The 65068-nt window shown below is 40.4% G+C and overlaps 1 protein-coding gene and 2 non-coding genes across 3 annotated transcripts in view; all 3 read left to right on the top strand.

Moving 5' to 3' along the window:
• Positions 1-26505: 26505 nt before the first annotated feature.
• Positions 26506-26614, top strand: LOC120104982. Its single transcript, XR_005507382.1, has one exon. It is a non-coding gene; the product is annotated as a small nucleolar RNA R71 (small nucleolar RNA).
• Positions 26615-30247: 3633 nt separating this feature from the next.
• LOC113461586 lies at positions 30248-30354 on the top strand. The gene has a single exon (XR_003383862.1). It is a non-coding gene; the product is annotated as a small nucleolar RNA R71 (small nucleolar RNA).
• A 29818-nt stretch (positions 30355-60172) lies between these two features.
• LOC103698471 (40S ribosomal protein S6-like) overlaps positions 60173-65068 on the top strand; it is a 5463-nt gene continuing 567 nt past the window's right edge. The window contains exons 1-5 of the mRNA XM_008780497.4: positions 60173-60288; positions 60465-60529; positions 64128-64185; positions 64305-64413; positions 64580-64852. Coding sequence (XP_008778719.1) covers positions 60283-60288; positions 60465-60529; positions 64128-64185; positions 64305-64413; positions 64580-64852 — 511 coding nt within the window. The 5' untranslated portion in view covers positions 60173-60282. The remainder of the gene's footprint in view (positions 60289-60464; positions 60530-64127; positions 64186-64304; positions 64414-64579; positions 64853-65068) is intronic.

Raw genomic sequence — 65068 nt, 5'->3', positions numbered from 1 at the left:
TGAAACGATCGGATGTTGAATGCGGCTTGGAATTGAAGAGCCGGTTTGCATGTGCTGGAGGTCCACTGTCGGTTGGGAAGCTGAGATTGAAGCGTTGCTGTTCGTTTGGAAGCCACAGACGATGCGATGAAGGAAACGTGGGATGACCGTTGGGAAGAAACAGGGGAGACGCTTGGAGATGATGATCATTGGGAAGCTCCTCACGGCCGCTGGCTCGAACGGATGGAATGTGGCAACGGTTGGAAGACTTTGACGTTAGGAAGTTGCTGGGAAACGGACACTTGGTTTGAGAAGCAATTGAATTGCTTTGGGACTCTCGAGACGGCCCGGGGACACTTGAAGATGTTGGGAAATCACTTGCTTCAGCCCGTTGACGTGGATACATGGAAATTTTAGGTTAGGAACTGTTGAGTCGCCTCATCACAGACACTGGAGAATTTGTTGAGCTCGGGCTGACAGGCATTGGGCTGAAACCAGCGTTATTGAATCTCTTGAATTACTTGCACTCAGACAAAAATAAAACATTAATTAATTAATTTTATTAATAAAGATTGGCTATAATACTAATTAAGATAATATGAAAATTTTACTTTTGTACTCTCATCACACCCCCAACTAGCTTATTGCTAGTCTCTAGCAATTTAGTGTGAAAATGATAAAATGAGGGTGCAAAAGTATTGTTTATTAATATATATCAATATGCATGAATTAAAATAAATACTCACTTTCGTAGAGCATTACGATTGCACTTAGCATGTGCAACAAGCCGTTAAATCCCTAGGTTATCCTAGTGGATGAGTGTTGTCTCGTGAGGGTTTGCAGTGATGTTACCCACAAACATCGTTTTTAAGTTAAAAGATACTTTAAATCATAGCAACCCTTAAGGCAAATGTAAATGTGACGTCTCAGAATACCGATACCTCCAGCACAATTGGGTACCCCTTGAGTTCTAGGTGCACTACTCAAATTCACAAGTGTTAACTACCATTTGTTAGCTTCCGACCCACTAAATTTTTCAAATATCACATGTTATTTTCCCAAAATGGTTCGCATATAAAAATGAAGCTATCAATCCCAACTAGACATCCCAGGTACACAGAGTTCTAAAACAATGGAGTCAAACCAGTCATCCACAAGTCACTTGGTTTTAATTTAACTAACCCACTCATGTTTATTTTATTAATAATATATATATATATATATATTTTTCGCACATTGACTACAACAGTCCAACTCCATTAGGCTCTAGTAAGGTCCATGTAACGAGCTTCGGTTAATGACTCTTGATCCAGTTGGCTCAAGGCATTAGGTGAAACACCCCTCGAACTTTATTACTCGAACCAGACTACGCCACGAGGCCAGACTAGTCACTTATTTCAGTCATTTTCACCTTTTTATGCGAACACTCGCTGCTTTGTAGGCAAGAGGCTCGGTTACTCAGTGAAGACAAATTGTATTATTTCTCTCTCTCTCTCTCTCTCTCTTTTTTTAATCTAACGTGACTGTATTGTGACTATAGGTCAACCAAGGTCAGAACATAAGGCACCCAGGTGATCTAGCCGGGAATTTCAAACTCTATCTTTATGTGAAAACCAAATCATGAACTTTAAGACAAGGACACTCGTACTTCTCTTGCGAATAAGGTCAACAAACAAATAGGTAACACAAGTGAACTCCTGAGGCCTTCCTATTGTCATTGAATACTTATGTGGGGATCTAGTAATAGGTCTCTGATAAGTCATAATGCGCTCCTTGCCTTAATAGCTACACATGTTTAATTCTTTGAAAAAAATTAAAGTGGTAATTAAATGAAACAAAATATATGTTTGTTATTATTATTACTATTATTATTATTATATATATATTATTATTATTATTATTATTATTGTTTTTTGAAAGATATGACAATTGGTATGATATATAGAAAAATATAGTAATCTCTCCCCCCAACTTAATTTCAACATTGTCCCCCAATGTTGCAACATGAATGCATAAAATATGGCATTTAATGATTGTATGAAGGATAATAAGGCTGAAGGTTAGAATTTACCTGATAGAATGACCGCACACTGTTGTTGCTCACCAATTGTCATATCAATAGAAAATGAAAGAAAGAAAAATTATATACAAACAGAGGATCTCTAGCAGATATAGAGATCAATCCTGATAAACAGGATCTCCCAGATTAGTCGATTCAACCTCTGGGATAAAGTTGTCTAAAAATAACTTCAAACGTTGGCCATTTACTTTAAAAATATTACCGGTGTTTGGATTCTCTATCTCAACAGTTCCATACGGATAAACAGTTTTAACTATAAACGGGCCAGTCCACCTAGATCTCAATTTTGCTGGAAATATATGAAGTCTTGAATTATACAATAGAACTTTCTGGGAAGGCTCAAATGTTTTCCTTATAATATTTCTATCATGAAAGACTTTCATTTTGTTCTTATAAATTTGAGCATTCTCATATGCTTCATTCTTGATTTCTTCTAGTTCATTAAGTTGAAGTTTGCGTAGTGAACTAGCCTTATCCATATCAAAATTAAATCTTTTAATAGCCCAGTAGGCCCTATGCTCCAATTCCACAGGCAAGTGACACGGTTTGCCAAAAATAAGACGGTACGGAGACATACCAATCGGGCTTTTAAAAGCAGTACGATAAGCCCAGAGTGCATCAGTTAAACGCAAAGACCAGTCTTTGCGATTTGGGTTAACTGTTTTTTCCAAAATATTCTTAATTGATCGATTGGAGACTTCAACTTGTCTACTTGTTTGTGGATGATAAGGGGTGGCGATTTTATGGGTGATTCCATATTTTCACATTAAAGCCTCAAAAGGCTTATTACAGAAGTGTGTACCCCCATCACTGATGATGGCTCGAGGCGTTCCAAATCTGGAAAAAATGTTTTCTTTTAAAAATTTTAAAACAGTTTTATGGTCATTATGTTTGCAAGGAATTGCCTCAATCCATTTGGAGACATAATCTACAGCTACTAAGATGTACAAATTTCCGAATGAAGGAGGAAATGGACCCATAAAATCTATTCCCCAACAATCAAATATTTCGATAATTAAAATTGGGTTGAGGGGCATCATATTCCTACGAGTTATCCCACCTAACTTTTGACAACGCTCGCAAGTTTTGCAAAAGTTATGGGAATCTTTGAACAAGGTGGGCCAATAAAAACCGCACTGTAAAATTTTTGCAGCCGTTTTCTTAGTAGAGAAATGACCACCGCAAGCTTCAGAATGACAAAAAAAAATGACACTAATAAATTCGTCATTAGGTACACATCTCCTAATAATTTGGTCTGGGCAGTATTTGAAAAGATAAGGGTCATCCCAGAAGAAATTTTTTATTTCGGTCAGAAATTTTCGTTTGTCCTGTTTATTCCAATGAATCGGGAGTTCACCCGTGACAAGAAAATTTGCAATGTCTGCAAACCAGGGTGACGACTGGATCTCAAAGAGTTGCTCATCAGGGAAAGTGTCTCTTATGGGTGAATTGTTTATGGAATCTAGAAGAGTGAGACGGGACAAGTGATCAGCTACTACGTTCTCTACCCCCTTTTTATCTCTTATTTCCAGAAAAAATTCTTGGAGCAGAAGGATCCACCTAAGCAAACGTGCCTTAGCATCCTTTTTTGAAAGAAGGTACTTAAGGGCAGCTTAGTCAGTGTAGATAATAATTTTGGATCCAATCAAGTAAGACCTAAATTTGTCTAGTGCAAATACTACGGCGAGTAGTTCTTTTTCCGTAGTGGTGTAATGCATTTGTGCACTATTTAAAGTCGTATTTGCATAGTAGATAACATAAGGTTTCCTTTCTTTTCTTTGCCCTAGAACTACCCCAACTGCATATTCACTAGCATCACACATAATTTCAAAAGGAAGCGACCAGTCGGGTGGTTGCATGATGGGAGCAGAGGTCAGCAAGCTTTTAAGTTTATCAAAAGCTTTTTGACATTCTTCAGACCACACAAATTGGGTTTCCTTTTGAAGGAGATTACATAAGGGTTTAGATATTGAGCTAAAATCTTTAATGAATCTCCTATAAAATCCTGCATGACCCAAAAATGAGCGTATATCTTTGATAGTTTTTGGGTTGGGTAAGTTAGCAATTAAGTCAATTTTAGCCTTGTCTACTTCAATTCCTTCAGATGAAATGACATGCCCGAGAACAATTCCCCTAGTTACCATGAAATGGCACTTTCCCAGTTTAAGATTAGATTTTTCTCCTCACACCGAATTAAGACTAGCTTTAAATGGTCCACACAGTTTTCAAAAGAGGAGCCGAAAACCGAAAAATCATCCATGAAGACTTCCAAAAAGCGCTCAACCATGTCAGAGAAAATACTGAGCATGCATCTTTGGAAAGTTGCAGGAGCATTACATAATCCCAAAGGCATTCTCTTGTAAGCAAATGTGCCGAAAGGACATGTAAAAGTGGTCTTTTCCTGATCTTCAGGATCAATTGCAATTTGGTTGTAACCTGAATAGCCATCTAGGGAGCAATAAAATATATGACCTGCCAACCTTTCTAAGATTTGATCAATAAAAGGTAGAGGAAAGTGATCCTTCCTTATGACAGAATTAAGTTTTCTATAGTCAATGCATACACGCCAACTAGTGGGGACCCTAGTTGGAACTAATTCATTGTTGGCATTTTTGACTACAGTAACACCAGATTTTTTTTGGGACTACTTGGGTTGGACTTACCCATTTACTATCTGAAATTGGGTAGATCATACCCGCATCCAGAAGTTTCAGAACTTCTGCCCTAACCACATCCTTCATGTTTGGGTTTAATCGACGTTGAGGTTGACGAGAAGGTTTGGCATCAGCTTCTAGGTAGATTCTATGAGTGCAAATTGAGGGACTAATTTCCTTGATATCAGCAATTGTCCACCCTATTGCTCCCTTATGTTCCTTGAGAATTTCTAACAATTTTAATTCCTGATTTTGTTCGAGTTGGGATGATATGATCACAGGAAAGGTCTCTTCTTGACCAAGGTATGCATACTTCAGCTCAGATGGTAAAGGTTTTAGCTCAAGTTTGGGTGCTTGAACACTAGATGGTAGAGGACTATTGTTGCATGGAGGTAATTCTTCAAAACGAGATTTCCACCTATCTGTATCCAACAAAGGAGCTGAATCTAATATAGCACTGATTTCTCTAAAGTTTTGGTTGATATCTGTATTTCCGAAATGAGTTAGGCATGTTTCTAAAGGATCAGAAGAAAGAGATGGGACAAGAGCATCTTCTACAATGGAGTCGATCAGATTAACTCCATGAATCTCATCATTTTCGTTGTCATTATCGGGTTGTTTGCAAATGTTAAATATATTAAAATTTATAGTCATATTCCCGAATGACATTTTCATTATTCCATTTCGACAGTTAATCAAAGCATTGGAAGTAGCTAGAAATGGGCGGCCTAGAATGACAGGTATTGGAGTGGTACAATTCATGACAGGCTGGGTATCTAATACTATGAAGTCGACTGAAAAATAGAATTTATCAATTTGGACAAGTACATCCTCGACTACTCCTCTTGGTATCTTTATAGATCGATCGGCAAGTTGGAGAGTAACCTTGGTGGGTTTTAGTTCACCAAGTCCTAATTGTTCATAAACTGAATAGGGCAGTAAGTTAACACTTGCACCTAAATCCAGAAGGGCTCGTTGTATTCCGAAGTTTCCTATGATGCAAGATATGGTAGGACAACCAGGATCTTTATATTTAGGTGGGGTGTTGTGTTTGAGAATAGCACTCACCTGTTCAGTTAAAAAAGCTTTCTTTTGTACGTAAAGCTTTCGCTTTATGGTACAAAGATCTTTTAAAAATTTGGCATAAGATGGGATCTGCTTAATGGCATCTAATAGAGGAATGTTAATCTTTACTTGTTTAAAGATATCCAAAATTTCTTGATCAGGTACTCCTTTTTTAGCTGCAAGCAAGCGCTGAGGGAATGGAGCAACTATTTTATGATGAGGTATTGGATCATCTTGTTCATTATCATCTTCATCCTTCTTTTCAATAGATTTTTCAGGTTTGTCATCTTTTGTCAGAATTTCTTTGTTAATTATTTTTCCGCTACGAAGGGTTGTGACAGACTTAACTTGCTCAAATTTAGGTTGGGATGAACTTGCTTCATGGACCTCATGTTGACCCTTTGGGTTAGATTGAGGTTGGGCTGGAAATGTCCCTTTTTCCCTAATATTGAGTTGAGCCTCAATTCTACCTACAGAATTTTTAAGTTTTTGGAGTGATTGCATTGTATTCTGATTTATTTGAGTCTGCCCTTGCATGAAGGTTTGCAAAGTATCTTCAAGGGATTTCCTATGTGGTGGCACATAAGGGGTAGGAACAGAATTTCCTTGAGATTCATTGGCAGTGGGTCCATGTCTCCAGCTAAAGTTAGGATGGTTTCGCCAATTAGGATTATATGTTTCTGGAAATGGTCTTTTATAAGTATTGGTGAAATTTGCTTGATCATGCAACACTTCTTGAAAAGTAGGGATTGTAGGACAATCCTTGGTCACATGTGCATTACTCTCGCAAATTCCACATATACTTTCAACAATAGTTTGTGCTTTTCCTATATTGGCTTTGCTTAATTCCATGGCTTCAACCTTCCTAGTCAGATTAGCAATTTTTATATTGACATCATGGTGCAAAAATAAAATTGCTCTCCCAAGTGCAGGAGATTCGCACAAGTAATATAACTCGGGAGTCCGAGGTCGATTCCTCAGGGAACGATCTAAAGATTATTAGCGTAATTTTTAGATGTAATTTTCAGTTGATTTTCAAAAGTTAAAAGCAGAGGATTAATAGATAATTAAACAAAGTTCAAAAATATAGAGAAGGCTGGAGATCCGGAATCCTCCTTGACAATATTACTTTCAATAAATAAACTCGGCGATTCTTGATTAAAGATTAATATGATAGAGTAGTTCTAATCATGGAGTATATAATCTGAAAACATGAATTCAACGTCTAAGTATTTATCGTGCCGGTTACGTCTACGACAAATCAAACATCGAAACAATCCATGCATCAATATATATATAAACCATAAAAGATCTATCTAATAAATAAATATTTAAGAATTCAAAACATACCAATGGATATAAAACAATTAGAATAAAAGTTTAGAGTATACTTGATGAAAGCAACATGACAAGGATTCATCCATCACCCTTTGCCAAAGGAATTAGCAAGCCATTACAAACATCAGCATCCCTTTTTCTCTTTCTTCTTCGAAACAGGGCATCCCCTGTTTCCTTCTTCTCTTTTCTTTTTTTTTGTTTGAAACCACTGCTGCTCCGCCCCCGACGCCTCTCTTCTTCCCCCCTCTTATAACAATCTTCACCGCCTCCCATTCGAGGTGATCACGAGTGTTGGATGGGAAGAGGACGCGGACAGCCGGGGCGGAGGGCGTCAATCCGTGGCTGGATTTCAGGCTGGAGATTGGCACGCGGACGCGGTTGGACGCGGTTCACGGACGCGTGATGCTGGGAGGTGATCGCAGGATGATCACGGAAGATTGCTCGCGGGGGAGAAGCTCGGACGGACGCCATGGATCACTCGCAGGAGGCTGATCGCGGGCTGAAATCACGGAAGAGGTGGAGGACTGCTGGGAGGAGGCGCTGATCGCTGGCTCGGGCGGACGCTGTGATTGTGCACAGGAGCTGGTCACGGGCTGCTGGGAGGCGCTGATCTCGGCTGGAATGCAGTGAAGACGGGGTGGCTAGGAAGTGATCGCGGGCGGAATGGATGGGAACGTGGGAGAAGGCTGACACGGTGGACGGGATGCTGGGAAGTTTCACGGGTTCGGGTGGAAGAAGGAGCTGATCGCGGAAGGAGGAGGCTTTGATCACGGTTGCTGCGACGTTGGAGCTGAAACGGGTCCGGAAGCATCAGATGCAGACGTGGATGGTGTAGATCACGGTTGGACATTGGAGGAAGCTGGGATGAGTTGGAACGTGGACGGTGAAAATGGAAAACAACTTATGCTGGCGCTTGGGATGATGCTGATTTGGAATCATAAAGTCAATTGACTGCAGATGGCTGGGAGCTTGGAGAAAGCTCGGAGATCCAATTGCAGATCTTCTTGGCTTGATGAATCTAAGCCCTTGGATGTTTCATTATGCATTGCCTCCAGATGGCTGCCATATGTCCCTCGGGTGCAAGTGTGCTTGACTAGGTTCAATTCTGTTCCAGTGTAATTAGGCTTGAAGTCAACCAAATGCACATTTAAACTTTGATTTACGATAATCTGTGCCAAATAAAATATAAAATTAATGCAGCCCTTTCATCATTATTTGTTAGCAATAATATGAATTTAAGCAACGTGTATAACGCACTTTTGTGTTCTCATCATACCCCCCAACTAGCTTATTGCTAGTCTCTAGTAATTAACGAGCAAACAATAATGAGGACAAAAAAAGTGTGGTCTAACCTATAACTTTTTATTGAAGCTAAAAACACAAAACTAAGATACGTACCCACTTTCGTAGGGCATCACGATTGCACTTGGCTCGTGCAACAAGCCGTTAAACCCCTAGGTTACCCTAGCGGACGAGTGTTGTCTCGTGAGGGTTTGTAGAGATGTTACCCACAAACATCATGAATAATATGACATGAGGTCCTAAATTTTAAGCTAATACTCATGTAACTAATATATATTTTTAAGCATGGTAACTATCAAAGCAAGGAAAATATGAAAGTGTAGTGTGCATAAAAGAGTATGACTTTCTTAGAGCACTAATACCTCCACCACAACATAGCACTGCTTGAATTTTTTTTAGGTGCACTACTCAAGTTCACAAGTGTTTACTACAGTTTATTAGAGCCTGATCCATCAAATTTTCAGAATATCTCATGTTTTCTAAATTTGTCAAAAATGGTTCGCATATAAAGAAGGAGCTATCGAGCCCAGCTAATCATCCAAAATACACAGAGTTCCAAATTAATGGAGTCAAACCAGCCATTACCACATGTCACTGGGTTCAGTCCAACCAACCTTATTCATGCTTATTTTTATTTTTGAACAAATACGACAATTACAATAGTCCAACCCCCTTAGGCTCTAGTAAGATCCATGTAACGAGTTTTCGGCTAGTGACTCCTGATCCAGTTGGCTCAAGGCATTAGGTGAAACACCCCTCGGGCTTAATTACTCGAACCAGACTACGCCACGAGGTCAGACTTGTCATCTCTTTTTTTTTTTTTGCGATAAAAAGAGGAGGTAAACTGAACCATATAACGTGACTGCATCGTGACTATAGGTCAACCAAGGCCGGAACATAAGGCACTTAGGGGATCTAGCCAGGGTATTCAACCTCTATCTTTATGTGAAAACCAAATCATGAACCTTATAGTACGGACAAGGATACTCGTACTTCTTTTACAGATACGGCTTAATAAAAATGCATTAAACAAATATGAACTCCTGAGGCCTTCCTATAATCATTAAGTACATGTGCGGGGATCTAATAATAGGTCTCTGATCAGTCATAATATGCATGTATTCCTTGCCGTAATAGTTGCACAAACTCAATATGAAAATACATGTGCATTTGCTTAGAAAAGAAAGTAATAGAATAAATCAAATGCAAAAGCAAGTTTTTTTTTTTTTTTTTTGCAAAATATTTTCCTCCCCCCAACTTAAACATTGCATTGTCCTCAATGTAATAGATACAACAAAACTATATATGAGAGACAGTAGAGAAAATAATATTGGAGAGAAGAGGAATACCTTGAGCTGTTGATATCTAGAAAATAAGACCTACAAAATAAGAAGAAAAATAGAAATAAAAAAAATTTAATTCTAAATAATATATACATACCTTTGCCATCATGCTTTAGTCATAAGAAGGCTCCCCTAAGAAAAAGAAGTCCTCTTCATCTGAAAAATTCTCAAGAAAAGGTTTTAACCTGTGTCCATTTACCTTAAAAATTCTACCATCCCGTGGATTCTCAATCTCTACCGCCCCATGTGGAAAAACAGTTTTTATAATGTAAGGACCTGTCCATCTTGATCGCAACTTACCAGGAAACAGATGTAAGCGGGAATCATATAAAAGAACTTTTTGCAAAGGTTCAAAAGATTTTTTCAAAATTGATTTATCATGTAAGATCTTCATTCGTTCTTTGCAAATTTTAGCATTATCATAAGCATCTCTGCGAATCTCATTAAGCTCGTTCAATTGCAATTTTCTAGCTGGACCGGCATCTTGTAAATCAAAATTCAATTTTCTAATTGCCCAATACGATTTATGTTCTATTTCTATAGGCAGATGACACGCTTTTCCATAGACTAGCCGGTAGGGAGACATGCCAAGAATGGTTTTGTATGCAGTACGATAGGCCCATAATGCATCTGATAGTTTCAAGGACCAATCTTTTCGTGATGGGTTCACCGTTTTCTCTAAAATACGCTTGATCTCCCTATTGGCTAATTCTACTTGGCCACTAGTTTGCGGGTGATATGGGGTAGCAACTTTGTGGGTGACACTATACTTTTTTAATAATGTCTCAAAAGGCTTATTACACAAGTGTTTTCCACCATCACTAATTATGACCTTAGGTATCCCAAATCGTGAAAAAATATTTTCTTTTAAAAACTTCAGGACGGGTTTGTGATCATTGGTCTTACAAGCAACAGCTTCTACCCATTTGGACACATATTCGACACCGACTAAAATGTACTCATATCCAAAAGATGGTGGGAATGGGCCCATAAAATCAATGCCCCAACAATCGAAAATTTTGATAATAGTAATGGGTTGAAGAGGCATCATTTGCCTACGAGTTAGACTTCCAATACGAGGCATCTTTGAACATAGTGGGCCAATAGAAACCACATTGCAAAACTTTTGCAACAGTTTTCTTAGAGGCAAAGTGTCCACCGCAAGCATTAGTGTGGCAGAAAGAAAGTATGCTTTGTATATCATGATCCGGTATGCATCGTCTAAAGATTTGATCATTGCAATATTTAAACAAATAGGGTTCGTCATAGTAATAATTCTTTACTTCGCGCAAGAAAATTTTTCTATCTGTCGACCCCCAATGCTCCGACATCCGGCTTGTAACAAGAAAATTTACAATATCTGCATACCATGGTATACTAGAAAGTGCAAACAACTGCTCTTCAGGGAATGAGTCCTTGATGAAAAACTGTGGCACTGAATCATGAAAAACTAATCGTGATAAATGGTCAGCAACCACATTCTCTACTCCTTTTTTATCTTTGATAGTGATGTCAAATTCTTGGAGTAGAAGTATCCATCGTATTAAGCGTGGTTTGGCCTCTTTCTTATCCAACAAATATTTTAGTGCCGCATGGTCCGTGAAGATAACAATAGGAGCACCAAGGATATAAGAGCAAAATTTATCTAAGGCAAATACTGCTGCAAGCAATTCCTTCTCGGTGGTAGTATAATTCATTTGAGCATCGTTTAAGGTTTTGCTTGCATAGTAAATGACATATGGCTTATTATCCTTGCGTTGTCCTAGGACAGCTTGAGGATGATAGTGTTATTTTGATGATTAACAAGCAATTATCTAGAGTATGTTATAAGTTAAATCGATACTTCATTTATAAGTCTATTACTCTCAGTATATTTGTATAAATTGATATAGATACATTTCATTGTTTATTTGAATGAATCTAACCTTGAGATGCAGCAAAGTGTGGATTGAGTCGACCCAAGGGATGATTGGGTCGACCCCAGCACATCAAGAAAGCATTTGGCACACTTCTGCAAAAATGGCACAAATGAACAGTGAGTTGGGTCGACCCAAGGAAAGCATGAGTCGACCCAAACATCAAGATTCTCAAAACAACTCAGAAAATGGTTCTCTGAATTTACTGAGAGGGTCGACCCAAGATATAGTTGAGTCGACCCAAGCTTGAGTCGACCCAAACCCTAAGTGGGTCGACCCAAAGGTAAGACAGAACAGAAGACAGAAAAGGTTCTCTAGAAACCCTGTTAGGGTCGACCCAAGAAGAAGTTGAGTCGACCCAACTGAACCTTGAGTCGACCCAAAGAAAAGTTGGGTCGACCCAAGTCAAGGAAGGCTGAATTGCAAGTTCTATGTTTCTGAGAGGGTCGACCCAAGGAATGTTTGAGTCAACCCAAGTAAAAGTTGGGTTGACCCAAGGACAGGTTGAGCCGACCCAAACACGGGCAGAAGCATAACAGCTAGTTCTGCAGATGTACTTTTTGTCCTTCCAACTGTGAGTAACGGCTAGTTTTTGAATTCTAACCATTGGGGCTTGTCCAATGGATGTAGGAAACTATTTAAAGTGGCACTATTCATCAGATAAAACATCCTTTCCAAATAATATCAAAGAGTACACAAGAAAGAGAAAGTGCCCTAATCTTCTTCATCCAAGTGCTTCATTCAAGAATCAAAGAAAGGGGTTGAGCAGATTCAAAGAGTCATCAAGAGCTCCATCCTTCCTTGAAGAGTGAAGCATCCTTGACAAAGAAGAGAGAAGTCACTACAAGCGATAAATACTTTCTAAACTCTTCTTTGTAGATTATATTGTTTTATTTGCTCATCTAGGAGTTTAAATCTTCTTCCTTTATTTGTTAAACTACTTGTAAAGGTTGGTTGGTTAGCCCGCAAAACCAACGGAATAGGTTGATTGGTGAACCCGGAAAACCAATTGTAAAGGTTCGTTGGTGAGCCCGAAAAACCAACATAGGTTCGTTGGTGAGCCCGCAAAACCAACATAGGTTTTTGGTGAACCCGGAAAACCAAAGTGTAAAGGTTTTTGGATTGTGAGCCCGAAAAACAATCCAACTGTAATCCGCGGGATTATAGTGAATTCCCAAGGGGTCGCTTGGGGAGTGGACGTAGGTGCTAAGGAGAGCACCGAACCACTATATTTCTTGTTGTTTGTATTGTGAGTTGTTTAAGTTTACTAACTCATCATTTAACACAAGTAAGATAGTTAAGAATTAAAAGAAACCAATTCACACCCCCTCTTGGCTTGTCACCTTGGGCAACAAGTGGTATCAGAGCGAGGTGCTCCAATAGTACTCATTGATCTCACAATCAAGAGTTAAAGATCATGACAACCCAAGTGGGATGTTCTATGAGTGAGGGGCAATCCACAAATAGACCACCTCTATTTAATGGCACAAACTACATATATTGGAAAGCTAGGATGAGGATATTCATTCAAGCTTTAGACTATGAATTATGGTATATCATTACTAGAGGACCTCACACACCCACACTTAATATAGAGGGCACTATCATACCCAAACCAGAAATGGATTGGAATGAAAGTGATAGAAGATTGGCACAGTTAAATGCAAAAGCTATTAATGTACTTTATTGCTCATTAGATGTAAGTGAATTTAATAGAATATCTACTTGCATCTCTGCTAAAGAAATTTGGGACAAACTTGAGGTCACTCATGAAGGGACCAATCAAGTTAAGGAGTCAAAGATAAACATATTAGTACACAAGTATGAATTGTTTAAAATGGAATCTACTGAGTCCATAACTGATATGTTTACTCGTTTTACTAAAATTATAAATGGGCTTAAGAGTTTAGGAAAGTCTTACACTAACTCTGAATTGGTGCGAAAAATTCTCAGGTCTCTACCAAGAATTTGGGAGGCCAAGGTAACCGCAATTCAAGAAGCTAAGGACCTCAACACACTGCAATTAGAGGAGCTTCTAGGATCACTCATGACCCATGAGTTGACAATGAGGCAAAATTCGAAAGATGAGGTTAAGAGAAGAAAGCCCATTGCCCTAAAGACTACCACCCCTAAACAACAAACTGAATCGGAAGATTCAGATGATGATGATGAATTTGATGAAGAAGGGATGGCTATGCTTGGAAGAAAATTCAGAAAATTTATGAGAGGTAAGAATAGATTTTATAGAAAGAAACCTTTCCTCAAAGGTAGCTCAAGCAAAGAAAAGGGTAAGGACAAAGAAAAGAAAAAAGAAACTCCTATTTGCTATGAGTGTAACAAACCCGGGCATTATAAGATAGATTGCCCAGATTTGAAATGAACGGCAAGAAAACTAAAAAAGAAGAACTTCATGGCTGAATGGAGTGAAAGTGAGGAGTCAAGTTCTGAAGAGGAAGATCATCAAGAGACGGTCCAAATGTGTCATATGGCCAATGACGATGAGGTAGATTCTGAACTTGACTGTGATTTTACTGTTGATGAATTACATGATGCATTCTTAGAACTCGTGGAAGAACATAAGAAACTAATCAATAAAAATAAAGTTCTAAAAGAAGAAAATCAATCTCTTATCAAAGATAAGTTAAAACTGTCTCATAACTATGAAACATTAAGTAGGAAACTTACAAATGAAACCAAGAATCTAATTGCTGAAAATATCAAGTTAAAAGAAGATGCTGAAAAATATAAATCCTTGGTAGATAAATTTACACTTAGTTCTACCAAATTAAATATGATTCTTGATAGTCAAAAAGCTGTATATGATAAGGCTGGATTAGGATATAAAACAAATATGAAACAAAAATTCTTAAAGAACATTTTTGTAAAAGCTAAAAGTGAAAATATTACTTGTCATTGCTGCAATAAATTAGGACATAGAGCATATGAATGTAACTATAGAAAGTCCAGTCAAAACAAATTAAGTAATAATCAAAAGATTAAATTCAAGAAAGTTTGGGTTCCAAAAGGAACATCAAGTACTAACCCTAAAGGACCCAACATAGTTTGGGTACCTAAAGCTCTTTCTTGATCTTGATTGCAGGGGTGTGAGGATGATAGTGTTATTTTGATGATTAACAAGCAATTCTCTAGAGTATGCTATAAGTTAAAATTGATACTTCATTTATAAGTTCATTGCTCTCAGTACATTTGCTTAATTGGAAATATATATATGGTCTTGTTCATTTGGATGAAACTAACCTTGAGAATGCAGCAAAGTGTGGATTGAGTCGACCCATAGGTTGATTGGGTCGACCCCGGCACATCGAGGAATCATCTGGCACACTCCTGCAAAAACAGCACAAATGAACAGTGAGTTGGGTCGACCCAAGGTAAGCAAGAGTCGACCCAACCTCCAAAGAACCTCAAAATGCAAAGGAAGAATGCTCTCTGGATTTACTGAGAGGGTCGACCCAAGAAGAAGTTGAGTCGACCCAAGTAAACCTTGAGTCGACCCAAGGAAAGGTTGAGTCGACCCAAGTGAAGAAAGGCTGAAATTCAAGGCTCTGAATTTTCTGAAGCTGACCTTGGGTCGACCCAAAGAAAGGTTGGGTCGACCCAAGGCAACAGAAGGCTGAATTTCAAGTTTCTGTGTTTTCTGAGAGGGTCGACCCAAGAAATGGTTGAGTCGACCCAAGTGAAGGTTGGGTCGACCCAAGGACAGGTTGAGCCGACCCAAACACGGGCTGAACATAACGGCTAGTTGTGCAGAAATGCTTTTTGGACTCCCAACGGCTATAAACGGCTAGTTTCTTCAATCCAACGGTCAGAAAGGACTATTTGGAGGTTGGAGAAGTATTTAAGAGGGAGTATTCATCAGAGGAAGCAAGCTTTTGGAAAAATACATCAAGTGCATTCAAGAGAGAACCCTAGCAAGGCAAGCTTCATCCAAGGGCTTCATTCAAGAATCAAAGAAAGGGATTGAGCAGATTCAAAGAGGCATCAAGAGCTCCATCCTCCCTTGAAGTGTGAAGCATCCTTGACAAAGAAGAGCAAAGCCACTTCAAAGCGATAAATACTTTCTAACTCTTCTTTGTAGTTTATATTGTTTCATATGCTCATTTAGGAGTTTAAATCTTTTCTTTTCATTTGTTTGAATACTTTGTAAAGGTTCGTTGGTGAGCCCGCAAAACCAACAAAGGTTTTTGGTAAACCCGGAAAACCAAAGTTGTAAAGGTTCGTTGGTGAGCCCGCAAAACCAACAAGGTTTTTGGTGAACCCGGAAAACCAAAGTTGTATAGGTTCGTTGGTGATCCCGTAAAACCAACAAGGTTTTTGGATTGTGAGTCCGGAAAACAATCCAACTGTAATCCGCGAGATTATAGTGAATTCCCAAGGGTACGCTTGGGGAGTGGACGTAGGTGCTAAGGAGAGCACCGAACCACTATATATTGTTGTGTTTGGATTGTGTTTGTGCTTTCATTTTCTCTTGCTTTACTTTCTATTCTTGCATTAGTTTAACTCACTCAAATAACCTAAGAAAGCATCCATCGCATTTAACTAAGAAAGTTTTAAAAGCACTAAAATTTAGAAGAAACCAATTCACCCCCCCCCCCCTCTTGGATTGTCACCTTGGGCAACAGGGTGTCTTGCAGCTGATAAAGTGGAAAAACGATGGTATCTAGATAGCGGCTGTTCAAGACACATGACCGGTGACGTAGATCAATTTGTCACCTTGGAATCAAAGAAGGGTGGAGTAGTAACCTATGGAGACAATGGTAAAGGGCATATCATTGGAAAGGGTAAAATTTTTATTACTCCATCTATTTTTATAGAAAATGTCTTATTAGTTAAGGGATTGAAACATAATCTGCTTAGCATAAGTCAATTCTGTGATAAAGGGTTTAAAGTCACATTTGAAGCATCTGTATGCATAATCACAAATCCTAAAGATAATAGCATTGTACTTGTAGGACAAAGGCAAAGAAATATATACTTGGCAGATCTTCATGATTTATGCAAGAAAAATGGATTATGCTTAATTACTAATGAAGAAAAGAAAAATGAAACAAGTTGGCTTTGGCATCGTAGACTAGGACATGCTAGTATGGAATTAATCTCAAAACTAGTCAAGAAGGAATTAATAAAGGATGTGCCAAAATTGATTTTTGAAAAGGACAAAATCTGTGGACCATGTTCATTGGGAAAACAAACTAAATCATCTTTCAAATCAAAGAATATAGTATCAACAACTAGGCCTTTTGAACTTATACACATGGATTTATTTGGACCCACTAGAACTGCGAGTCTAGGAGGGAAGAAGTATGGACTAGTTATTGTTGATGATTTTTCAAGATATACATGGGTTTCATTTTTGGCACATAAGAATGAAGCATTTTCAGAATTCTTGAAACTATATAATAATATCATAAATAAAAAGAAACTCACCTTAGTAGCAATTCGAAGTGATCATGGTACTGAATTTGAAAATCAACACTTTGAAGAATTTTGCACTAAAAATGGTATTTCACATCAATTTTCAGCACCTAGAACGCCTCAATAAAATGGGGTTGTTGAAAGGAAAAATAGGACATTGGCAGAAATGGCACGCACAATGTTGTGTGAGTCAAATCTTCCAAAGTACTTTTGGGCTGAAGCTATAAGCAATGCTTGCCATATTCTAAATCGAGTTTTAATACGACCAATAACCAAGAAAACTCCTTATGAACTTTGGAAGAATAAGAAACCAACTGCTAAATATCTTAAAGTATTTGGATATAGATGTTTCATCTTAAACAATGGCAAGGAGGATCTAAGTAAATTTGATGCCAAGTCAGATGAAGGTATCTTCTTAGGATACTCCACATCTAGCAGGGCATACAGGGTATTCAATAAAAGAACTCTAGTAGTGGAAGAGTCAGTCAATATTATATTTGATGAGTCTGATAGTGAGTCTGCTAGGAAAGAAAATATTGTTGATGATGATATAGGAATTATCGACTTTGAAAAGTTGAATATTGATGACGTGCCAATTCAAGATAAGGAGATGATTGCGTGCCACCACAATCTCAAAACTTGCCAAAGGAATGGAGGTATGCATATGGACACCCTAAAGACTTAATCATTGGTGATCCATCTCAAGGGGTAAGAACTCGATCATCACTTAGAAATTTAAATGATTATCTTGCTTTTGTTTCACAATTAGAACCTAAGACTTATGAAGAAGCTGAAAAAGATACTAATTGGATAAATGCCATGCAAGAAGAATTAAATCAATTTAAAAGAAGTAATGTATGGACATTAACTGAAAGACCAAAGCATAACTCAGTAATTGGAACAAAATGGATATTTAGAAATAAATTAGATGAAAATGGAGTAGTTATAAGAAATAAGGCTAGACTTGTAGCTAAGGGATACAATCAAGAAGAAGGAATAGATTTTGATGAAACATTTGCTCCTGTAGCTAGATTAGAGGCTATTAGATTACTTCTAGCATTTGCATGTTTCATGAATTTCAAATTGTATCAAATGGATGTGAAGAGTGCATTCTTAAATGGTTTTATTGAGGAGGAAGTATATGTAAAACAACCTCCTAGTTTTGAGAATCATGAATTGCCAAATCATGTGTTTAAACTACATAAGGCATTATATGGATTAAAGCAAGCTCCTAGGGCTTGGTATGATCGATTAAGCAAATTTCTGCTTAATAATGACTTTAGTAGAGGAAATGTAGATAAAACACTATTTCTCAAAAGAAAGGACAAAAATCTATTAGTGATTCAAATATATGTAGATGACATAATCTTTGGTGCCACAAATGATACTCTTTGCAAAGAATTTGCTGATTTAATGCATGGAGAATTCGAAATGAGTTTGATGGGAGAACTAAGCTTCTTTCTAGGATTACAAATCAAACAAACTAAGGAAGGCATTTTCATTCATCAAACTAAGTATACAAAGGAAATACTAAAGAAGTTTGGGAATGAAAATCATAAGAGAGTAGGCACTCCAATGAATCCTACTAGTAAGCTAGACAAAGATGAAAAAGGGAAGAGTATTGATATTAAGCTTTATAGAGGACTAATTGGATCCTTGCTCTACCTTACTGCTAGTAGACCCGACATCGTATTTAGTGTAGGAATATGTGCTAGATACCAATCGGATCCTAAGGAGTCACATTTAAGTGCTGTTAAAAGAATCCTTAGATATTTAAGAGGAACTACTAATATAGGATTATGGTACTCAAGAGACTCCTGTCTAGATTTGCTTGCATATTCAGATGCTGATTTTGCCGGATGTAAATTAGATAGGAAGAGCACAAGTGGCACATGTCAATTCTTAGGAAATAATTTAGTATCATGGTTTAGCAAAAAGCAGAATTCAGTGGCACTATCCACAGCTGAAGCTGAATATATAGCTGCTGGTAGTTGTTGTGCTCAAGTACTATGGCTTAAGCAACAACTAGAGGACTATGGAGTTAAGCTAGATAATATTCCTATTAAATGTGATAATACTAGTGCCATCAATCTTACTAAAAATCCAGTTCAGCATTCTAAAGCCAAACACATAGAAATAAGGTATCATTTTATTAGAGATCATGTGCAAAATGGAAACATATGTATTGAACATATATGCACTGAAAAACAATTAGCCGACATATTTACAAAACCCTTGAGTGAAGATAGATTCTGCACGCTAAGGAGGGAATTAGGCATATGTGATCCTTTTTATTGAAGAAATATAAAAAGGAGCAAGTAGTCTCATGATACATTCCTCCAATTTCTAAAAACCCATGAAACATGAGTCAAACTTGTTATCTATAGATTCCTTACTCATGTATCATTGTCCCAGAAAGAATTTATAAGGATTGGAAGCAAGAAAAATTTTTAGAAGCAAAAAGGAAGATAAAAGAAAAATTCTGCACTTGGGTCGATCCAACCCAGAATAGGGTCGACCCAATGTTGAGTCGACCCAAGAAATTTCTTGAGTCGACCCAACGTCGGGACCCCACTGTTAAAGGGGGACCCGAGAGCACTATTAGGGCACTGTTTGCCCTTGTCCTCTTCTGAATACTCTAATCCCCACTCTCCAAACTCCTCCAAACTCCTCCAAACAGTAGATTACCTTAAGATCTTGGAGAAATGGGACCCAAAAGAGCCGTAGCCAAGAGATCCGGAAGAGTCTCACGGATCCAACGTGAGGAAAGGCAACCTACGGAGCCATCTACCGTGTCTCCACAACGTGAGGCACGTGCGGAGCCACCTCCTCCTCCTTCCCCCTCAGTTATACTTGCAAGATTTGCGGGGAGACCGGTTACAACGGGGAGAAGGATCCATTCCGAGTTCTTTGATCAAGAAGGGTTTAGGTTGAGGGAATGGATCCAAAGGCAAGGTTGGGAGTATCTTTGCTCCCTAGATGTGATGATCTACCCCGGATTAGTTCGGGAGTTCTATGCCTTCCTTAAAACTGGAATGGGAGGGCTTGTTTCGGAAGTTCGAGGAGTAAGGGTTCGAGTTTTCGAGGAGAGTTTGAGTGAGCTACTTCATCTACCCTGCGAAGGAGCCACTCCGGAAAAGCCTGAAAATAAGATGAGAGCCCTTCAGTTGATAATGAAAAATGAGGACTTCGACTTTTCGGAGAAGGTAATAGCTAGCTCTCTTTCTGCTGAAATGAGATTATTGCTCAGTATCATAAATAGAATTTTATTTCCGAAGAGCGGGAGATTCGATCTCATCACAGAGCGAGATCTAGTAGTGATGGAGTATATTATTCAGGGTATTCCCCTGAATCTCCCGGCCATGATACTGAAGCAGATGAGGAAAGTGATCTGCAACTCCAGAGTATCACTACCTTATGGTATGATACTCACGTTGATTTTTCGACAGCACGGTATATCTATCGAGGGGGAGGCATCCAGAAGTCTGCTTCATACTGACACATACACTGCACGGACACTTATACGCATGGGATATGAGAAAGTGAACGGGCAGTGGATTAATACTGGAGCAGGGATTCAGGGTGAGGCACCAGAGGGTGATGCACCAGATCATGGAGACCCTATCCCTGAGGATGAGGAGCATATGAATCATCCTACTGCACCTTCGGAGGCTGGACCATCGTCATCTGTTCCTCCGAGAGATACAGATGAGTTCTGGAGTAGGATGACTGAGATCATGTCAGCTCAGGCGAGGACTATCACTGACGGGCTGACGAGCAGATTAGATAGTATGTCAGCTCAGGCGAGGACTATTACTGATGGGCTGACGAGCCGACTGGACATCATGTCTGCTGAGATCAGTGATCTGAGGCAGCAGATAGAAGCACTCCGGAGAGAGAGAGAGAGACCCATGGACCATCTGTGCCACAGGCTGCTGAGTCAGAGATATCGGCACAGAGTCATCCAGCTCGTCGTGCTCCACGCCAGATATAGTCTCACCAGGTTCGTCCTCCCCTCGCCACGTACACTAGGAGGATGAGGACTAGATTCCAGCCATTAGACACTCCCTAGGCTGATATTAGCATTTCTGTTTAGAGCCTAGGCTAGATATCTAGTTCTCATATGTATTTTGCTTTTATCATGTATCTTTAAACTTTGATTAAGGAACATTGTATTTGTTTTTGTTTTTGGGCATGAATGTACTAAAATGTTCCTATTGTGATCAATGAAGTTTGAATGTTTGTTATTTAATGTGTCTTTTTCCATGCATCTATTTGATGATAACAAAAAGGGGGAGAAGTAAAGAAAGAGTAATAGGGGGAGAAGTAGAGATAGAGTGATAAGAGGAGAAGTAAAGAAAGAAGGAGAAATAACGAAATAACTTGTAAAACAAATTGAAAATCATATAGGAAAGCATATACATTCAAGGGGGAGCAATTTGCAACAATGAAAATGATCAAGTCAAAAATTTCTATCAAATTTCAGAATTTGGCACATAGAATTTCAGAATTTGGCACGCACCTTTCACACCTCGATACATAACCTGAAACTCTTGTTTTATCTCAAATTTTTGGAGTTTCATCTTTAATGAATTATAAATGAAAGGGGGAGCAATTCAAAAATTCAAATTGGCAACATTTGAATGATATAGGGGGAGACTTCACTCTTATATATGAAAAGCTGAAATTCAGCAAGTTAAGCCCTTTCAAAAACTGATTTTAAGATAAGTATCAATAGGCTCATACTCTTTATTTTGTAATCATCAAAAAGGGGGAGATTGAGGATGATAGTGTTATTTTGATGATTAACAAGCAATTATCTAGAGTATGTTATAAGTTAAATCGATACTTCATTTATAAGTCTATTACTCTCAGTATATTTGTATAAATTGATATAGATACATTTCATTGTTTATTTGAATAAATCTAACCTTGAGATGCAGCAAAGTGTGGATTGAGTCGACCCAAGGGATGATTGGGTCGACCCCGGCACATCAAGAAAGCATTTGGCACACTTCTGCAAAAATGGCACAAATGAACAGTGAGTTGGGTCGACCCAAGGAAAGCATAAGTCGACCCAAACATCAAGATTCTCAAAACAACTCAGAAAATGGTTCTCTGGATTTACTGAGAGGGTCGACCCAAGATATAGTTGAGTCGACCCAAGCTTGAGTCGACCCAAACCCTGAGTGGGTCGACCCAAAGGCAAGACAGAACAGAAGACAGAAAAGGTTCTCTGGAAACCCTGTTAGGGTCGACCCAAGAAGAAGTTGAGTCGACCCAACTGAACCTTGAGTCGACCCAAAGAAAGGTTGGGTCGACCCAAGTGAAGGAAGGCTGAATTGCAAGTTTCTGTGTTTCTGAGAGGGCCGACCCAAGGAATGTTTGAGTCGACCCAAGTAAAAGTTGGGTCGACCCAAGGACAGGTTGAGCCGACCCAAACACGGGCAGAAGCATAATGGCTAGTTCTGCAGATGTACTTTTTGTCCTTCCAACAGTGAGTAACGGCTAGTTTTTGAATTCTAACCATTGGGGCTTGTCCAATGGATGTAGGAAACTATTTAAAGTGGCACTATTCATCAGATAGAACATCCTTTCCAAAAAATATCAAAGAGTACACAAGAAAGAGAAAGTGCCCTAATCTTCTTCATCCAAGTGCTTCATTCAAGAATCAAAGAAAGGGGTTGAGCAGATTCAAAGAGTCATCAAGAGCTCCATCCTCCCTTGAAGAGTGAAGCATCCTTGACAAAGAAGAGAGAAGTCACTACAAGCGATAAATACTTTCTAAACTCTTCTTTGTAGATTATATTGTTTTATTTACTCATCTAGGAGTTTAAATCTTCTTCCTTTATTTGTTAAACTACTTGTAAAGGTTGGTTGGTTAGCCCGCAAAACCAACGGAATAGGTTGATTGGTGAACCCGGAAAATCAATTGTAAAGGTTCGTTGGTGAGCCCGAAAAACCAACATAGGTTCGTTGGTGAGCCCGCAAAACCAACATAGGTTTTTGGTGAACCCGGAAAACCAAAGTGTAAAGATTTTTGGATTGTGAGCCCGAAAAACAATCCAACTGTAATCCGCGGGATTATAGTGAATTCCCAAGGGGTCGCTTGGGGAGTGGACGTAGGTGCTAAGGAGAGCACCGTACCACTATATTTCTTGTTGTTTGTATTGTGAGTTGTTTAAGTTTACTAACTCATCATTTAACACAAGTTAGATAGTTAAGAATTAAAAGAAACCAATTCACCCCCCCCCCCCTCTTGGCTTGTCACCTTGGGCAACACAGCTCCTATTGCATAGTCGCTAGTGTCACACATAATCTTAAAAGGTAATAACCAATCGGGTGGTCGCACGATGGGTGCAGTGCTAAGCATAGACTTCAACTTTTCGAATGCCTCCTGACAGGTTTCAGTCCAATTGAACGGTGTATCAAGGGATAGGAGATTACATAATGGTCGAGATATGACACTAAAGTCCTTGATGAACCTCCTATAAAATCCGGCGTGACCCAAAAATGATCTAACATCTCTAACCGTCTTGGGTGCAGGTAGCTTAGCAATTAAATCAGTCTTAGCTCTATCTACTTCCATGCCCTTCGATGAAACAATATGTCCTAAGACAATTCCCTTTGGCACCATGAAGTGGCATTTCTCTCAATTCATTATCAAATTCTTTTTCATACATCGAGCTAAGACAGCTTGTAAATGTGACAGGCAACCATCAAATGTGTCGCCAAAAACGGAGAAGTCGTCCATGAACACTTCCAAAAATTTCTCGTTCATGTCTTCAAAGATGCTGAGCATGCATCTTTGGAATGTTGCAGGTGCATTACACAACCCGAATGGCATTCGTCGAAAAGCAAATGTGCCAAAAGGACAAGTGAAGGTAGTCTTCTCTTGATCTTTCGGTGAAATTTTAATTTGATAATATCCCGAATAGCCATCGAGAAAACAATAGAAATCATGCCCTGCAACCCTCTCCAATACTTGGTCTAGGAAGGGTAGAGGAAAGTGATCCTTTTGTGTGACCAAATTCAGTTTTCGGTAGTCAACACACATACGCCAACTCGTCGAGACACGAGTTGGAACTAGTTCACCTTGTTCATTTTCTACTACCGTCAAACCCGATTTTTTAGGAACGACTTGAGTAGGGCTTACCCACTTGCTGTCGGAAATTGGATAAATAATACCCACGTCAAGCAACTTAAGGACTTCTGCCTTAACCATATCTCTCATTGTAGGATTTAACCTTCGTTGCATTTGCCTTGTGGTTTTGGCATTGTCCGCCAAATATATCCGGTGCGTGCAAATTAAGGGGCTAATTCCCTTCAAATCGGCAATAGACCACCCTAAGGCTCCTTTATGATTCTTTAAAACATCAATTAATTTTTTTTCTTGGGTATGATCAAGTCCAGACGAGATGATTACAGGAAAAGTATCTTCGGGTCTAAGAAAAGCATACTTTAGTTCCTTTGGTAAGGGTTTCAATTCGAGCTTGGGTGCTTGCTCATGGGATGATACTATTTTCACCTCTCGAGGCGACAATCTCTCAAATTCTCCTTCTTTTGGTCTCCACCCATTGACTATCTTGATATCCAGATTATCCACAATAGGTGTGACTGACAAATCATCATCATTGGTTCCATTAGGACACCAATCAATTAAGCTATCATTGAATGGGTCGTTAATTGCTTTAGCTAACAAATAATCTTCTGCGATGGTTTCAACCCAATCAACCTCCTTACCCTCTTCGGGATCATTGGGTTGTTTGCACACATTAAAAATGTTCAATTCTAAGGTCATGTTACCAAAAGAAAGCTTCATGACGCCATTCCTACAATTAATCAATGCATTAGAAGTTGCAAGGAATGGACGTCCTAAAAGGACCGGAATCTGAGACTGTGAGTTCGAAGCCGGATGTGTGTCCAATACAATAAAATCGACAGAAAAGTAGAACTTGTCTACTTAGACTAATACATCCTCGATAATCTCCCTTGAAATTTTAACTGACCTGTCAGCTAATTGCAAAGTGACGGAGGTTGGCTTCAACTTACCTAAACCAAGTTGCTCATATACAGAATATGGCAACAAATTCACACTCGCCCCTAAATCTAACAATGCTCGCTCTATCCTAAAGTTGCCTATGATGCATGAGATGGTTGGACAACCTGGATCTTTATATTTAGGAAGAATGTTGTGCTGCAAAATAGCACTCACATTTTCAGTTAAAAATGCCTTCTTCTTAACATTTAATCGGCGCTTAACAGTACACAAGTCCTTCAAAAATTTGGCATATGAGGGTACTTGTTTGATTGCATCAAGAAGAGGTATGTTGATCTTTACTTGTTTAAAAAGCTCAAGAATTTCAGAATTAGGTTCGAACTTTTACAACGGCTTTAACCGTTGTGGAAAAGGTGGAGGAAAAGGACATTCAACTTTCTCGGTAGAAGTTGGGACCTCAACTTCTTCTTTGTTCCTTTCATCGACTTTGGGAGCATCAGAATTAGAAGTGACTCGCGGTCTCAATGGGACAGTCTGATCGATAACTTTCCCATTACGCAAAGTCATAATGCTTTTTGCATGTTCTGTATGCGAACTAGAGGGAGCCGTATTATTACTACCGTGCATTTGTGGGTTAGGTTGGGGTTGAGCTGGAAGCTTACCCTTCTCTTGGGTACTTAGGACGGTAGTCAACATTGACAATTGGTTCCTTATATCTTCAAAATTTTGAGTATTTTGAGCATTGATATTAGCTTGACCTTGTAGAAAAGTTTGTATGGATTGCAAGGTATCCTTGATATTTGGCCTTTGAGAAGGTGATGGTGCATAAGTAGGATGTGCAGGTGGAGGAGCTGAATGGTATGACTGTTGAGGATGATCGTTTCTCCACCTAAAGTTTGGATGATTCTTCCAACCAGGGTTATAGGTATTCGAGTATGGATCGTTATAAGGCTTTTGGTAGGAGTTCATAGCATTTGCTTGATCGTGCAAGACTTCCTTGAATGCCGGTATGGTGGGGCAATCTGTAGTGGTATGACCCGACATATCGCAGATACCACAATACTCGTTTCTAAGCTCTATAGTCTTGACAGGCTCAACCTTCCTAAGCTCAATTTCTTCTACCTTCCTAGTGAGGGCTGCCATTTTAGCATGAAGATCATCCTCAGTTCTGAGGTTGTAAAGGCCTCCCTGTACAGAGCTAGTAGGCTTAGGCAAAGACTTGTTGTTTCTATCCCCGTTATCCCAAAGTTGGGCAGTCTCAGCAAGGGAATCCAAATACTCCCATGCCTCATCAGGTTGTTTTTCTAAGAATTTACCATTGCACATGGTCTCTACAAACTATTTCAACTGTGGAGATAAACCTTCATAAAAGAAGCTAATGGTTCTCCAAGTTTCGAATCCGTGATGAGGGCATGAGAGAAGAAGGTCTTTAAATCTTTCCCAACATTCATAAAATGTTTCATTATCTTTTTGTTGGAAATTGCTGATATGTCTTTTCAAAAAGTTGGTCCTTTGTGTGGGGAAGAACTTTTTTAAAAATTCTCTCTGCATATCTTGCCAAGTTCTTATTGATCTAGGTCGCAAAGAGTTTAGCCATGTTTTGGCCTTATCCTTTAGAGAGAAAGGAAACAATGTCAACTTGAGGACATCCTCGGTGACGTTTGGCACTCTAAATGTAATGCTCAATTCTTCAAAATCCTTTAAATGAAGATACGGACTTTCGGACTCTAACCCATGAAACTTGGGCAGCAATTGGATTACCCCTGGTTTGATGTCAAAATGTCCTACATTATCAGAAAAAATTATGCATGAAGGCTGACTAGTCCTAGCCGGTTGTAGGTATTGTCTTAGAGTCATAACATGGGGTTCTCGTTCTCGATTGTGGTGACTCCCCGCATCTTCATTTAAATCAGCCATCTCACAAGGTGTGAGATATTGAGAAGGAATTTCAGGGGTATGTCCTAAGGGATGATCTAAAGTTGTACGACTTAATCGACCGGTGTCGTCCCTATTCCACTTTAGCATGCAAAATATTTTTCTCTCCTTTTTTTAAAAAATAAATATAAGTACCAACTAAAGATACCCTAAAACGAAAATCTATTTACAATCAAACATGCAACAAAACATTACACCTCAATTTCTAATGTTTTTCTTAAATTTCTAGACAGCTCCTAACTAGTTTGAAGAGGGCACCTAAGCCTCCAATCCGGTCTAATGAACCGAGTTGACCAGGTAAGCTCCCAGGTAAGTGGAGGGGTCACGATGCGTTTGCAAAGGTCCCACTTAAAACCCACTTGCCTCGAACAGATGAACTGTCTCCCTTATAGGGACAAAGCTTGCCTAGACATCAACAAAGCCACAGAGCGAAATTGGTACAACTTTCGGTGGTCTTCGTCCTATTGAGCTCGAATGTCCTTAGGGGCCAACATCTAGTTGATTTTAGTTAAGCTTAGGATATTTATGCACTGGGATGATTTTTGGGCTAAGGACGAGTGATGAAATTCCGACCTTATCTTTTTAAATGGGTTCCGCCCTTAGAATATTTTATGCTGATGCCTTATACTATATGCAACAATCAAGAGATTTTTTTTTTAATATTTTATGACATGACATTAAATTTCATTGAATAGGTGATCAAGCAAATTATTTATTTATTTTTTTTAAAAATTTTATGAGTTGAAGTCTGAAATTTGAAATTTGAAATTTGAAATTTAAAATTTTTAAAATTTTAGGTTTTCCCTCTTTTTCTAATTTTGAATGATCACACTTGATCTTTTCTTAAAGTTTTTTTTTTCAATTTTCAATTATCAACAAGGGTTAATAAGATATGATAACAACAAATTTCTTATTCTAAAAAAATTAAATGCAGAAAATTCAAAGCAGAAAGTAGCAAGGTTTCGTATTAATCTAATGGTCTTAAAAGTCTCAGAATGTCAATCAGAATGTTCAGATTATTGAAAAATATGTCTTGCACCAGCTGACCAAATTTGAGTCCAATCAGACGGCTAATTTCTATGATATCAGAGTTTGATGCAGACTGTGCAGTGAATTAAAAATAGTAGTAAATTTTTTTTTTCAAAAGAAAAATACTAACTACTAAGGTAAAAATTAAATCTAAAATTATACTAATAACTCAGCCGTTCTCCGGCAACGGCGCCAAAAACTTGGTGCAAAAATAAAATTGCTCTCCCAAGTGCAGGAGATTCGCACAAGTAATATAACTCGGGAGTCCGAGGTCGATTCCTCAGGGAACGATCTAAAGATTATTAGCGTAATTTTTAGATGTAATTTTCAGTTGATTTTCAAAAGTTAAAAGCAGAGGATTAATAGATAATTAAACAAAGTTCAAAAATATAGAGAAGGCTGGGGATCCGGAATCCTCCTTAACAATATTACTTTCAATAAATAAACTCGGCGATTCTTGATTAAAGATTAATATGATAGAGTAGTTCTAATTATGGAGTATACAATCTGAAAACATGAATTCAACATCTAAGTATTTATCGTGCCGGTTACGTCTACGACAAATCAAACATCGAAACAATCCATGCATCAATATATATATAAACCATAAAAGATCTATCTAATAAATAAATATTCAAGAATTCAAAACATACCAATGGATATAAAACAATTAGAATAAAAGTTTAGAGTATACTTGATGAAAGCAACATGACAAGGATTCATCCATCACCCTTTGCCAAAAGAATTAGCAAGCCATTACAAACATCAGCATCTCTCCCTTTTTCACTCTCTTTTTTTTATTTCTTTTTTTTTCTCTTTCTTCTCGAAAACAGGGCATCCCCTGTTTCCTTCTTCTCTTTTCTTTTTTTTTTGTTTGAAACCACTGCTGCTCTGCCCCCGACGCCTCTCTTCTTCCCCCCTCTTATAACAATCTTCACCGCCTCCCATTTGAGGTGATCACAAGCGTTGGATGGGAAGAGGACGCGGACAGCCGGGGCGGAGGGCGTCAATCCGTGGCTGGATTTCGGGCTGGAGATTGGCATGCGGACGCGGTTGGACGCGGTTCATGGACGCGTGATGCTGGGAGGTGATCGCAGGATGATCACGGAAGATTGCTTGCGGGGGAGAAGCTCGGACGGACGCCATGGATCACTCGCAGGAGGCTGATCGCGGGCTGAAATCACGGAAGAGGTGGAGGATTGCTGGGAGGAGGCGCTGATCGCTGGCTCAGGCGGACGCTGTGATTGTGCACGGGAGCTGGTCACGGGCTGCTGGGAGGCGCTGATCTCGGCTGGAATGCAGTGAAGACGGGGTGGCTGGGAAGTGATCGCGGGCGGAATGGATGGGAATGTGGGAGAAGGCTGACACGGTGGACGGGATGCTGGGAAGTTTCACGGGTTCGGGTGGAAGAAGGAGCTGATCGCGGAAGGAGGAGGCTTTGATCACGGTTGCTGCGACGTTGGAGCTGAAACGGGTCCGGAAGCATCAGATGCAGACGTGGATGGTGTAGATCACGGTTGGACATTGGAGGAAGCTGGGATGAGTTGGAACGTGGACGGTGAAAATGGAAAACAACTTATGCTGGCACTTGGGATGATGCTGATTTGGAATCATAAAGTCAATTGACTGCAGATGGCTGGGAGCTTGGAGAAAGCTGGGAGATCCAATTGCAGATCTTCTTGGCTTGATGAATCTAAGCCCTTGGATGTTTCATTATGCATTGCCTCCAGATGGCTGCCATGTGTCCCTCGGGTGCAAGTGTGCTCAATTTTGTTCCAGTGTAATTAGGCTTGAAGTCAACCAAATGCACATTTAAACTCTGATTTACGATAATCTGTGCCAAATAAAATATAAAATTAATGCAGCCCTTTCATCATTATTTGTTAGCAATAATATTAATTTAAGCAACATGTATAACGCACTTTTGTGTTCTCATCACATCATTATCATCTTTAATAAGATATATTCCTCCTTTTGCATTAGGTGCTATTTTAGATTTTTCATTTTTATCTGTTGTATCCCAAGCTTGTGCATTTTCTGCTAAAAGATCAAAATAATCCCAGGCTTCATTTGGTTCCTTACTCATGAATTCACCATTACACATCATTTTTACAAATTGTTTCATATTGGAGGACAAACCATCATAAAAGAAACTAATGACCCTCCAAATTTCATATCCATGATGTGGGCAAGCAAGCATAAGGTCCTTAAATCTTTTCCAACACTGAAAAAATGTTTCTCCATCTTTTTGTGCAAAGTTCATGATATTTCTTCTAAGTGTGTTTGTTTTTTGTGTTGGAAAGAATTTCTTTAAAAATTCTCTTGTCATTTCTTGCCAGGTAGCTATGGTCCTAGGCCTCAAGGAGTGTAACTATGACTTAGCTTTTTCCTTTAAAGAAAAAGGAAATAACTTAAGCTTAACTACTTCTTCAGTGACATCATTGAAATGAAGTGTTGAACACACTTCATCAAATTCTTTTAGGTGCAAATAGGGACTTTCAGAATCAAGTCCGTGAAACTTTGGGAGTAATTGGATTATTCCTGGTTTCATGTCAAAAGCTCCCGCAGCAGTAGGAATAACCATACAAGATGGGGTACTGGTCCTAGTGGGTTGTAGATAATCACGAAGCGTTCTAATAGGTAAGTCATCTTGAAATTCATTATCTCCCTCATTACTACCATTATCTTCCATTTGATTATTTGAATTTTGAACAATTAAATTTTTATCTCTTGATTCAACTCGAAATAATCTATTCATTTTATCTCTCTCCCACAACAGCATATACTGAAATTTTATTTTATTTATTTATTTATTTATATATATATATATATATATATATTTTTTTTTGTTGGTACAAGTACCACCTAAAGTGATCTAAACAAACACCTTCAAAATTTTAATTAAAATTAAACATCCCCCAATAATTTCTAATGTTTTCCTAAAAATTCTAGACAGCTCCTAACTGGTTTGAAGAGGACACCTAAGCCTCCAATCCGGTCTAGTAACCTTAGTCGACCAGGTAAGCTCCCAAGTAAGTGGAGGGGTCACGATGCATGTAGCAAAGGTCCCACTTAAAATCCACTTTCCTCGAACAGAAACTGTCTCCCTTCAATCACTTAGAGGGACAAAGCTTGCCTAGACATCGACCCGGGCCATAGAGCGAAATTGGTGCAACTTTCAGTGGTCTTCGTCCTATTGAGCTCGAATATCCTTAGGGGCCAACGTCTAGTTGATTTTAATTAGGCTTAGGATATTTATGCACTGGGATGATTTTTGGGCTAAGGACGAGTGATGAAATCCCGACCTTATCTTTTTAATGGGTTCAGCCCTTAGATTATTTTATGCAAATGCTTTATATTATATGCAACAATCAAGAAGATTTTTAACATTTTATGTCATGACGTTAAATTGCATTTGAATAGTTGATCAAGCAAACTAGCTTATTTTTTTATTATTATTTATTTATTATTTTATTATTTTAATTAATAATTTTTTTAATAATTTTTTTTTAAATAAGAGTAAAATTCTAATGTAGGAAAAATAGGACTAGTATGAACAAAATAGGAAAATTAATTTAAATACTCACGGCCCGAGTTCGTTTACTCCGGGAATCCAAAAATGTGATCTTGATCTTCCTCGTTACTGGTCCCGCTTTGTATCGTCCTTGAATCTGAAAAGATTTAAAATTTCAGCTGTGTTAAAAATAAAGAAAAATTGAAGAAACAGAAAGTAAAAATTGAAATTTGCAGCCTTGTTCTCGTTCGCACGTTGCAAATCCCCGGCAACGGCGCCAAAAAAACTTGCTACGATTTTAATCTTGCTCTTTTAAAAAGGAAAATTAAATGTAGAATACTCCAAGTATAGGGTGTAGCAAAGTAATATTCTCGGTGAGTCCGAGATCGAATCCACAGGGATTTGACAGTGAATAAAAACTAAAGGCTGAATAATATTCGGATTGACAAAAATATAACTAAGGCATCAAGATTCAGCCTAGCATTTCATCATGCTTTTCTTAAAATCACCGATTAATCATAGTAAAATAGATTTTTATGGGCAGCATTACAGTAATTCAATTTTAAACTACAGGAATTTCTAAGCATCTGTTATACCCGGGGGAAATAACAAATCAAAGAAAATATATAAGTTTGAAATAATTTCTATAAATTTACTGCACCATAAATCAAATCAAAAACATTAAAATCCCATTGATGATTAAATGAAATACATGAAGAAAATGCTAGGCTTTTTCCTAGCCTTAGCTAGAGAAGATTTAGCTACTCATATGAAATGGAAACATTTTTATAAAAAGGATTAGTAAAGAATAACTTAAAATAAACATAAATCCCTTTTTTTTTCTTTGGTTCAGAAAACAGGGTGCTCTGTTTTCTTCTCCCGGCTGCTTTCTCCCTTCCGTGGCCCGGCTGGATGAGGAATCGTGGCTTCTCCTTCTTGGCTTCTTCTCCTCTCTCGCCTAGACTTAGATGGATCCGGCCTCCCTCTCATGATTTGCTCCGTCCGGCTAGGAAAATCGGAAGAGGAGATGCAGATGCTTCGGTGGTTCCCTTGGTCTCTTACTCCTCTGTCGCACACTCGCACGGCTGCTTCCTCTTCTTCCCGAATGGCCTCCTTCTTCCGTCCCCCCTTGTCCTCCACACATGATCCCCTTTTATAGACACTTCACCGGATTGGAGAAGCTGGAACGCTGCTGGGAGCGGATGAGGCGTGGATTTGAATGCTTGGGACTCTTCGGCGTTGGGAGGTTGAACGTTGAAGAAGTTTGAGCTGCAGTCATTGATGTTGGATTTAAATGCAAGACCCTCGGATGAGAATTTGTTTGCTGGGAAGGGAATTTGAAGATGAAACGATCGGATGTTGAATGCGGCTTGGAATTGAAGAGCCGGTTTGCATGTGCTGGGAGGTCCACTGTCGGTTGGGAAGCTGAGATTGAAGCGTTGCTGTTCGTTGGAAGCCACAGACGATGGGATGAAGGAAACGTGGATGACCCTTGGGAAGAAACAGGGGAGACGCTTGGAGATGATGATCGTTGGGAAGCTCCTCATGGCCGCTGGCTCGAATGGATGGAATGTGGCAACGGTTGGAAGACTTTGACGTTAGGAAGTTGCTGGGAAACGGATACTTGGTTTGAGAAGCAATTGAATTGCTTTGGGACTCTCGAGACGGCCCGGGGACACTTGAAGATGTTGGGAAATCACTTGCTTCAGCCCGTTGACGTGGATACATGGGAATTTTAGGTTAGGAACTGTTGAGTCGCCTCATTACAGACACTGGAGAATTTGTTGAGCTCGGGCTGACAGGCATTGGGCTGAAACCCAGCGTTATTGAATCTCTTGAATTACTTGCACTCAGACAAAAATAAAACATTAATTAATTAATTTTATTAATAAAGATTGGCTATAATACTAATTAAGATAATATGAAAATTTCACTTTTGTACTCTTATCAGAAATGAAAAGTGGCGACTTCTTGTATTTAAAGTGGCGACTTCTGAAGACGATGAGTCGACTCTTATGTTTAAAGAGGCGACTCCTGATAAAGTTGAGCCGACTCTTAAGAATTAAGAGTCGATCCTTTGAAGATGACACAACAAAAGCTTTCTCCACATTTTGAAGTGCCGATCCAGAATGAACATGAGTCGACCCCTAAGATACATGAGTCGACCCTTGTACTGCTGGGACCACAATGGGAAGCTGTGAACGACTTTTGTCTTCTTCTGTAATAGAAAAAGATTCTCATCAGAATGGGAAGAAAGGAATTCAAATCCCGCCGAAGAATTTGTCTATAAATACGAGGGAACCTTAGAATGAAAACAACAAGGAAAAGAAAAAGATTCTATTGAAAACAAAAGGTTTCCACTAAGAAAAAGAGAAGCAAAGCTTAACAATTCATCTTTCTCACTAGCATTGTAATCTGAAACTTTCTCTTGTGAGGTGATCAGTCGAAGTTTTTCACTACATCGTGAAGAGCTGCTGTTCGGATATTGGAACATCCTTCCACAACCAACTTTTTCATCGGCTTCAGTTTTTTACTTTCATTGATTTATTTTTTATATGCTCTAAAGCTTTAAGTTTTCTAGTTACAGCATTCTTTTAGTTGGATTAATTATTGCTGTAACAGTTTCATTGATTTGAAATTTGTAAAGGCTCTTCCAAGCCTCAATTGGAAGTTGCTGAATCGGAAATATTCAGCAAGGAAAAAGTTTCTGGTTGGTTTATCTGAAAACCAATTGGGTTGTTTGTGAGCCCGGAAAAACAAACGTTGTAAAGTTTTTGGTTAGTTTGTCTGAAAACCAACTAGGTTGTTTGTGATCCCAAAAAATAAAAGGTTTTCGGTTGGTTGCCTGGGAAAACTAGCTGGGTTTTGATTGTAAGCCCGAAAAATAATCAGGCTGTAATCTGCTGGGGTATAGTGAAATCTCAAGCTAGGCTTGAGGAGTGGACATAGGTGCTGGGAGTGCACCGAACTACTATAAACCTTGATGTTTGTGATTGTGGTTCTTCTCTTCCTTTCCTCTGCATTTTTCTGACTGCTTTTCTAACTTTATTTACTGTCATATTTGTGCAATCTTATTTCCACTGCTGAATCTATAACATAATAGTAACTCATACTCTCCATACGTTTTAACTTTGACTATTTTTAAAGAGACCCAATTCACCCCTTCCTCTTGGGCTGCACCTCTGGGCAACAAAATCACTTCACATCATTACTTCGAAAGCGATAATGAAAGATATCGAAAGCCAATCACCTGTGTTCGCCCTTGTGGCTAGAGTTATCAATGTGAAGTCGAATTCCGAGCACCCACCGCAGTAGTTTTCCTGTTGGAGGAGTTTCACTCTGTTTTTCCTAAGAATCTTTCAGATACACTTTCTCCGATGCGTGATATCCAGCACGTAATTGACCTCATTCCTGGAGCATCCTTGCCAAACCTTTTCCATCGTAGGCTCAACCCAAACAAGCGCACCGAACTGAAACGTCAAATTGACGACCTCCTCACTCGAGGGTATATTCGTGAGAGTTTGAGCCCCCGTGCTGTACCTGTAATACCCAAAAAAAAAAAGAGGGGTGGACGGGCCGGCCCGAAAAGACCGGGCCCATCCACCATATACGATCGTGCCCTAGGCACGATCGTTGGAGAAGAAACACAAGAAAAAAAAAGGGGGGCAGCGGCGGCTTTGGGGGCGATCGTCGGGGGAGACCGAGCGCCGGAGTCGAGAACCGGCCGACCGTGGAGGAAGCTTTAAAGCTCTTCCTTCCTTCAAGAAGATCCCCACAAATCGAGTGAAGAAGCTTGGGGATCCGAGGGTCTTCCTCCTCCGATTTTCCGCCGGAAAGGTCGCCGGAACACCCCCACCGGATCGAGGTAAGCATGGTTCCTTCCTTTGTGTTTTATTTCCTGGATTTGGGGCGGCGTGGGTGAAGTTTTTGGCCGGTGAGATCGCCGGAGAAGAGTTCGAAACAGGGAACCCCTGTTTCGGCTTCTCTTTTTCGGATCTTGTAGCCGCCGCCGGCCGCCGGGTTGGCCGGATCCATGGAAGCTGGGTTGAATCGGGACTGTGGGAGGTTTTGATGAGGAATTTCTAGGGTTAACTGAAGATGGGAAGTGTGGATCCGAGGCTTTCTCCCTCGTGATCCCATCCCCTTTCCCTCTTCCTCTCGTCGGTTGGCCGCCGACCGGTGACGACGGTGAGAGCCACTGTGGCTGCCGTCGGGTGGGGGAGCCGAGCCACCATTAGAGTGGTCTGCCGTTGATGATGGAGGGGGGAAGGGAGGAAAGAGGTCATGCCGGTTCTTGGGAGAAGAAGAGGAAGGGACCACCTCTTTCTCTCTCTCTTGGCCGGCCACCATCGCCGGCGACTGCAACAGTGGCGGCCGGCGATGGTTCGGCCAGTGGTGTTGTCGGGTTGGAAAAGGAGAGGGCACATCTATCATGGCTATTGGCCTTGGATCAAAAAGATTTGAGGAAGGGAGATGTATTCCCAACCATGAAGAGAGAGGAATCATCCCTTTATCTTGGTCTCTTCATCGGGACCGGCCATCGTCGCCGGCATGGCTGCGGCCACGGCTGGCGACGACATAGGCCGATGGTACAAGGTGGGAGTCAGGCCACCCCGACTGTCCTAGATCTGGAGGGATTGAGATGTTTGGGGACCTGGTGATGGACCCCATAGTAGATGTGAATTATGGTTTAGAATATTTAAATATTAAATAATTTAGTTTGTGATTTATAATTGATGTTGTAGGGGAAGAGTTAGCGGTGCCAGGAGGTTTTGATCAGGGGACTCAGCACCCCAGCTCGTAGGTTGTGATCCAGATCTGTATTTGAGTCAGTCTACAATTTCTGTAAGAATTCTTGTACGCCAATCCTACATGATATAAATATTTTTACATTATATATGTTTGATATGCTATGATCCAGACAAAGCAGAAATAGTTTTATATAAAATTATATTTTGATCGTGTTGGCTTGTGATTGGTAGTATGATGGATACATGTAGGTGTATAACTTATACCTGCATAATTGAATTTATGAATATGGTGGTATGGACTAACCATGTTATATTAATTGCCCTGTCACAGGCCGGAAATGTGACCATGGTTAGTCTAGGCCGGATATAAGATGGAAAAAGGAATTGATGTGTGTATGTGAATTGGTTAAATGAGTAGGGACCTTGGGCTTATCTCGTTAGTATTGATTGCCTCATCACAGGCTGGAAATGTGATATTATCGATTGCCCCATCACAGGCTGAAAATGTGATACCATCGATTGCCCCATCACAGGCCAAAAATGTGATACTATCGATTGCCCCGTCACGGGCCGGAAACGTGACCGGGATGTAGCCCAAAGTCGGAAAGATAATTGATCCGGATCAAGTTAATATAGAATGGAAAGAAAAAGCATTGAAAATATTAATGAAGATTTATGAGTTATCGTATGCTATATCATTCTTGCGTGTTGGACTTTCATTGATATTTGATGTACATACTTATATTGATTATTTGAGCCTTTTGATAGCCGATTTATGATTTCAGGAAATGTGCATCGATTTGTCGTGGTTTCTAAATTAATATTATTATTGTGTTGGTATGGATGTGTAGGGATTCTTACTGGGCTGTAAAGCTCACCCCCTCTTTTTTTTTATCAGAGTTGCAGGATGCATAGATTTGGGTGGATGGGCGCAGAGTGCAAGTACCAGAGTCATTAGCTAGTTAGTTTGTTTATCCTTCTTTGATGTTGATGAACATTTGAAGATCTTGTAATTGAACTAAATTGTTTATCTGGACATTTTGGATCTGTCTATTTGAATTAATTAATTAGTTGTGGATTTATTGAAATTTTTGTTAATCTTAGGCCTTGCATGATCTTTAGGGCACTGCTCTAGGGCTCATGCGGCCGGTCGCGTACCGGACCCCGGGTGCTGGGTTCGGGGGGTGACAGAGTGGTATCAGAGCTTAAGGTTAAGGTATCCTAGGGTTTAGGTTCAGGTGAGTGTGAGTGGAGAATTATGATAGGAAAACTATCAGAGCCTTGGTTTATAATCATCTGAGATTGTAACAGGAATGATATTGTAATCTAAGGTTTAAGACCACTAGGGACTGTGGCCTTAGTGGCATTAGAGTTTGACATTTAAGATCATTGGGGATAGTGACAAAATTGGAATTTGAGCATATGTTTAAGATCACTCGGGATTGTGACAGGAATGAAATCAGAGTTTAAGGTTTAAGACCACTAGGGACTGTAGCATAAGTGGCATCAGTGTTTGAGGTTTAAGATCATTGAGATTAGTGACAAAATTAGAACCAAAGCATAAGATTAAGATCACTTGGGTTTGCGACAAAAATGTATTATAGCTTAAGGTTATGATCACTTGGGATATGACAAAAGTAGTAGAATTAAATTCAATGCTTATGTATAAGATCACTAGGCATTGTGATAAAATGTAAGTATTGGGTTTGATATTCGACAAGTATAGAAGGACTGGATAAATTGTCTTTGATCATGATAAAAGAGGATTAGACCTAAGGCAAGTATAGGAAGGTTAGCCTTGGCATATTGATTATATCATGTTTAGATGTTGTGTAAGTGACCTGAATGTTCAAACATGATATGGGTGTAGATGTGATAGCGCTTTTGGTTTTGCTGTTAATTATTAGAGTAGAGTTTGTGCATGGATCTATCATAGCATTGGAGTGAGCTAAGAACGATTTTTCATCATATTAAAGCAGATTGTTCCTCGAGGTTAAATCTGTATATGAGATTATATTTGGTATTGACATGTTTGGATATTTAAATAGGTGTATTTCTATTGGTGGGTTAAATTCTTATGGCTAGTATGCAAATTGGTGGAGAATTCTAATTACTTGAATTTGTATATTCAGATTGGGCTACTGAATTTTTTTTCGTAGTTGTTGGAGACTATTGGATGTGTTAACTTGAATGCAAGTCTAGATTTATGATCTAACCAGGAATCTTTGTAAAATACAATATTGAGTAGAGATTTCGATTTTGAGATGCTTATATGAGTTATCACATGTAGCATTGATGTTAAACATTAAGAATCTTAGTGAAGAAAGATTTGGAGGATAATGGAGTTAATTCTATTCATAGTAATATTGGCTCAATGACTTCTAACCCATTGAATTTGAAGTAAATCTTTTTTGAAAAGAAGATCAACGTAGATTGTCTAATCGAATTGCTGAGGAAATCCAAGGTTAACGTATTTTAAATTAAATCTAGATATTTTGAATTCTAAAATGGTTGTGAAGATTATATAGTAACCTTAAACTTGATTAATGGCTTGAGGGTTAGTTATGGTTAGTATACTCTACATAAATTGAGGACAGAGAGATCTGGAGGTTCAGCTCAATTAAAGTTTTGAAATTTAGATTTTTCTTACTCCCAGTGCCAAGTGATATTTCGGTCATAAATCATTTAGAGGTTCTAGAGTATTTAATAAATTAAATCAGAGTGCGCAGCGGAAGTGTAGTGGTTTGAGTTATTTTGAAACCGATTAGAAAAAAAAAAAATAATAATACCTTGATCTGAAAGGTATTATTATGGAAGACTTGAGTTAGTTTTCTAGTAGAGGGGAATGTCGTTGATTCTTTGCCTACTGGAAGTAGTTATAGCTCTCCTATTTTTGATAATTCTAAGAAGAATTTTGGGGCATCTCAAATTTAGCGTTAACGGATTGATAGCACTGTGATTAAGCTTGGGCCTGGAATGATTTAACATAGTTCTTCGACTCCTAGCTCTGACATTGTTAATATACCTATTTGAACAGGTTTGTGGTTTTCCTAGGATAAAGGTTGATCATTTAATCATAGGCAAAGTTAAGAAAAGAAGGAGGATTATAGATTATTAAGAGCATTTGATACTAAAGATATCTTCTATTTCTGTCAAGCCAATTATGATCTCTATGTAGAATCAAGAGAAATTAATTTTTTTGGGATATAATTACGGCATTTTAATCCAAGGTTGGGAGTTTGGAATTCTTTTGAAGGAGATCAAAAGAACTTACTACGTGTGGTAAATAGAAAGGATCAAGTTTTGAGATGCTGTGATTGTGTATGTTAAAATCTTGTGAGTAGGTACTCCGAGAAGGAGATTACTTGAGATCTCGGGGATGATATAACGGATGCATATTTTTAAAGTTTGAAGCTTCAAGTAAGTTAATTTCGAGGACGAAATTTTTTTTAAGGGGGAGAGTATGTAATACCCAGAAAAAAAAAAAGAGGGGTGGACGGGCCAGCCCGAAAAGACTGGGCCCATCCACCATATACGATCGTACCCCAGGCACGGTCGTTGGAGAAGAAACACAAGAAAAAAAAAGGGGGGCAGTGGCGGCGTTGGAGGCGATCGTCGGGGGAGACCGAGCGCTGGAGTCGAGAACCGGCCAACCGTGGAGGAAGCTTTAAAGCTCTTCCTTCCTTCAAGAAGATTCCCACAAATCGGGTGAAGAAGCTTGGGGATCCGAGGGTCTTCCTCCTCCGATTTTCCGCCGGGAAGGTCGCCGGAACACCCCCACCGGACCGAGGTAAGCATGGTTCCTTCCTTTGTGTTTTATTTCCTGGATTTGGGGCGGCGTGGGTGAAGTTTTTGGCCGGTGAGATCGCCGGAGAAGAGTTCGAAATAGGGAACCCCTATTTCGGCTTCTCTTTTTCGGATCTTGTAGCCGCCGCCAGCCACCGGGTTGGCCGGATCCATGGAAGCTGGGTTGAATCGGGACTGTGGGAGGTTTTGGTGAGGAATTTCTAGGGTTAACTGAAGATGGGAAGTGTGGATCCGAGGCTTTCTCCCTCGTGATCCCATCCCCTTTCCCTCTTCCTCTCGTCGGTTGGCCGCCGACCGGTGACGACGGTGAGAGCCACTGTGGCTGCCGTCGGGTGGAGGAGCCGAGCCACCATTAGAGTGGTCTGCCGTTGATGATGGAGGGGGGAAGGGAGGAAAGAGGTCGTGCCGGTTCTTGGGAGAAGAAGAGGAAGGGACCACCTCTTTCTCTCTCTCTTGGCCGGCCACCATCGCCGGCGACTGCAACAGTGGCGGCCGGCGATGGTTCGGCCAGTGGTGTTGTCGGATTGGGAAAGGAGAGGGCACATCTATCATGGCTATTGGCCTTGGATCAAAAAGATTTGAGGGAGGGAGATGTATTCCCAACCATGAAGAGAGAGGAATCATCCCTTTATGTTGGTCTCTTCTTCGGGACCGGCCATCGTCGCCGGCATGGCTGCGGCCACGGCTGGCGACGACATAGGCCGATGGTACAAGGTGGGAGTCGGGCCACCCCGACTGTCCTAGATCTGGAAGGATTGAGATGTTTGGGGACCTCGTGATGGACCCCATAGTAGATGTGAATTATGGTTTAGAATATTTAAATATTAAATAATTTAGTTTGTGATTTATAATTGATGTTGTAGGGGAAGAGTCAGCGGTGCCAGGAGATTTTGATCAGGAGACTCAGCACCCCAACTCGTAGGTTGTGATCCAGATCTGTATTTGAGTCAGTCTACAATTTCTGTAAGAATCCTTGTACGCCAATCCTACATGATATAAATATTTTTACATTATATATGTTTGATATGCTATGATCCAGACAAAGCAGAAATAGTTTTATATAAAATTATATTTTGATCGTGTTGGCTTGTGATTGGTAGTATGATGGATGCATGTAGGTGTATAACTTATACCTGCATAATTGAATTTATGAATATGGTGGTATGGATTAACCATGTTATATTAATTGCCCTGTCACAGGCCGGAAATGTGACCATGGTTAGTCTAGGCCGAATATAAGATGGAAAAAGGAATTGATGTGTGTATGTGAATTGGTTAAATGAGTAGGGACCTTGGGCTTATCTCGTTAGTATTGATTGCCCCATCACAGGCTGGAAATGTGATATTATCGATTGCCCCGTCACAGGCTGGAAATGTGATACCATCGATTGCCCCGTCACAGGCTGGAAATGTGATACTATCGATTGCCTCGTCACAGGCTGAAAATGTGATACTATCGATTGTTAGATGTATGCCCTAGAAGCCAATTTGGCTGACACATTGTTGATTCTAGGGACATAATTTTGTACTTGACTATTTATTATTGAATAAATAAAAGGCATCTTTTCATTCATATTGTTTATGTGTCTATGAATCGTCCAAGAAATTAATAAGATGATGATACATATTCTCAAGAGTTGAGAATTTGAGCCATGTATCATTGGTGATTAATTTCTAAATGCTCCTGATCAATGGATCATCACGAGGACGGTGATCGATCCGATCAGTGCACAGATCACTTTCCTTCTGGATGGACGAGACTTGAGTCCACAGTGTAGGGACACTGAAGTGATAGTGCAGGTGCTTGTTAGAGAACAAGGGTACTGAGCGTGACCAAGACAAGAAGTCACTTGGATGTCTATCCACTCGTCAGTGACTTGCTTGATGTTGCAGTAGTGTGACTGGTCCTTTGACCTGCGGTGCTTCGGCTACTCACAGTGAGGTTATTGTAGTTTGACTGCACACATACATGGTCTCTAGCCATATGGGTCCATGCAGTGTAGATTGGCTGCAGTAGGTTCACTGTAGGAGTAGGGTATGCACCTATAAGGAATCTATCGACCTTGATAGAAGAGGAGTGATCCTATGTGATTTGTTAGACTGAGTTCTAAGACCTTGGCCAGGGCAGTAATATAAAGTGGAAAAAGAGTTTTCCACTATCGAACTCGAGTCGAATAAATCTTGACATATGACAGACGATGGGGTTTGACGAGTTGTCCATGACCTCCGTCCTGTAGGGATCCACGATAGTAGGACTGTACACATGTTAACTGCACCTAGAGGTTCATCATTCCATTCTGCTGGGTAGCCACTACATGCTGCTAGGTGTCACTGGTGGATGGTGGGACTCATAGGGATTATCTCGATGATCGATAAACCCTAATGAGTTGAGTTGGAACCGTTCCAACCCATTGAAAGGAGTTTTCAATGATATTGAGATAGAGATCACAATATATCTCACTACCAGTCAGAATAGAATCTATGGGGTCACACACACTAGAAGTATTGACCGATCCGATGGTTGAAATCGTGATTAGGAATCACATGTAATCAATTTGATTGATAAGAAGTTGAAGAAAGGAACAAAGGGAATTAATTAATTGGACTTGAAACAAGAGTCCTACTTCGGATAGGATTCCTAGAGTCCTAATTGGATTAGGACTGGGAATCCTAGTTGGAGTAGGACTGGGATTCCTACTTGGAATAGGATTCCTACAATCCTAATGAGATTAGGAGTTTTGAATTAAAATTGGATTCCTACTTGGAGTAGGATTCCTAGAGTTCTAATCGGATTAGGACTTCGGATTCAAATAGAGTCCTAATTGGATTAGGACTAATTAAACAAATCCTAATTGGATTAGGATTCCTTAAGTCCTAATTAATTAATAATCTAATGAATCAACATGACTCCTAATTGGATTAGGATTGAAGAGTTCAATTGAGTCATGATTCATCCAAGTCCTAATTGGATTAGGACTAGCATAGTTGAACCCAAAATTGGCTAATCCTAATTAGATTAGGATGAAACCATGAGAGAGGCACCTAATCCTTTTGGAAGAGGATTAGGTTAACCAACTAAGAGGGGCATCAGCCCCTCTCCAATTGCTTAGGGCGACAAGAAGAGAGAAGGTGGCCGGCGCTCCAAAGAAGGAAGGCTGTCAAGGGCTCCTAACTTGTAGGAGCCCTTGATGCTTATAAAAAGGGACCTAGGGCCGGCGCCCTAGGAGTGAGCTCTCTTCCTCCTCTTGCTGCCGCCACCAGCCCCTCTCCTCTCTTGGTTCAGCCGCAAGCAAAGGGAGAGCAAAGTCCAAGTGTTGGCATCATCCTCTTCCTCCAAACCTTCTTCCAACGCAAGGAAAAGAAAGAAGGCTGCAGAAGCTGTGTTCTTCTTCCTTGAGTTCCTTCTTTCTCTTCCTCCTCTCAAGCACAATCAAGGGTTGATTGAAAGAGAGGAGATCAGCCATCAAAAGCTATCTCTGCAAGGGAGCTAGCACCCCGGTGAGATAGAGAGCTTGGATCGGATCCTGCTTCGTGTGGATACTCGTAGAGGCCGGACGTTTGAACGGCTTCAAGCGAACCCTCTTCCAAAACCACGAATTCAGATTTGCGGTGATCATCTACCCGCGCAAGGTGAAGATTTGATCTTCCTAATAGTTTTAAAAGTTTTAATTCTTACCTAATTACGAAAGGTCTCGAAACAACGTTCATGCGATGAGCGTCGAACCCGTGCATGCCGATTCCGCTGCCATCTGAAAATTTTTGAAATATCAGCGGCATGGGTGGGTTCCCAACAGTGGTATCAGAGCCTAGGCTTCGTAGATTAAGGTAAGAATTAAATATCTAAAGGCTTATTAGATCTGAAAATTGAATGATCATGCATGCTGAAAAATTCTGCATGCAGATTTTTCAGGGGTGCTGATTTTTTACATGCTGATTTTTATGTGATAAAAAGATGATTCTAATTGCATTGTTAATGGGATTACAAAGTTTAGAATCATGATTAGCATGATCAGCGACCTATGTCATGATATAATCAATTAGTTTTCAGATCTGAAAATTATAATTGTTGCATACGGTGATGTTCATAGGATTCAAACCCTTTTGGTATCAAATGTAATGACCTGCGATGTGATCTGCGATGTCATGTAATTTTTCAGATGCTTGCATGCATCTTATTTGATGTTTTGAGAGGCCTGCGTGCCTCCTAAAAGGAGATGAATTTATTTTTATTTTTATTTTTCATCTGGTTGTATTTCTGTGATGTGATATACATCAACGATCAAGTTGAAGCAAAGGCATGAGATGAAAGGTGATCCAAGCGGTTGATGGCGATGGGATCAAGGGTTGATCAAGGATCGAATCAAGGAGGCTTGGAACCAATTCAAGAGTTGAAGACCACTTGATCGATTGATGTGCATGTGCTTGTAATACGACTTAATTAGAATCCATGATCATCACCTAGTTAAAGTTTAGCTTTAATTTGATGCTGCGATTATAACTGCCTGTGATGAGCCGTTTGCATGTGATGTGAATGCGAGTCGGGTAGATAGGTTTACATATGATGTAGCAAATCCAATTGAGACCTAAATCAAAACCTCCTCAATCAAGTCGAGAGTGAACCGACATGAGCAAGTCATATTAGATTAATTGATCTAATTGGTGTCTAGGAAAGCATGAAAGGTGGTTACTTAATTAGGACCTTACTCTCTGAGTAAGGGGAGCCTCCCACCTGCTTACCTGGCCAATTGTTCGATTACCTCTTATGAAGGGCTCAAGTTGCAAACACTAAGACCTGATTAACCAATATTAAGTCAATAGGTCTTCCACTGTAGTAGAGCTGCTAAGGCCTTTCTGATGTTGATTTGTCTCGGCTGGACACAGTGGTCAAGTTGCATCGGGGGGCTGGACCTCTCTATAGACATGAGATGTTGTAGGGTAAAGGTGGGGTTGGGCACCAATAACTGTTAGGTGAGGACCCAATGACGACTTTATTCCTACGGTTATACGGTGGGTCTGACTTAACTAAGAAATGGGACCAATAACTGTTAGGTGAGGTCTTCATGGCTTAGAGACCAAGTTACACTGCAACATGCTTGAGAAGCATTGTACAAGAGTTGTACACTCATCCATCTATGTGTCACCAATAACTGTTAGGTGAGGTGGCATGTAAATTGGTGGGACCGCAGTACCCACTAGAAACCCTAGTCGTGTGGGATTTCCGTTTCCCTACCAGGAGAGTGTGAGGGATTCGAGAAAATAGTGGGAGTTACATTTGTTCTAAAAGACCTTAGAACAAATTAGGATCAAGTACAAAAGTCTAACTAGAATCTTTACTCTCTGCAGATACAATGTCGGCTTCAAACCCTTTGACCCGTATTCTTGAGACCAACCGACTGACCGGAACCAATTACAAAGACTGGCTTAGAAATCTCAAAATAGTTTTGGACTGTGAGAAGATAGGCTACATACTCGATTCAGATATCCCCACACTACCAGCACGTCCTACTGATGTTCAGCGTGAAATGCATAAAAAGTGGTTGGATGATGACATTAGAGTAAAATGCTATATGATGGCATCCATGTCTAATGAACTCCAATGCCAGCATGAAAATATAAAGACTGCTAGGGACATACTGGCACACCTGCAAGAGTTGTATGGTGAGCAGAGTCGCACAGCTCGTTTTGAAGTGTCCAAGAGGCTCTTCAAAGCGAAGATGCGCGAGGGGCAGTCTGTCCATGATCACGGTCTGACCATGATCAAGGACCTAGAGGAGCTTGAGAAGCTCGGTATGGACATGCACAAGGAATTACAAGTGGATTTGATCCTACAGTCACTTCCTGATTCATTTGGTCAGTTTATAGTAAACTACCACATGAATAAGATTGAATGCACTAAGACTGAACTAATCAACATGTTGGTAACTGCTGAGGGAGCCTTGAAAGGTTCAAGGGGCAATGTTCTTGCTGCTGAGTTGACTTCTGGTTCCAAGAGAAAGTCTACTTGGAAGAAAAAGAAGCCTGTAAAGAAGTAGAAGAAAGACAAGAAGCCAAAGAAGGAAGTTCAAAAGAAAAAGGCTAACGACAAAGGAAAATGTTTCCACTGCAATGTCGAAGGCCACTGGAAGAGAAACTGTCCTTCATACCTCGAGAGCCTGAAGAACAAGAAAGGTGACACACCTTCAGAAGGTATAGACTTGCTCATAATTGAAACTAATCTAACGGTTTCTTCTACTTCTAGTTGGGTTATAGATTCTGGTTCTAGTGCTCATCTGTGCACTACCATGCAGGGTCTAAAGGAAAGTAGAAGGCTGGCGGAAGGTGCGGTAACCCTTAGGGTTGGCAACGGGGCAAAAGTTGCTGCTGTGGCTGTGGGCACCTACCATCTGCGACTACTGTCTGGATTTAGTTTAATACTTAGAGACTGCTATTATGTACCTGTTGCTAGCAGAAATTTGATTTCTATTTCATGTCTAGCACAGGAAGGTCATGTTTTTACATTTGACAAAGACTGCTGTTCTATTTATTTGAGAAATAAAATAGTCGCACGTGGTTTTATGATTGACAGTCTCTATCATTTACATATGGATGTATCTGTGAATGTTACCGAGCAAGATATGAGTGCCAAAGGATCCAAAAGATCCAGAGATGAGATAAACCAAAGATATTTGTGGCACCTCAGACTTGGCCATATTGGAGAGGATAGGATGAACAAAATGGATAAAGATGGGCTTCTCGGCTCATTGACTTCCGAGTCATATCCAGTTTGCGAGTCCTGTCTTCAAGGAAAAATGGCTAGACTGCCCTTTGTAGGACATGGGGAGAGGACCACTGAAATACTTACCCTAGTACATACAAATGTATGTGGCCCATTCGATGTGCTTGCCAGGGGACGTTATTCTTACTTCATTACCTTTACCGATGATTATTCACGGTATGGGTATGTGTATCTTATGAGACACAAGTCTGAATCTTTTGAAAAGTTCAAAGAGTTCAAGAATGAAGTAGAAAAACAAACTGGAAAACCTCTTAAGGCTCTTCGATCAGATCGAGGAGGAGAATACCTTAGTGGGGAATTCCGGGACTATCTCAAAGAAAACGGCATAGTCTCACAATGGACACCTCCGGGTACACCTCAACTCAACGGGGTGTCAGAGAGGAGGAATCGGACCCTGTTGGACATGGTCAGGTCCATGATGAGCTTCACTGATTTACCTATGTTCCTTTGGGGAGATGCCTTACTCACAGCGATTTATTTATTGAATAGAGTTCCCTCTAAATCCGTTCCTACCACACCGTATGAGATATGGCATGGTAAGAAACCAAGTCTGGGTCATCTCAAGATTTGGGGATGTCCGGCCCATGTCAAGAGACTACAGGCGGACAAGTTAGAGGCTAGGACCATAAGTGCTCGTTTTATAGGATATCCTAAAGAGTCATTAGGATACAATTTTTACGTCTCAGAGGATCACAATGTGTTTGTGAGCCGTCATGCCATCTTCTTGGAAAATCAGTTTATCCTTGATAGAGGCAGTGGGAGGAAAATTGAGCTTGAAGAGAAAGTCTCTGAAAAGCAACGAGCCATGGATCCTATTGAACCCATTCATACAGAGCCAGTACACGATGTCCCTCGACCACCTCGTAGATCTAGTAGGGTCTCCCATCCTCCCGATAGATACTTAGGTATACTAGAAGAGGATACCGAGGAAATGTTCCTAGTGGGAGATAGGGATCACATACAGGATCCCAAAACCTACAACGAGGCGATATCTGATATCGATTCCGAGAAATGGTTGGAAGCTATGAAGTCAGAGTTAGACTCCATGCATTCCAACCAAGTCTGGACCTTAGTAGATCCACCAGAAGGTATTGTACCTATTGGATGCAAATGGATCTACAAAAGGAAGATAGGTTCGGATGGAGAGGTAGAGACCTATAAGGCAAGGCTTGTGGCGAAAGGGTATAGTCAGCGCGAAGGCATTGACTATCAGGAGACCTTTTCACCTGTAGCCATGCTAAAATCCATCCGAACATTGCTTGCCATTGCAGCATTTCATGATTATGAAATCTGGCAGATGGATGTGAAAACTGCTTTCCTGAATGGACATCTTGATGAAGATATCTATATGGAACAGCCTTTGGGTTTCACTTCCAGTGATGGAGATCACAAGGTCTGCAAGCTGCAAAGGTCCATCTATGGACTAAAGCAAGCCTCTCGGAGTTGGAACACTCGTTTCGATGATGCAATCAAAACGTTTGATTTCATCAAAAACGAAGAGGAACCATGTGTTTACAAAAAGGTTAGTGGGAGTGCTGTAGTTTTTCTCGTACTGTACTTAGATGACATTCTCCTGATTGGGAATGATATTCCCATGTTAACCTCGGTCAAGGTCTGGTTGTCAAAAGAATTCTCCATGAAAGACCTTGGGGAAGCATCCTATATTTTGGGAATAAAGGTCTATAGAGATAGATCTAAAAGGATGCTTGGCCTTTCACAGAAAATGTACATAGAGGAGGTGCTGAAGAGGTTCAGCATGGAAAACTCCAAGAGGGGTCTCTTACCCCTAAGACATGGAATTCATCTCTCCAAGAAGATGTGCCCCAACACATCTGAAGAGATTCAACGCATGAGCAAGATTCCCTATGCATCGGCAATAGGAAGCCTCATGTATGCCATGCTGTGTACACGACCTGATATAGCTCTTACTGTGAGTGTCACAAGCAGATATCAGTCGGATCCAGGCAAGAAGCACTGGATAGCTGTGAAGAACAGTCTTAAGTACTTGAGAAGAACTAAGGATATGTTCTTGGTCTTTGGGAGAAGATCAGAGTTGAAGGTAGAAGGATGCACACATATTGATGATAGAAAGTCTACATCAGAATATGTGCAATTGTGGTTCAGTAAATTGGAAGAGTTCCAAACAACCGATCATTATAGATTCTATCTTAGAAGCTGAATATTAAGCTGTATCTAAGGGTGCAGTGGAAACCTTCTGATTAAAAGTTAATTGCAGAGTTAGGTGTAATGTCATTAGATGCCATAACACTTTACTGCGATAACATTGGCACCATAGCACTAGCTATGGAGCCATGGTCTCATCAGAAGTCCAAGCACATAGAGCGGCGGTTCCATTTCATACGCGACTATGATGTAGAGGTGCAGAGAGTAGACTCCGCGGATAACGTGGCAGACCCGTTCACTAAACAGCTGAGTCAGCAAAAGACTGAAGCCCACCTTGAGAAGATGGGCCTAAGATATATGACCAATTGGCTTTAGTGCAAGTGGGAGATTGTTAGATGTATGCCCTAGAAGCCAATTTGGCTGACACATTGTTGATTCTAGGGACATAATTTTGTACTTGACTATTTATTATTGAATAAATAAAAGGCATCTTTTCATTCATATTGTTTATGTGTCTATGAATCGTCCAAGAAATTAATAAGATGATGATACATATTCTCAAGAGTTGAGAATTTGAGCCATGTATCATTGGTGATTAATTTCTAAATGTTCCTGATCAATGGATCATCACGAGGACGGTGATCGATCCGATCAGTGCACAGATCACTTTTCTTCTGGATGGACGAGACTTGAGTCCACAGTGTAGGGACACTGAAGTGATAGTGCAGGTGCTTGTTAGAGAACAAGGGTACTGAGCGTGACCAAGACAAGAAGTCACTTGGATGTCTATCCACTCGTCAGTGACTTGCTTGATGTTGCAGTAGTGTGACTGGTCCTTTGACCTGCGGTGCTTCGGCTACTCACAGTGAGGTTATTGTAGTTTGACTGCACACATACATGGTCTCTAGCCATATGGGTCCATGCAGTGTAGATTGGCTGCAGTAGGTTCACTGTAGGAGTAGGGTATGCACCTATAAGGAATCTATCGACCTTGATAGAAGAGGAGTGATCCTATGTGATTTGTTAGACTGAGTTCTAAGACCTTGGCCAGGGCAGTAATATAAAGTGGAAAAAGAGTTTTCCACTATCGAACTCGAGTCGAATAAATCTTGACATATGACAGACGATGGGGTTTGACGAGTTGTCCATGACCTCCGTCCTGTAGGGATCCACGATAGTAGGACTGTATCACATGTTAACTGCACCTAGAGGTTCATCATTCCATTCTGCTGGGTAGCCACTACATGCTGCTAGGTGTCACTGGTGGATGGTGGGACTCATAGGGATTATCTCGATGATCGATAAACCCTAATGAGTTGAGTTGGAACCGTTCCAACCCATTGAAAGGAGTTTTCAATGATATTGAGATAGAGATCACAATATATCTCACTACCAATCAGAATAGAACCTATGGGGTCACACACACTAGAAGTATTGACCGATCCGATGGTTGAAATCGTGATTAGGAATCACATGTAATCAATTTGATTGATAAGAAGTTGAAGAAAGGAACAAAGGGAATTAATTAATTGGACTTGAAACAAGAGTCCTACTTCGGGTAGGATTCCTAGAGTCCTAATTGGATTAGGACTGGGAATCCTAGTTGGAGTAGGACTGGGATTCCTACTTGGAATAGGATTCCTACAATCCTAATGAGATTAGGAGTTTTGAATTAAAATTGGATTCCTACTTGGAGTAGGATTCCTAGAGTCCTAATCGGATTAGGACTTCGGATTCAAATAGAGTCCTAATTGGATTAGGACTAATTAAACAAATCCTAATTGGATTAGGATTCCTTAAGTCCTAATTAATTAATAATCTAATGAATCAACATGACTCCTAATTGGATTAGGATTGAAGAGTTCAATTGAGTCATGATTCATCCAAGTCCTAATTGGATTAGGACTAGCATAGTTGAACCCAAAATTGGCTAATCCTAATTAGATTAGGATGAAACCATGAGAGAGGCACCTAATCCTCTTTGGAAGAGGATTAGGTTAACCAACTAAGAGGGGCATCAGCCCCTCTCCAATTGCTTAGGGCGACAAGAAGAGAGAAGGTGGCCGGCGCTCCAAAGAAGGAAGGCTGTCAAGGGCTCCTAACTTGTAGGAGCCCTTGATGCTTATAAAAAGGGACCTAGGGCCGGCGCCCTAGGAGTGAGCTCTCTTCCTCCTCTTGCTGCCGCCACCAGCCCCTCTCCTCTCTTGGTTCAGCCGCAAGCAAAGGGAGAGCAAAGTCCAAGCGTTGGCATCATCCTCTTCCTCCAAACCTTCTTCCAACGCAAGGAAAAGAAAGAAGGCTGCAGAAGCTGTGTTCTTCTTCCTTGAGTTCCTTCTTCCTCTTCCTCCTCTCAAGCACAATCAAGGGTTGATTGAAAGAGAGGAGATCAGCCATCAAAAGCTATCTCTGCAAGGGAGCTAGCACCCCGGTGAGATAGAGAGCTTGGATCGGATCCTGCTTCGTGTGGATACCCGTAGAGGCCGGACGTTTGAACGGCTTCAAGCGAACCCTCTTCCAAAACCACGAATTCAGATTTGCGGTGATCATCTACCCGCGCAAGGTGAAGATTTGATCTTCCTAATAGTTTTAAAAGTTTTAATTCTTACCTAATTACGAAAGGTCTCGAAACAACGTTCATGCGATGAGCGTCGAACCCGTGCATGCCGATTCCGCTGCCATCTGAAAATTTTTGAAATATCAGCGGCATGGGTGGGTTCCCAACATCGATTGCCCCATCACAGGCCGAAAATGTGATACTATCGATTGCCCCGTCACGGGCCGGAAACGTGACCGGGATGTAGCCCAAAGTCGGAAAGATAATTAATCCGGATCAAGCTAATATAGAATGGAAAGAAAAAGCATTGAAAATATTAATGAAGATTTATGAGCTATCGTATGCTATATCATTCTTGCATGTTGGACTTTCATTGATATTTGACGTACATACTTAAATTGATTATTTGAGCCTTTTGATAGCCGGTTTATGATTTCAGGAAATGTGCATCGATTTGTCGTGGTTTCCAAATTAATATTATTATTGTGTTGGTATGGATGTGTAGGGATTCTTACTGGGCTGTAAAGCTCACCCCCTCTTTTTTTTTATCAGAGTTGCAGGATGCATAGATTTGGGTGGATGGGCGCAGAGTGCGAGTACCAGAGTCATTAGCTAGTTAGTTTGTTTATCCTTCTTTGATGTCGATGAACATTTGAAGATCTTGTAATTGAACTAAATTGTTTATCTGGACATTTTGGATCTGTCTATTTGAATTAATTAATTAGTTGTGGATTTATTGAAATTTTTGTTAATCTTAGGCCTTGCATGATCTTTAGGGCACTGCTCTAGGGCTCATGTGGCCGGTCGCGTACCGGACCCGAGTGCTGGGTTCGGGGCGTGACAGTACCCGCACTCCTCACTCCCAAAAAAGATGGCTCTTAGAGGATGTGCATCGATAGCCATGCTATCAATGAAATTACAGTTAAGTATTGATTTTCCATTCTTAGGCTGGACGATCTTTTTGACTATATGTCTGGTGCTACAGTTTTTATCAAGATCGGCCTAAAGAGTGGATACCACCAGATTTAGATTCGTTCTGGGGATGAGTGGAAAACTGCCTTTAAGACCAAAGATGGACTTTACGAATGGTTAGTGATGCCGTTCGGGTTAATAAATGTCACGCCCCATATCCGGATCCGTGACACGACCGTACTATTGCCGACTACCACCCACAATAGCACGCAGCCTCGTACAGGGGTAACAGGTAGCCAATAGATTTCAAACTTTCATATATTAAAATATTTGCATTACAACCTTAAAGATTGATACGAAAAATACAGAACTTCTATGCTGTTCAAATGTACAAAAGTATATAAGCTCCTCCAAAAATAACGAAGCTCTGTAACAAAATAAAAATACATCTGATGGCAATCACTGGTGAGGATCTGAAAGAAAATGAAAAATAAACAGACGTGAGCTACACGGCTCAGTAAGTAATCCTGCATAATCTTACCGAATCGACTAGTAGGCTAAACATGTTTATCAGGGTTTGAGAAGCTGACATGCATGTTTATCTAACAATTATCATGGCATAATATGTATGCAAGTTAAACAAAGCAGTATTGCAAGTCACAAAATATGCATATCTAACCGTGCCCCCGGCATGACGTGGTCCATTCTCTCGGATGCTACTGCGAAGTCCATTCGGCCACTGGCGGGGCCAGCTAGTCATTCTCGGCCACTAGCAAGGCCAGCGAAGTTATTCTCGGCTACTAGCAAGGCCAGCTCAGTTGCATTCGATCAGTAGCATCTTTGAGCCCATTATAGCGTCTCTTGGCTAGCTAAGACTGTATAAACTTACATGCATGATTAAAATATCAGCATAATCATGTTGCATACATGGCCATAGCTTCTGAGATCAGGCAAGTTACTTATGCATTGTAACATATCATGCATGAAACATATATACTTAAAAAAATGCTGAGGAAACATTAATAACATGACATGATCCATAACAGGCTTAGAACAGGTTACTTACTATAAGTTGTTATCAATTCTTTGAGTCCGGACGACGAGTCTTTAATTCCTAGAACCATATTATAAGACTCATGTTATCCTCTATCTATCATAAATTTTAGCCCAATTAAAGTAAATTTGAGTCTACCAGGCCTAATTGGGCCTCTATGGGAAAGGTTGGGCCTGATTTGTGGTTAAGTCCACTTTTCCTAGCCAATTTGGCCTTCTGCCAATTTAATTAGGCCTGGTCTAGGCCTGATTTAGGGCTAATTAGGCCTACTGGGGTCAACCTGTTATGAACATGGTTCGGACCCAGTTTAATTGGGTTCAAATTTAGCCCAATTTGCTTAATTTGGGTTCATTCAGGCTTGGTTGGGTTCAGACCCAACATCAATTAGGCTTAATTGACCCGTTTAATTCGATTGGGCTTGGATCAACCCTACATTGGGCTCACCCAAACCGATTTGAATCATTTGGGCCTAACGGGTTTCGGATTTGGGCTTGGATCCGACCCGCTAGCCCGTTAAGGCCCCTCTTTGTTTTTTTTTTGTTTGTTTGTTTTTCTCCTTTCTGGGAGCTTCCGGAGGCTTCGGCCCCCTTCTTCACCCGTGCCTCTCCATCTCCCCCCTCCTCCAGCTTCCTCCTCTTCCGGTGCCCTTCTTCTTCTTCCCTCGCCGCCTTCCGGTTCTTCCCCTCTCGCAGGCGACCGGGGAGGCGAGGCTCCCGATCCACCGGCCGGAGTGGTGCTCCCCTTTTGGGGCGGCGGCGGTGGGAGGCCGGCTCTTTCCCCCTTCTCCGAAGTGATGCCGGAGGAGAGGAGAAGAGCCGGGAGGTGGGATCGAGGCCGATCTCCTCCGGGAGGACTTCACCGGCTCCGACCACGGCGAGGTAAGGCCGTGGTCCAAGGTAAGTGCTTGTTCTTTTTTTTTTTGTTCTTCTTCCTCTTCCGTTTTCTTCTTCTCCTTTTTTCCCCCTTTTTCTTATGGAAGTCACACCACCACCTCTCGGCCGGCGGAGAGGTGGGGCTCGGCTGAGGCTGGCGGCCTTGAGGCCGCATCGGTCGCCGGCACGGCAGACCCGGCGGCCCTTGGCTGCCCCTCAGCCCTAGGGCAGCCATGGCCGGGGCCTGTCACCCGCAGGCCGAGTCCGGCTGGGCTCGGCCCGGGTGGCGTTGGGCTCGGCTTGGGCCGTTCTCAGGCCAGCCCGCGGCCTGTGGGTCCGGCCCGCAGCGGCCCTCCTCCTGTCTCTCCCGTACCGGTTTCCTCCCCTTTATGCCGGTTTCCTCCCCTCTGTGCCGGTCTCCTCCCCTCTATTTCATCAATGAAGCAGAGCGGAGAATACCCCACAGAGGGGTGTCTCCACCCTTTCCTTGCCTAAAAAAACCTACTTACAGGGCCCTTACCTTGTTGTGACCGGTCGAACTGGTGCAGTAACACTTTGGTGTGCTCCCTCCTTCCTCTCCTAGGGCTGCGGGGTACCTTCTCCCTCCAGCTCCAGGGCCTAGCTCCCTGGTATAGAAATTTTAGGAGGTTAGAGGTTTAGGAGGGTATAGTAAAAAAAAACTAGCGGGCTTTAGGGGTTTAAAAACTTGGCTTAGGATTTGACCCTGAAGGAGAGGTGGCATCCTCTCCTTCCTCAGTGCCCCGGAAGCCACCAGCTGCCCCTCTCCTTCAGGCCAGCTTAGGGCTCAGCTGCCGAGGGAGGAGGAGGTGGCGGGCTCTGGTTGTGCATGCCTGTGGGGGTCTCTCCGTTAGCCATCTGGTGGTCCTATCCTTTCAGCCCTCGGGGAAGATGGCAGACTGCTCTTCTTGGGCCTGCAAGGCCTGCTAACCCTTCCCTGGCCCAATACTATTTAACTGGGCCCTACAGTATTGGGCCCGGTCTGTATTCGGCCCGGACATTACAATAAATGCTCCTAGTACTTTTATGAGGATGATGACACATATCTTTCGACGTTTTCTGAATAAATTTGTCATTGTTTATTTTGATGACATCCTCATCTATAGTCAAACTCAAGAGCTCCATCTCTCACACTTAAGGCAGGTTTGTGATGTCCTTTGGAGAGACAGCTTCTTTGCAAACCCCAAGAAGTATGCCTTCCTGACCGATTATGTTACTTTCTTAGGGTTCATAGTATCTTCTAAGGGTGTCTCCGCTGATCCGGAAAAAGTAAGCGCGATAGTCGAATGGCCTAAGCCCAAGACTCTAGCGGAAGTACGTAGTTTTCATGGTTTGGCTACTTTCTATTGTCGCTTCATTAGAAATTTTAGTTCAATAATGTCTCTCATTACAGATTGCATGAAGAAAGAAGACTTTATCTGGACTAAGTCGGCATCCCAAGCATTTAATGAAATTGAGAAAAGGATGACCGAAGCTTCTGTTTTGCGCCTTCCTGATTTCACGAAGGTATTCGAGGTCGCATGTGATGCCTTTAGCGTTGGTATAGGTGGCGTGTTAAGCCAAGAAGGTCACCATATCAAGTTCTTTAGCGAAAAATTAAGCGACGGCAGGTTGCGTTATTCCACCTATGATAAGAAATTCTATGCAGTAGTGCAAGCTTTGCGACATTGGCGACACTATTTGCTACTACAAGAATTTATCTTGTACTCAGACCATGAGGCTTTAAAGTATCTCAACTTCCAAAAGAAACCGAACCATCGACACGACCATTGGATCGAGTTTCTTCATGCCTATACTTTTGTCCTGAAACATAAAGCCGGAGTTGAAAATAAGGTTGCTGATGCGCTCAGTCGACGGATCTTCCTTCTATCAGTGATGAACACTGAAGTAATTGGTTTTGAAAGGATCAGAGAACAATATACCTCTTGTCTCGACTTTAGTGAAGTATACCTGACCCTACGAGATGGAGTAGAGAGAGAATAAGAAGATTTCTTCCTACAAGATGATTACCTCTTTCGCTCCGACCAATTGTGTATTCCCCGAACCTCATTGAGAGATTTCCTAGTATGGAAAATACACACTGGAGGACTGTCTGGGCATTTCGGGAGAGACAAAACCATTGAAATGGTGGAGAGACGTTTCTTCTGGCCGAGTCTCAAGAGAGACATGGCCAAAATTGTCAGTCAGTGTCGCACATGTCAACTAGCCAAACAACGTAAGCAGAACACTGGTCTTTACACTCCCCGACCCGTTCCCGATTGTCCCTGGCAAGATGTTAGTATTGATTTCGTGTTAGGGCTTCCACGTACCTCCAACAAACACGATTCCATTTTTGTAGTTGTGGACCGATTTTCCAAGATGGCTCATTTTTCCCCTGTTTCAAGACTTCTGATGCGTCTAGGATTGCGAAACTTTATTTTGACGAAGTCGTTAGACTCCATGGCCTCCCAAAATCTATTGTATCCGATAGGGATGTTAAATTCATGAGTTACTTTTGGAAAACCTTTTGGCACATGATGGGCACCAAATTAAAATTTTCATCTGCCTATCATCCACAAACTGATGGCTAGACAGAAGTTGTTAACTGAAGTTTAGGAAATCTTTTAAGATATCTAGTAGGTGAACATGCTAGGACTTGGGATTTAGTGTTACCGACCGCATATAATAGTTCGGTCAATAGGTCCTTAGATATGAGCCCCTTCGAAGTGGTGAACGGATATAAACCTAGGCAGCCCATAGACTTGATTCCCATGTCTCATCAACATAGGGTCTCTGAGTCTGCACAATCATTTGCATCACATCTGTATTCATTGCATTAGAAAATCAGCAAACGTATTCACTCTAATAACTTAAAATATAAATTCTTTGCTGATTTGCACAGACGTTATAAAGAGTTGAATGTAGGAGATTATGTCATGGTGAGAATTAGACATGAACGACTTTCTTCGAAAATGTTCAAAAAGTTGCAATCTCGTAGTGTGGGACCATTCAAAGTCCTAAAGAAAATCTGTTCGAATGCTTATATTATAGATCTTTTTGAAGACTATGGGATTAGTGCGATATTTAATATTGAAGATTTAGTCCCATACAAAAAGTTAACATTCATTCCTTCAGACTCTTTTGTTGATACACCGCCTCTGTTGATCACCTTGACCCATCACCTGCTATTGAGCCTCCACCTCCAAAGTTGCATGCACGCAGAGAACACATAGAACATATATTAGATGAGCAGGTTATATCTACCAGGAAAGGAAGCTACTAACGTTACCTTGTTCGGTGGAAAGGTCAATCCGAATCGGATGTGACATGGATTTCGTGAGCCGAGTTGCAGTATCTTGATCCTGACCTTTTGGAGCAGTATGACAACCGGCCATACCTGCACTCGACGGGGTCGAATTTTTTCCACCTGGAAGGAGCTGATGGGGACATTGGAGCTAACTATTTACCCGCCTAGTCCACCATCTTATTTTGCATATTTGTTTTATTTTTATTTCTAGGCTTGTTTGTATTTTAGGGTTATTTGTGTTATTTTTTTGCTTATTAGGAGTTATTTTTGTGTAAGGGGATTTTAAGTTAATTGTATTTATTTGGGCCCTATATATAGGGGACTATTTTCATGATTAGGATTTTAATAGAGTGATTGAAATTTTCTCCCCTGCATTCTTTCTCCTCCCTCTCTCTCTCGTCTCCCTCTTCCTTCTCTTTCTTCCTCCTCTGGTTTTCCCTCTCTTCTCTTCCTCTCTTCCTCTCCATCTCTTCTTCCTTCCCCCTATCTTTTGGTTTTCACTGACCTGTTGTTATAGCAACCTTCCCCATTGTGGTGCTGCATCAGATGCATTTGAGGCCAACAAGCTCAGAGTCAAAAAATATCTTTCGAATTTGCATACCCTAGTAAAAATATTGTATTATATGACACTATGCTCCTATACTACATCTCGTTGAAGAATCTCCTTGCCTAGTCCAAATTAAGTGTAATATATATAACAACATCACTGCCCATCACAAAATATCTCTTTTGAACATTTCATCCAGCGCCCTCTGTGATTCCTTTATCTTATCTAAACTATAATCGAGATCTATCAATAAAGTCTAAATTAAGACCTGGGATTTAAAATCAAGCATCCAGATTTATCTTCCCATGAAAGTCTTCTACAAGCACAAAAGTTGATATCTGCATGCATGCCCTGATCAAAATACGAGGAGGTATTGCTTGTGGGCAAAAAGTGGTGAGGAATTGGTTTTGTGAAGAAAGTATGTTGGTGAATTAGTCATGATCATGGAGGCAAGCATGGTTTTGACGATGCTTATACGCGTCATCTTAGGATGCAAGTACGACGATGCTAATAAGCATCATGTATTTCTGCGTTTTTTAAAAACGCGTCGGGCTTTTTCTATAAGATTACGACAATGTTTTTGCACGTCGACTATTCTTGAGAATTACCAACGCTTAGTTAAAGAGTCGGCAACTTTTGGCGGTATGCCCTTTTTTCCCAACGCTTCTCCCTGGTGTCGGAAAAAAAAGCGTCGAGAAAGGCCGATTTTCCTGTAGTGTATCATGTATCACATTTTTTTAGTTTTGAGATGATTGGATTATTAGAGTAGCTTGGGTGGTGGCAATAGTGGAGGTGGAGGAGGGTAGCATCGATGTAGGGATACAAATGGATCGGGTCGAGTCGGGTTTTGAGTGATCCCGACCCGACCTAGTTTCTTGTTCGGATCCTACTTTTGGATCTAGATCCGATCCAATTAAATATCGAGTCGAATCAGGTCAGATCTACGGCTATAATTTTTGACCCAACGAGTCATTTGGGTCGGTCAAATTCATGTATAACCTAGATCCAACCCAAAAAATTCTGATTCGGGTCATGTCGGATCCTGATCAGAGTCCAAAATTAAAGGGGGAAAAGGACGTACTCACATCAGAAATTTTAAGTTTTTGAAACCAACGCAAGCCGCAGCTCAAAAGATCAGAGCTTTTGATAAGAAATCTGGAGAAAAGCCGATTGATACCCCCACTGAAGTTTTAAAATTTTAACACAAGCCCAGTTCAAGAAACCAGAACCTTCGGCCGGAAATAATGAGAAAAATAAGTAAATAAGAGGAGAAAACACATAACGACATAGAAGATCACCAAATTTTAGAACAATAGCAAAAGCCCAGTTTTCCCAAAAAAAAATCACATCTTTGCAACAAGTATCGGCAGGGGTGGCGGTATGGGCGAAGGGGATGACGCCGGATTGGGTGAAGACGGAGTAAATGAGATTAACCAAAGAGCTCTTTCCCAACCCCACAAATCCAAGTAGCAGTATCATGATAATCGGTGAAATGTTGGTCTCAGGATCTTATTTTAATTACTGAGTATAAAAATTTCTGTCGGAAATGTTTAGTTATTTATATTTACTAATTTTAAATATTTCTACGGTATTTTTAAAAATTACAAAAATAGCAAGGAAGTCCGAGGCCCAAGCCCGAGTAAGGGCCAGGATTGGGCCTTGGAAAGTAGGCCCTGAGGTTGGGCCGCAAAGGGTCCAGGTTTAAGTAAATTGTGTTCCGGCCCAAGCGTGACCCAGCCTGGCCCGTGAAGAGGTCCACGTAGGAGTGATCTATCGGAGCCACGTGTCATATAAGAGTATCATCGAAGGCACTGTAACCATCTCTTCGCATCAGGTGCATCGCACGTGCTCTCTTTGATATATAAGTACGGCCCAAATCAAAAGCAAGAGCCTCTCCGAGAAAGCCCTAGCAGCCGCTGCTACTCCCCTCTCGTTTCCTCTCTCGGCGCCGCGCTCTCTTCCGACCGATTCCGCGCGAGAGAGGCGTGGTCCAAGATGAAGGTGATCCCTTTGAGCCTAACCATCAAAACCTAGTCCTGAATGTAGAAAAGTTCCTTTCTTCAAACTTTTTATTATTTTCTTGGTGATTTTTCTGACTAATTATAATACTTGGAGAATTTCTACACTATTTCGGCTTCTCTGATCTTTGTATTGCTATTTTTCCTTCTGAAATGCAGTTTAATATCGCAAATCCCACCACTGGATGCCAGAAGAAGCTTGAGATTGATGACGACCAAAAACTGTGAGCGTCTTTTTAAATAAGAATTTTACATGTTATTGATTTGTTTATTTGGATTTTTTAATCATCCTACATCTCGTTAGTTTTTTCGACCGTTCCTTGTGTAGTTTGATGGTTGTTATAGTTAAAGTTTCTGGATTTTAGTTGCAGATTGCCTAATTGTTAGGATATTGTAATAAGGAGGAAGGGTAGTATCTCTTTTTGGGTTTTTGATGGAAAAGTTGTGATCTTTTGCGGACTGGAAAGGAAGGATATAGAATGAAATGGTTGGCAAATCGTTGCTTGTGTTTCAGTTCTTTAAGGTTTCATTGCTTGGACTGCTAAGTATGGTGCATAATTAATTTGTTTGATGGTATGAATGCTTTTTGTAATTGAATTTGTTGATGGCTAGTGATGTCAATTACACGAGCATTAAGGAAATGCCTTTAGGGGCTGTTTATAAATTTCCGTCAAGTGCTGTAGATAACCCTGAATTTTAGTAAATTTGTTGATGTTGCTATTTGAGTGGGATCACAAGAGCATGTGCCATATCACATTTCTTCTTTTAATGCTTACGCATCTTGCAACTTTGAAAAGTGTGAAGGAGTAATCTATTGGTTCCAAGGTTCTGCATGAATATGAAAATAAAGTTTGGGATGGTTTGTATTTTTCTATTCGAATCTGTTTGTATAGATACCTGTTTGTACATTCTAATGAATGTGGACTTGGAGCTTGTGAGAGAATCATGCATGCTTTTATTTTTTTGGTTTTCATCATTCCCTCGACTTTCTCTTCGACTGTGTCTTTTTAATATGGTAAGCTGCTTTCTGCCATGGGAGAAAGGCTCTCATGCAAATAAAGTAGGGTTACAAAGTCAAAACCATGATTTGAAGATTCAGTGTAAATCCCATATGCATTTATATATTCCTATTAACCTAGTTTAGAATTTTAAAGTTTAATCATGAATTGAGAGCCATTTCAGTGCTAGTTTGATATGGTGGCATCTATGGAGTGGTTTTGACCCTTGATTCTTCAGGTGTCCGAATTTATTTTGTTATATATGGTTTATTTTACATTATCGATGGTCTTCACTTGTAGAGTGGATATCCAACAGTTGTCTTGAAAATTTTAAGGGCTTTGTTTTTGTTGAATTATTACCTAAATGTATATTGAAGTTTGCTGCTGGAGAGGTCCATTAGAGATGGAGATTCAGCTTTTTAAATATATCTTGTCCTTGAGTCATACCAATGATCTAATCTCATAAGATCATCTAGTAAATGATGCCTTTTCTCTTTGTTGTTGATATTGAAACCTTCAATGAGTTACGGGTGCAATTAGTTCATAAAGTGCTGTTTTTATCGTTGTACAAGTGGTCCTAAGAACCAGATGCACTGAAGTCTTAACACCATGAGATGTATATCTTGCTTTTTTCTGGAACTTGTGTTCTTAATGAGAATTTGCATTTTTTTTTTCAAGTGTTTCATATGAGAAATGTGATGGTTAGGCAGATTAATCAACTGAAGTCTAGAGGTGCTTCTTAATGCCTATCGTGTTTGTTGTGCTGTCTATCTTTTTTGAGAAGCTAAAGTTTTATTTTGTTATATAGTTAAATCATTTCCTGATAAATATCGTGTTTGTGCTATGTGAGCTTTAGTTTTCTCTTGTTGGACTTAAACTAAGGGTCTATTTGCTTGAACTGTAGTCTAAGGAAATATATATATAAATCTTTCCGTGTTCAAGTAAAATCTTTGCTTTTACACTCTTTGGTTCCTTCTAATAACTAATCACCACTCTAATATTTAATGACTTGAAAAAATGATATTATTGTTCTTCATTTATGCTGTCTTTTTGTGTGTAAGCAAATGATTTCTAGTTCACAAAGAGATATTTGTCCCCTATGTTTTGATGTTTAATTAAACAACTCAAAATGATTGGTTTTGTAGGCTCTTTCCTGCTGAAACAAACATGCACTAAGAGCTTAGATTGAATGCCTCTTGCAACCCTTGATACACAAAATTCATAAAGCTTCCACATTGTAGTCATATTGTACACGAGGTGTTTAAATAGAAGCCTTTTGTTATATTAAATTATGTGCTTATGTTTGCTGGGGCTACTCTGGATTTGATGGTGCCAGCCTGTAAGTGGAGCCTTATTTATGAACTAGTGGGCAGTGTCTATAAAACTTGCAAAATCCTTTTAGTAGATGCCTAGGAGCTGCTTGTGTTGTAGCAAATTGTATATAAGACTGCATATGGTTCAGGCATAAAACAGACAGCAGGCTTGCATAATATGACTTAAATCTGCAAAGCAAAATTTTGGAAGGAGGCATCACCAAGGAATAGTTTGCTGGTCAAATTTGCTTATGACAGGAATAGCTGCCACAAGCAGGAGCTGTGACAAACTATTCCTTGGTGTAAAGGCACCTTTTATGCCTACTCTTAACTTTTTATGCCTATTTTATACTTTTTATGGACAGAAAGGTCATCATCCAAACTTTATTCCCAAAAGTGGAGCCAGACAAAAATTGGCATAACTTGTGGCATAACCATCCCCATGGCCATAAAGTTTTCTATTCCCATTTTTCTTATTCTTGAGCCAAACGCAGCCTAAGAGTCTATTTCCTTTTGTAAATGAAATATAATGGGTCTTTATTTAGCCATGTATTTTGTTTTTGCCTTCCTTTGATATCTAGTAAGGTGTGGAGCGTTTTTTTTCTAAAATTTAATGTCTTTTTCCATTATGTAAGGTGAAACTCTTTTGAATTGATGGTGACCACTTATTACTGTAATTTTGTGTCATTTGAGGACTCCTAAGGGAAAATAGTAGGTGGAACATTTTAAGTTTATGAACATCTCTACCATTTTTTTTAGATATTTAAGGAAATGAATATAGGTAAGAAAATCAATCAACACTAATGGTTGTTTGGAACACCACAAAAATCAGGCCTTGCTGGTTGTGGAACACAAGTCAATTAAGAAGGCCTCACAAAAAGGATTGAACAAGAAGCCGCGGCTGACCATTATCCTTACACCAACCAATCAGCTATTAAAATGATTGACCTTGCATTGCTTAATCATTTAAGACTATCCTCTCCTCTGCCTGCCCCTCCCTTTTTTCCTCCTCTTCTTGCAAAATAGGCCCAAACAAAGACTTCCCTTTGTGCTAGGTTTGGCATTATATTGTTTATGTGCATAATTGATGTTATTTTTGGATCTCCTATTACAAATGGAATCAAATGGTGCATCTCAGAGGTCATAAGTTTGTTCTTACTTAGGTTGTGTGGATGTACAATGTTGTTTGCATTCAGTTGTAAAGTCAAGCATTAGTAATCGAGCTTAATATCTCTATAACTGTCAGGTACACCCTAATAAGCTCCTAGAAAAATCTATGCTTCAGAACTTGCACCATCATTGTGAAGTGGATATTTCAAGAGTCTGTTGTTCTAGTAGGTCTTTTTTATCTGGATTTGTTATCCATCAATTGATACCGGATAAGATCTTATCCTCCTATTGTTGTCCTGCAGTTCTATAGCCCTACATTACTTGCAAGTGTGTTACCTGTTTTTCTTTTAAAAATTTTCTGTTCAATGATTATTTATTTATATTCTTGGGTAATGGTACAGTCGGGCCTTTTTCGACAAGAGAATTTCTCAGGAAGTTAGTGGAGATGCTCTCGGAGAGGTACAATTCAATCAGATGTCGCCTTAAATATGAATGATCATTGTAACTTTCACTTGACTCATTGTCTTCAATTGGAGCCTAAGATCATTCTAGTCATAGATACCTGCTATATTATACAGGAATTCAAGGGCTATGTTTTTAAAATCATGGGAGGATGTGACAAACAAGGGTTTCCCATGAAGCAGGGAGTTCTAACTCCTGGCCGTGTCCGCCTGTTGCTGCATAGAGGCAAGTGCATTTCAGTTACTTGGCTCAAGTTTTGACAGTACCATGTAGAATAAATAAATAACCATGATTCTCATATAACTAACACCTGTATGTTACCATATTTCGTATGGATCATTGGAGCCATGTAAACTTCCCTTCATAGTTTCCTATATTGCTTCAAGTGCAGGTACCCCATGTTTCCGTGGATATGGCAGGCGTAATGGAGAGCGCAGGAGGAAATCTGTTCGTGGCTGTATTGTTAGTCCTGATCTCTCAGTTTTGAACTTGGTGATTGTTAAGAAAGGTGAAAATGATCTTCCTGGATTGACTGATATCGAGAAGCCAAGAATGAGAGGACCAAAGAGGGCCTCAAAGATCCGGAAATTATTCAACCTTTCCAAGGAGGATGATGTACGCAAGTATGTCAACACATACCGTCGAACCTTTACCACGAAATCAGGTGGGTCAACTTCTGCTCTCATTATGTTTATTTATCCTTAGAATGTAATAGCTTTCTGTAGGTGACAGATTTTTATGCGTAACTTCTAAAATTAATTCTTTCCGTTTGCAATGGTCACAAGAAAATGACACCCCTGGACTACTTTCAAGTTGTTTGCATCATTTCTAAACTTTTATATTGACAAATTGTATTTCCAACACGGGCCTTATGGTGGGC

This window comes from Phoenix dactylifera, unplaced genomic scaffold (genome assembly GCF_009389715.1).
Source record: "Phoenix dactylifera cultivar Barhee BC4 unplaced genomic scaffold, palm_55x_up_171113_PBpolish2nd_filt_p 000153F, whole genome shotgun sequence".
Lineage (NCBI taxonomy): Eukaryota > Viridiplantae > Streptophyta > Magnoliopsida > Arecales > Arecaceae > Phoenix > Phoenix dactylifera.
Note: the sequence above shows the minus strand (reverse complement) of the source record. Positions and strands in the feature narration are given on the sequence as shown.